Raw genomic sequence first — 70,671 nt, 5'->3', positions numbered from 1 at the left:
CGTGATCTGGGCCAGTACAAATGATGTTAATTATGCACAGCTATGCTTTAAATAATTTTTTATAGTGCCATTGTCTTCATGAATGTACTGAAACTTGTTTACCTTTTGTAGAAATGCATGCAAGAGGGTGAGAAACCATGAAGCGCCTGGCTGGTCAATTGGGCATTTTGTATGTATAATATAAAGCAAACTATGAATTGTCAGATACATCTTTTAGCTACCATTTTGTAAACCTGTACATTATCTTGGGTACTGAACCATTATTTTCCTTTGTTGTATTGGTTACTATTAATTTATGAGAGATTTCGATGGTAATTATGTGATATGAGATGAACTATCTATTTGTAAATATCATTATTGTGTCTGATTTTGGTTTAATACTTTTGGAGGATATTGTGTGAAATAACATTAGATGGTAACGTGTTGGATGTTACTAATAGCTCGAGGGTATTCCCCTCGAACTGAGCTAACTTGCCTGCTTCTTTCAGAAAAAAAATCCTTTGTTGTGAAATTTGTAACTTGATTGTTATTGCATTTACAAAGCAGAAACATATGATTGTAACTATGTTGGTCGGTATAAATGAAACCCACAGGTTGCTGGTAGACAAACCCGAATGGTAGGGCCAACTGAATGTTGGTTGGAAAAACACACACCGACCGACTGTTGGTTGGAAAACAAATGTTGGTCGGGAAAGAATTGTCGGTTGGGAAAGATATGTTGGTCGGGAAAGTAATAAAAGAGCCGACTAGGCTGTCGGTCGGCAAAGAGATGTTGGTCGGGAAAGCCCTTCGCCGACTGGACTTTCAGTGACCAACAAGATTGGTCGGCAAAACTCTTTCCCGACCAACTTTCTGTTGGTGTAAGCTGTTTTCCCAACCAACTTGTGTGTTGCGAATTTAGTGCTGTGGTGTAGTGCATGTGGATACTGCTAATAGATCTTGGGTGGTTGGGAACACAATCCATAATACATCGGTGCGATGTTTGTGTGACAATGACAGGTGTGAAGAGTGAACTATTATATTCTTACCACTGTGTGTGGGTCGAATATCGTTCCTTTGTTAGCGAATTTGTGGGGTCCTTTGTGCTCACATGAGAATCTTTCGTCGGGCAATTAAGGTGAGGCTGCAGTTGCGGGATCACGATGCGAGGGGCGATGAGACATCGTGGCCAACCTTAATGCTTGTTGTGGTGCGCTTTATGTGTGTGCCAGCATGGCCCATGTCGTTTGTGGTGTATAGGCACTGCCTGATCTAGGATCTTTGATTTTTCTTAAGTGGGGGCATATGCCCCCCCCCCTCCCCCCCCCCAAACCAACACACATCATAAAATCACACATAGCAAATCAACTTCTGATGAGGAGGACTTTTGCTATACCCTTACATATTATGATCGTATATATTTCATATAATCTAAAAAAAAGGTGCGAGTTCCTTGTACTCTAATACATTGTTACAGAGTACAACTACCAAATTCTAAGGAGTACAAATATTTAAGGGGTATAAAACCATAATCATGGCCTGAAAGGGAGAAAACCACCGTCTTGAATTCCTCCACGAAAAAATATCTTCATCGAAGGGGGGGGGGGAGGGAGGTTGTAATAAACTTGGCAACACTTTTCTAAGTTATACTAAAAAAAAAAGGTAAAGCTTGTGCACAGTTTAAAATATCACTCTCTCTCCTTCATTGACAATCACTATATAGGGTTAGGTACGTTTGCCATGCATCGCGGTTTATTCAAATGTAGGATCAAACGAAATAGACTATTATCTAGCTAGTTTGGTCGGTCGTTTTTTAGGTTAGAGATCTGCATTGCAACTGCAGAGCTTAGCTAGCTAGATCTGATGGCTGATGGACCATGGATGCATTATCGTGTGTGACCGAGTCCGGCCAGCTGCGAGCACGCCGCCGGTGGGCCAGCCAGCAGCCTTGTGTTGGATCAATCATGGATGCAGCTGACGGATCGACCTAGCTATGAGTTGCTCGTCGATTGGAGTGCAGTTCCCGTCGATCGATCGGTTTGAATCATCAATCAGCTATCAATCAACCGGTCGTTAGCATCATGCAGCAGCAGGGGCCAACGCGACATGTTTTGGTCTCTACCAGCAGCGAGCACCTCACTAGTGGAAAACAGGGCTTCCGTGGGAGCCTTTTGTCGCGGGCGCGCCTGCACCCGCGACAAATGGCCTGGCCACGTCGCCCCGAAACCATGTGGAGCCGTCAGGGCCTTTTGTCGCGGCCTTTTGTCGCGGGCCGTATTACGACCCGCGACAAAAGGGGTCCGAGCGTCGGTGCCTCTGTCGGCACCCCTTTTGTCGCGAGTCGTAATACGGCCCGCGACAAAAGCGCCATGCCTATATATATAGAAGCAGCCAGCCCACCCCACCTCATATTTTCCTTGGTGGTGAAGGTGGAGGTGTATGCTAGCTCATTTTTCTACATGTGCACAAGAGGTGTTTGATGGAATGCTTGTGAGAGGGATGCCACTTGGTTTTATTTGATAAGATTTCTCCTCTTTTTGATCCTAAAAGGTTAGCAACTATTTTCTCGACTATATATATATGCATAGTCCGTACAATACTAATTTTAGCAAGGTGATTGCATCCGATACATATATATATAATTGTATTTATGATGCGGATGAGTCATCCATGGATGTACGGTAACCGATGTGCTCCCGCTTTCGAGAGGGCGTGAATTCTTTCTGCTTGTGGCCGAGGCCAACAAGTCGAAGCAAGGTTTTATGTGCTGTCCATGTCTAAAATGTAAGAACGAGAAGGATTACTCTTGCTCAAGAGACATTAAGAGCCACCGCCGGTTTGGATTCATGTCCAGCTATAATGTTTGGACCAAGCACGGAGAAGAAGGGGTTATGATGGAAGACGGCGATGAGGAAGAAGATAATGATGACCAGTACCGATCTATGTTCTCCGAATGCGATGATACCGCAATGGACGACAATGAAGAAGAAGGAGGTGAAGAACGGGCATCGGATGATCCACGTTGATGATGATCTTCGTCGGGCCATTTACGATGCAAGAAGAGACTGTGACACGGATAAGGAGAGGTTGCGGTTCGACAAGATGTTAGAGGACCACCACAAATTGTTGTACCCGAGGTTGTGAAGATGGGCATAGAAAGCTGGGTAGCATATTGGAATTGCTTGAAATGGAAGGCGAGAGGTCGGTGTGGTGACTCGGGATTTGAGAAATTGATGATAATATTAAAGAAAGTTTGTTTCCAAGAAATAATGAATTGCCCGTCGGTACATATGAAGCAAAGAAGCTTGTCCGCCCTCTAGGATTAGATGTGCGGAAGATACATGCATGCATTAATGATTGTATCCTCTACCGCGGTGAGAAGTACGAGAATTTGAATAAATGTCCGATATGTGGTGCATTGCGGTATAAGATCGGAAAAGATGACCCTGGTGATGTTGAGGGCGAGCGACGCGGGAAGAGGGTTCTGCGAAGGTGATGTGGTATGCTCCAATAATACCACGGTTGAAACGTTTGTTCGAGAAACAAAGAGCATGCCCGGTTGTTGCGATGGCACATGGAAGAACGTAAGAAAGACGCGATGTTGAGGCACCCCGCTGATGGTCGGCGGTGGAGAAACATCGGGAGAGAGTTCCCGGATTTTGCGGGTGAGGCAAGGAACTTATACTTTGGTCTAAGTACGGATGGCATGAATCCTTTTGGGGAGCGAGCTGCGAGTCACGGCACACTGGCCCGTGACTCTATGTATCTACAACCTTCCTCCTTGGTTGTGCATGAAGCGGAAGTTCATTATGATGCCAGTGCTTATCCAAGGCCCAAAGCAACCGGGCAACGACATTGACGTGTACCTAAGGCCATTAGTCGATGAACTTTTGGAGTTGTGGGCCAAACCGGGTGTACGTGTGTGGGATGAGCACACCGAGCAAGAATTTGACCTACGAGCGTTGCTATTCGTAACCATCAATGATTGGCCTGCTCTCGGTAACATTTCGGGACGGACGAACAAAGGATACAATGCATGCACACACCTTGTTTAGATGAGGCCGAAAGTAAATATTTGGAAAAAAGCGAGAAAAGTTGTGTACCCGTTCAATCGTCGTTTCCTTCCGCGCAAGCATCCCTTAGAAAAAAAAGGCAAGCATTTCGATGGCGAGGCGGACCGCCGTCCGAAGCCTCGTCCCCGTAGTGGTGCTTGATATATTTGACATGGTCAAGGATTTAAATGTTATCTTTGGAAAGGGTCCGAGCAGATCAACTTTGTTCCGAAAGACTCCGACGGACACGCGCCCATGTGGAAGAAGAAATCTATATTTTGGGAGCTAGAATATTGGAAAGCCACCGGAAGTCCGCTCTGCAATCGACGTGATGCACCTGACCAAGAATCTTTGTGTGAATATTCTAGGTTTTACGGGCGTGTATGGGAAGTCAAAAGATACAACAGAAGCACGTGAGGACCGGAAACATCATAAAGGACGAGACGGCAAGCATCCGAGGAAGTTTGAAGGGCACTGCCGGCTACGCTCTTACCAAACAAGAGAAGGAGATCTTTTTTGAAGCCCTATTCGGTATCAAGGTTCCGTACGGTTTCTCGTCGAATATAAAGGGGATAGTAAATATGAAGGAGAAAAAATTCCGAACACGAAGTCCCATGATTGTCACGTGCTTATGACACAATTGCTTCCGGTTGCATTGAGGGGACTTCTATCGGAAAATGTTCGACTAGCCATTGTGAAGATATGTGCATTCCTCAACGCAATTTCTCGGAAGGTAATGGATCCGAAACTTTGTCGGGATTACGGGAAGATGTGGTCGAATGTCTTGTCGGCTTCGAGTTGTTGTTCCCACCATCCTTCTTCAATATTATGACGCACCTCCTCGTTCGCCTAGTTGAAGAGATTAGAATTCTCGGTCCTGTATTTCTACACAATATGTTCCCATTCGAGAGGTTCATGGGAGTCTTAAAGAAATATGTTCATAACCGAGCTAGGCCGGAAGGAAGTATCTCAAAGGGCTATGGAACTGAGGAGGTCATTGAGTTTTGTGTTGACTTTCTTCACGACCTTAAGCCGATTGGTGTTCTCGAATCTCGGTATGAGGGGAGGCTGATCGGAAAAGGCACACTAGGAAGGAAATCAAGGGTGTGCGGGGACAAGATTTCTTTCAATCAAGCACACTACACGGTTCTATACAATTCCATCTTGGTGGCTCCGTACATCGAGAAACATAAGAATGCTTTACGAGAAATAAACCGGGCCAGCCCGAGTCCTTGATTACACGTGAACACATGAATACCTTTGGCGAGTTGGTTGCAAAGACATCTCATTAATGACCCATCTCGCTGTGGAGCAGCTGTACTTGTTGTCTAGGTTACCATCTTCAAACATATGTACATTCCAAGGGTACGAGATAAATGGGAATACATTTTACACGATGGACCAAGATAAAAAGAGCACCAACCAAAACGGCGGTGTCCGCTTCGATGCAAAAGACGAGAATGGGCGAGACCACCACATATTATGGATACATAGAGGAGATATGGGAACTTGACTATGGTCCCACTTTTAAGGTCCCTTTGTTTCGGTGCAAATGGGTGAGGCTCGGCGGTATACATATTGACGATAAGTACGGTATGATAACGGTGGATCCCAACAATCTTGCGTACCGGACGAGCCATTTGTCCTAGCCAGCGAGGTGGCTCAAGTTTTCTACGTGAAGGACATGTCTAGCAAATCAAGAAAAAGAAATCAACAAAAGAATACATCAACCGAGGAGCCAAAGCGCCACATAGTTTAGTCCCGGTTGCAGCCACCAACCGTGACAAAAGGTTACCGACACATCCTTATCCTGCCGACAGCTTTAGTCCCGGTTGCAGCCACCAACCGTGACAAAAGGTTACCCGCACATCATCCCCCCAGATAAGGCCCTCCTAGATAAGCCTCCCCAGTCTTTTGTCCCGGTTTGAGCCTCCACCCGGGATGAAAGTTTCGCGCGCCTCTTCGTTCCCGCCTATTTTCTTCCCGCATTCCCGCCATTTTTTCACTATATATATGTAGGCCTTGGACTCATATCTGCAAACCTCATCACTCTCTCCCATATATGGCTTCCATCATATGTCTAACACCCCGGGAGGCGGAGGCGCTTTGCGCCTCGAACTACCCCTGCCCGCCCGGCTACCGCGTCCCGACCGGCTGGTTGCTGAGCGTCGGAGGCGTACCGGTCCCTCCTATCCCTGTAGGTGTGCCACGCGAGATGGCCATCACAAACCACTACTATTTCGAGCTCACGCCCGAGCGGCGGAGGAATCCCCGGTGGCATCCCGACTACGGCCCGACTTGGGACAGCTTCTTCATCAATCGGCGTGAGAGGGCGGTTGCCGGGTACGAGGAGGACGGCCCGCCTCCTTCGAACTTGAACGAGGCCGGCCGTCGGATGTGGTGGCGCGGCCGGACTCTCCAGAGCGTCATGGCCTATCGTGGCCCCCGCCTGCGCTACCCTCAATCCCAGCCCACGCGTGGTCATCCGCCGAGGTTCGACAACCGCGACCCCGATGCTAGCGACGATGACGTCGGCGACTTTGATGACTACGAGTGGCGAATATTATAGGACTAGGCACGACTATGATTGAATGGCTCCAACATTCGAATCGGCCATGTATCTTATTTTTCGGTTGAGGTACGTACTTTAATTTCGAGTTGAGGTCTGTACTTTAATTTCAGTTCAACCACTTTATTGAACAAAAACAACCGACAACGACTTTATAAACTAAATTTAAACTAATAGAACCGACAACGACTTTATTGAAATTACAATAAAATAGATAAATTACTAGTCTAGTCTCTACTCGTCGTCGGAGGTTGTCTCCGTCCAAATGTCATCCCACCGAGGGTCGTTTTCGGTCCAAGTTGTATTCGGGTTCTCGAGCTCGAAGGCGGCGACGGCCCGACGGTGGCGCCTGTTGGACCTGCGTTGTGCCCTAAGGTTAGCAAAGAACGCGTCGGGGGACCGCGCCCTCCACTGGCGCATCAACTGCTCGTCGCGCTCGGCGATGGCGATCCCGCGCTGCACCTGGCGATGCCGGCGACGGTCCTCGTCGTCGACGAGGCACGGCGGTGGCGCGAGGAACTCCGCCTCCTCTAGCGATTCAACATCCGGGAAGTTCATGTCGTGCCCTGGCCGCCGAAAGCGCCACGCCGCCGCGTCGTAGCGCGCGCCGCCTCCTCCGGCGTGTTGTACGTGCCGAGGGTGAGGCGGAAGCCACCGGCGCGTATCTCGGCGGTGAACCTACCGCTCGGACGCACTCGAACGCCACGGAAACCGGACGCCCCTCGACGACGTGGAGGCATCCCGGAGATGAATGAGCGGAGGCGGTGGTGACGTGTGGTTGCGCCCGCACTCGTCGCTCTATATAGCGCACGCGGGGCATGGCACGTGTAAGCGGTGGCTACACGTCGCACGCCGGCGTCGGCTGGGCGAGGCACGTGGTAGCGGTGGCTAAACGTCGCACGCCGGCGTCGGCGGGGCGAGGCACGTGGAAGCGGTGAAACGTTTGATATGATGCGAGATGCAAATAGTTATATGCATGTCATATTCATGTTCATTGGATTTTTCTGATCAATTTTCATATATAAAACTTTTGTATTTGAGGTACCATTCAAAAGTTATTGAAATAATAGTTTTATTAAGTTAAAATAGAAAAAAAAGGGGTGATCCGTGGCACAACCCATCCAACGGCTCTAGGCCGTTGGATTCAAACGGCCAGAGCCGTTGGATGGTCTGTGCCACGGATCAGCCAACTCCCCCTCCTACCCCCTTTTGTCGCGGGTCGTGCCATGGCCCGCGATAAAAGGCCCCCCCTTTTATCGCGGGTGGTGGCACGGCCCGCGATAAAAGCGGGGCCTTTTATCGCGGGTCGTGCCACCACCCGCGATAAAGGGGGTAGGTATATAAGGTGGGCGCCGCGGGCGGTGCCTCCACCCGCGATACCGGAGGCCAGCACTTAGCGAATCACGCCGCCAGGCTGCCCGATTCGCCGCCGCCGCCGGCCATCTTCCTCGCCTCCGGCCGCCGCCCCCGCCACTTCTTCGCCGCCTCTTCGCCGCCCCCGCCCTGCGCCGCCTGCGCGCGCGCGGCCGCGCCGTCCGCGCGCCATCTCCTCTCGCGCGCGCGGCCTCGCGCGCGGCAACTCCGGCGCCCGCCGCCTCCTCTCAGGGCACCCGGCCGCCGTCCCTCGCGGCCGCCACCCTCCGCCGTCCCGCGCCACCCTCCGCCGTCCCGCGCAGGTAGCCGCCACCTCCGCCGTCCCGCGCGGCCGCCGGTGCCGGCCGGCCATGCCGGCATTTTTTTTGTTAAGTTTTTTCATTAAGTTTTTTATTAAGTTAGTTAGTTAGTTAGTTTAGTTTAGTTAGTATTAGTATTTAGTTTTAATTAGTATTAGTTAGTTAGTATTAGTATTAGTATTTAGATTAAATTTAGTATTAGTTAGTTAGTTTAAATTTTGTAGTTAGTTAGTTTAAATTTTGTATTAATTCAAATCTTGTAGTTAGTTAGATTAAATTTTGTATTAATTTAAATTTTATATTAGTTTAAATTTTGTATTAGTTAGCTTGTAAACAACCGACGAAACACTCTCGCGAATAACACTCGCCGACACCGCTCGATCTCCCTCTCGCGAACACCTCTCTCTCCCCTCTCGCGAAAATCACCGACGCCGCAACTCCCCTCTTCTCTCCCTCTCGCGAAAACCATCGACGCCGCAACTCCCCTCTTCTCTCCCTCGCGCGAACAACCGACACCGACACCAGCCCTCTCCCTCTCGCAAACACCTCTCTCTCCCTCTCGCGAAACCACCGACGCCGCAACTCCCCTCTTCTCTCCCTCTCGTGAACAACCGACGCCGACACCGGCCCTCTCCCTCTCACGAACAACCGACGCCGATTAGGGTTAGGGTTAGGTTAGTTTTTGGGTAGCTAGGGTTAGGGTTTGGTTTGGGTTAGAACATGTACTTATCGATTTAATTTTTTGCGTAAACAATGGATCCATTCGAACGGGACTTGGAACAGGAAGACATTTTCGCGAACATAATCCGCGATGGTCATGGAGAAGCCGGCGGCTCCGGTGATCATGGAGATGCCGGCGACTCCGGTGATCATGGAGAAGCCGACGGCTCCGGTGATCATGGAGAAGCCGGCGGCTCCGGTGATCATGGAGAAGCCGGCGGCTCCGGTGATGGAGAAAACGACGGCACCGGTCATGACGAGGTATACGATCAGTTGAGGCATTAATGGAATTCTATATGTACATATGTATATAAATTAACTGATTTTTATTCTCTTAGGCCTCCGAAGATAAGTTGGAGAAACGAGGCCCGGCAAAGAGACTGGGCAAAAGAGACCACTTCAACATTGAAGCTATATCACCGGAAGGCCAACCTGTGGCACCCGCGAGTGTCAGAGTGACATTTAAGAATCAGTGCGGAGTTGTGGTTAGAGATCATATCCCGATCACTGTTAGAGAATGGAACAAGACCAAGAATGTGTCCGAAGATCAGGTTGCCGATAGGTACAAGAACACACTTTTGACGACCTCATGTCACATTTCACTTTGCCAAATTTGGGATCGGAGTCCGAGAATGCCAAGCCAGAGGGCGCTAGTGAAGAAGTGGGCTCTTAAGAAGATGGGGGAACTTTTCCGGGCGTATAAGAACCGGTTATGGCAAAATTATAAGAAAGACAAGAAGCCTCCAGTATTCGAAAACTATCTAGCGAAGCAGGAGCATAACTGGGAAGAATTTGTGAAGTACAAAGAATCAGAGGAGGCTCGTGAACCTTGTCAAAGAAAAACAAGAAGAATGCAAGCGAAAAGAAATATCACCATCATACGGGGCGAGGGGCTACGAAGTAGCCATGCCTAACTGGGATGCACAAGAGGCTGAGATGAAGCTGAATGGGATCACTCCGGAACCGGAGCGAGAAGGATGGGACATTAGGGCTCGGAATTGGTTCCTCGCGCATGGCCGTGAGTATGATATGAAGACAGGGAACATTGTTGAAGCCGACGGCAGGGTTAGGGTACCCGGGGAAGAATGGATTAAAGTGACGACAGAAATAAAGGCGGGAAACCTAAAGTTTGCTCCCGATAGAGAGAAAGACTCGGCGACGCTTGTCCTCGGTAATCCTGAGAAGGGAGGACGAACAAGAGGCTTTGGCCCTAGTGTTCCGTGGTCGCTTGGGTTTCCGGCCGACGCGGAGACTTATAGAAGCCGAGCGAGAGCTAAAAAACGCGAGCCGGAGGTGCGGAATGACAGGATGGCCGAGTTCCAACGCCGACTTGACCAGCAGCGGCGGGAGCTTCAGCAGCGAGCAGCGGGAGATAAATGAACTAAAAGGACAGCGCCTGCCGGATAATACCGCCGACATATCTCGGCGACGAGACAGACGAGTGTGGCCGACTCGGAGGCCCCTTCTACACGGATGATGATAGATGCCGGTCCTGGCGACCCCTTGGATGGAATCAAGGAGCAAACACCTTGTGATCTCCATGAGGTGTTCGGGAAGGTTTCGTTAAGGTGGCGGTCGGCTATTTCTTACCGGCATTTGGACCTGAAGGTGAGCCGGCAACATGGCATGGCAATCCGATTCCAGCTGGCTATGCTCGTGTCGGGGTGGATTCAGTTGTCCCGTCGTGGGAGACATTGGAGCTTGATATCCCTGGAGGTGATGGGGGGCTTACACTCAGAGAGGTGCTGGGAGAAATCATTCTCTGGGAAAAGAAGAACATCAAGCTGCCAGGCTGGGTAGCCCCTACCAGTCGTCCGAGCAGGTCACCATCACCTCCTCCAGATGATCGCAGGCCACCATCTCCTCCTACTGCGATCACATGTCGCCACCATCACCCCATGGGTACGACGTCGACCACGACATCCGTAGTCCATCTCCATCTCCAGCCGCCGCCGCCTCCGCCCACTAAGACTCGGAATGCACCCTACCGGAAGCATTTCAAGAGTCCGGTCCGCAAGTTGTCGCCCCTCCCAAAAGTACCAAAGGTTCCTCCCCCCGTCCTTGGGATCTTACTGTCGAGGAAAATGCGGCCGCTGTTGCGAAACACAACTATGATCATTTCCATAAGCCAAAACCTCCGAGCGCCGAGCCATACACCGAGAAGCAAATAGCATATGCTACTTCTTTTCGAACACACCATCGCAATATGACTTGCACGAGAAAAAGGATGACTATACACGCCACCTTGCGAAGGTAATTGATGACAAGGCTAAAAAGAAGAAGGAGGATGACGAGGCTAAGAAGAAGAAGGAGGATGACGAGGCTAAGAAGGAGGATGGCAAGGCTAAGGAGAAGGATAGTGCTAGCACGAGCAAATCATCAGCCGGGAAGAAGACAAGTGCACCCCTCAAGGCGCCCAAGCAAACGACAAAAGGCAAAAAAAGAAAGGAAGTTTCCCAGCTCGGAGAACAGGCCAAACAATCGATCCCAGCACTCAAAGTGTTTGATGTTCCCAAGTTGTACCGAGCAACATGGTGAAGGTTTCAATCTGGATGAAGCCGAGGCGCTAGCGGCTTCGATGTCCTGTACCGTGGAGGAATTGCTGAGTGCCGCAGATGTTGCACTACCCTTTGCTGACATAGCTCCTACATTTGTCTACGGGGCCGACTTGGTCAGTAGAGAGCGGCTGGATAAAATGCCAACGCATATGCGGAATTTGCATCGGTGGTACCTTGATGCGTGCAAGGAGAACCAAAAGTACATCGTGGCGAAGATCCCACGTGAATATTACTACCGAAAGGAGGAGATCCATATTGAGATGAATGAACTCGGCAGTTATTCAATTTAGAAGCCCTCGACAAATCTCTCATGAGCTGCTATTGCTTGTAAGTTGTTAACTACATCTAAATTCATTTTCATTCGAGTTCATGTTCGTTTTCATTGCATATACTCATTATATCTTATGTGTTCTCTTATGCGGACTGAAGATCGGTGAATGCAAAAGTAATAATATTATCAATATTGGGTTTGTTGACCCCGATAAAGTACATGTTCAAACGGTAAAGCATAGCGCGTCGGATACGGGGGAAACCTACTAAGGTTTTTGGGGGAGCAAAATTTCTGTGATTCAATACTGTTTCCTTACAACTACGAGTGAGAGTCTTAATGATCTTTTATGCACATTCAGTTTTGCTTACTCGATGTTAAGTGTAATTCCTGACGTATATACATAAACATGTGCAGCTTCCACTTGGATTCTACTAGACATTCAACTTGATAAGGGAATAGTTGAAGTAAGGGACCCAATGAGTAGAGGCCTGGACGGGTTCCGCGACCTGCGAAGTTGCTCCAAGTGTAATTTCCTTCATCGCCGCGCTATATCTTTCGTGAGATATCAATTAATTATCCACTCATTCAATCATTCTTTTGCACAGCAGGACTTGGAAAGCTTTCAAGAAAAACATTAAGGGTACCAGGCGGAGAAGTTAACATTTACTATCTGTACCGTGCGCCCAGCAGCCACAAGGGACGAATCTATGTGGATACTACGTTTGCGAGTTCATTCGCATGTTAACCAGCGAGAAGCGTAACAATAATAAATTCAGCGTAAGCAATAACATTCACAACTTTATTTATTTTCGTCAATATTTCGTTATCACATTGATATAGTCATACTCATCATCTCATTTTCCTATATAGGTCGACTACATGCGGGACACACTCGAACCAAAGGAACACCTACTAGGAATTGCGGAGGAAGTAGCGGGAGTTTTGCTTAGAGAAGTAATAGACAACAACGGCTTGTTTAGTCCTAATAGGCGCTCTCCCTCTCCCCAAGTTTAATTAGTCCCGGTAGTCGTGAGCTCATGTATATATATATGTAAGGGGAATCGACTTTTGTTTCCAATATTTGGTTGATCAATCTATATATAAATGAACGTGTGTACAACTTCTAGTAGCGTATAAATATATGCAACTTTTATTTCGAATAAAAGGGGGCGGTGGCGGCGGGGGCGGGGTGGGGGGGCTGCATCCCTCAAACCCTAAAGCAGCAGGTTTACGGGAGCGCCACGTCGAGGACCTTTTGCCGCGGGTGGTAATACCGCCCGCGACAAAGGGTCTGTCCACTGCGCGCCCCGCGTCCGCCACGTGGTCGACCATATGTCGCGGGTGGTAAGTGACCCGCGACAAAAGGTGGACCTTTTATCGCGCCTCCGTTGTCGCGGCTGGCGGCCCGCGACAAAAGGGGCTCACCACCCGCGGCAAAAGGCCTGTTCTCCACTAGTGCCTGCACCCCGCCCAGTGTATTATTGTGATAGCCTGCAAGTACGCAAGCCCATGTAGCCTAGCTGTCGCTGTAAGAAATACAGTACTTGCTTGTGAGTTGTGATCGTGTGTACGTTTACAAATGCACCATCACTCTCCTCTGATCCGATTAATCAACTTAGTTGTGGAGGTAAAACTGAAAGTTCAGGCTGAAGGGTGGCTAAAGTACTGGATAAGATGATTCTCCTCCGTGGTCATCATGTCGTTTTAACGATGCAGCGTCTTTCTTTCCCTCGATCTACTCTTTCAACTGGAAAGTTTCATGGTAATGTTGGATCTCATGCTTTAATTGTTGGCCCATGCATGGGTTATATTCTAACCCTTTCATCATCAAATTAAGCTATTACACTTTTCTTCTGTGGATGTGGCTGGATCTTACCAACAAAAACCTTATCCGAATATGTAACCTTGCAGCTTTACAGGGATTATTATCGTGATGTGTTTGCTGGCTTTGCTGCCTATCCGAATGATATCGGCGGCGCCAAATATCACTTTGCCGACTTCTTCAATATTTATTTTAAGCGTTTAGGATGAATGTTGTTGTAGTACTAGCAACTTTCTAAAAATTAACAAAATACCTTCAAACTGACCAGCAGGGGTAGCCAATAGTCCCTTTTAGGAGTACTGCACATTTACGCGACGACGTGCAAATGGTATTACTATGGTAGCAATAGCAAACTGTGCAACAATACGCTTTAGAAGGTTCGAAAGAGAAGCTCATTCTTGGCCACGAGATCCAGAACCAAAGGCACTGCGTTCTGTAAAGGTGTAGAGAATATCAAGTGATGGTCCAAGGAGTTGGATCTGTTTTTGGTGCAGCAGGATGGCCATTTCAAAAGTAGATTCCTACTTAGCGGGACGTGAGAAAAAAGAAGAAGCGAAAGAGAGTGAAAAGAGGCACTTCTTTGAGATTGGATAGGTTGGCAATGTCGATCATCTTCTACACGTTATCTTATCATAAAACCAACTGGAATAACTATGATAGCATATTTCTTCAAAATCTAAATCCCATTCCGACTATATAAGGGCTCTAGAAAATGATTAAACATGCAACTTATCCTATCAATTAGGTCTTTTAATTCTTTTTAGATGGTTGATCCACATGTCGACCTTAAGTGATCCTTGATATGTAATAGGTTGTACTTTCGTGACTTGGAGACTATCTTCTAAATTAATTAATAAATGTTGTATGCGTCTTTTCAATGTAGAGGCTCGGGGCTCTATACCATTTCTAAAAAAAACCTATCGGTTAGTTTTGCTAACTTGCCATCGCACCAGGTTTCTATCACGAAACGCGGCCCATATTCTTAGTTTTGCCGCTAATGTTATTGTTGAAATGCTTAAGTTCAACCGGCTGAACCACAGTTCTCTCTCCATCGCACGCTTGCTTTACACTATCGTGTACGTCGAGTCCTTCGTCAAACCATGCACACCACATGGACCTTGCCCCTCTCTCGTTGTTGTTGCTCACTGGGCCAGCTGCTCCCCTACCGGAGCTCCTCCGCTCACCGACTCGTGCTCCATCGCGTGCAGCCCGCTGGATCTTCACTTCCCCCGCTCACGGTTCCGGATCCCCCCAAGAGATCCTCTACTCACTTGCCACTAGTGATCTCCACGTTGGCCACCGCAACTATAGCTCCTTCGCGCTAGAACCGATGTTGGACAGATCAGCCCAGCCTCCTAGGTCCGCAACTCACGACGGTCGACGCGCACACCATAGCATAGCCCTCCATGGAGGCCATCAGGGGCGATGTGTCCACACGTCATTGGACTTGTAAAAGATTGTCACCCCAAAAGTAGATTAGTCAATGGTTCACTCGATCTAACTTCGGCGTAGTGGATTTTTGGTCGGTGACCTCAAATCGACGCCATCAGTAAGTCCATGGTCGACAGCGAAGGTCAGTTTTGGGGGATTTGTCGATGTTGCGTACGATGGTGTGATTTGCAACAAATTCTTTTTTCGTGTATTCAAGGGTAAAATGTACAATGATTCTGGACGTGTGCTACAAAGAGTTTTTTCGATGTGGCAAACATGTTTCAATAATGTTGGATTCGCTAGGCATATATGTTGGATGTGTTGATTTATTTTATAGCATAGGTGACACACTTCACTGATGTTTTTTTGTCACACACAAGGGATTTGTTGTGTACAATGTTGTTTTCGCTACATATATTGGTGTGCTCAAAATGTTGCAACATTTTTTACTACACTTGCAAGATTCTCCAGATTCACGAAAATAAATATAGCAAAATGATGCTTGTATTTCTGAAAAATGTTATATACACATAAAAATGTTACGTCTTGAGCCGCAAAAAAAAATGTTACGTCTTGACTTTCTTTTTTTATTGTAAGGCATGTGAGAGGGACAGTCAGACCGGCAGATCTTTTTTCTTCGGAATTTCTGGTTTTCAGGTTTTGCCGGCAATGTTTTACAAGACTCTGAGGCCTTAGTTCTGTCTTTGAGGGCCTTGCAGGCCAAATCACGAGGGACTACAACTAGAAGTTCGAAGGGCCAGCCTTGGCTACCACTACCTAGAGACCAACCTTCGTAAAGGGAAACACCACCCTCACAACGCACCAGCGTCTGACACGTGTCAGGCCCAGGCGACGTGAGCTATACCTTTCCGCGAGCGAGCGAGCGACCCGCGACGGCACGAGTACGCGCGAGTACGAGCGAGTACGAGCGCGTACTTCTCCCGCGAGCGGCCACGAGCGCGTATTTTTCCCGCGAGTGCGTAGCATGTACTTCTCCCGCGAGCTACCAAGCGCGTACTCCTCCCCGCATACGATCTGTGCCCGATGCATGCACCCATGTTTTGGCTAGCTCAGCAGCGATGCATGCACGGCAGTGAAGTAGACTAGCTTTCCTCCTACTCTTGTCGTATTCAACTCAATTACACAAAAGTACGAGTACAGCTCACTAAACACACGAGTACAATTGCATACAAACACGGGTACAACTACACACACGAGCGACTACAGTGGCGCACAACACACGAGTACAGTTGAACACACAGGCGAGTACAAGTATAGTCACGCACACGAGCAGGTACAGTCGTGCACACGATCAGGTACAGTCACGCACAACACACGAGTAAAGTTGAACACACAGGCGAGTACAACTACAGTCACGCACACGAGCAGGTACAAACGCGCATACGAGCAGGTACAGTCGTGAACACGAGCAAGTACATGTACAGAAGTACAGTCGCGCACACGAGCAGGTACAGTCGCGCATAAGTACAGGTACAGTCCCGCACACGTGCGAGTACAGTTAGCGAGTAAATAGAAAAATGGAAGGAACTTAACATCGAGTCCCAACTGTTCGCTCGCTCGCCCCCCCGACGGGCGACGGGCGAACCCTAGCCGCCGCCAACTCCCAGTCCTTCTCCCCTTCCTCTCCCCGGCCGTCGCCGCCGGCGTGGGCCGCCGGGCGTTGCCCGCGCGGTGCCGGCGGCGGCGGGGCCGACTCTACCCGCGGCGCGGCGGGGCGCGGGGGCTCCTTAGCGGCGCGGTCTTGCTCGGCGGCGGCGGTCCGGCCGCGGCGGCGTGAGACCCGCGCGCGGGTGGGAGGAGGGACGGTGGCGCGCTGCGCTGGCGGCGGAGATGCGCGAGCGGGCGGCGCGGGCGGTTCTGCTCGGCCCGGATCTAGCCCGGGCGGGGCCCGGATGGGCTTGGCGGGCTGCCTGCGTCGCGCGGCGCGGCGGCGATGCTCCCGGCGGCGGAGATGGTGTGGCGGCGGTGGAGGGTGGTGGCGGCGGCTGCGGCCGGCTCTGTCGTAGCTTGGCGGCGAGGGCTTTACGGGCCGGTTGGGCCCGGCCGGGCCGGTCCGGGCTCGGTGTGCCCTTGTTGCCATGTCCGGCCGGCGACCGCGAAAGCGGTGGAGGTAGTTCCCTCCCGCCCGGTGTGGTGCCGTTACCCCCGTCCCTGTCGCTTGGCGTCTCTTCCTCTAGGCCCCGTCCCGGTGACCACGGTGCGACGGGCGAGGGTGACTACAAGACCGTGGTGGCGTGTGCTGGTTGGTGGCTTCTTTGGTGGAGCACGTCGAGGCGTTCAGGGTGGTGGGTTTGGTGGTCAGGAGAAATCCGTGTCGGCATGCCCGACTCTGACGCGGCGACGCCTGCGGGTGCCGCCTTCCTTCCTGAAGGGCGTCGGATGTATCCCTACCCAATCCCTTCCGCGTACCGGGGAAAACCCTAGGCCTAGTCCGGGCGGCCGGCCGGCGTCGTCGTCGTTCCCTTGTTGAAGGTGCCGCTTGGTATGCGGCGTCTCGGCGTGCTAGGAGCGTGGTGGTACTTCTCCGGATGGCGCGGCGGTTGCGGAGTCATCCCGTTTTCGTCAATCCGCCGGTGTCGGCATTAGTTTCTTTTTCTTTTCTTTTTCTTTTTCGTTTGGGTTCGGTTGTGCTGCGGCCCCAGCTGTCTCGTTGTATCGGTCGGTTGCTATATTAATATAGCGGGGCGAAAGCCTATTTCGAGGAGTAAAGGGAAAAATGCACCAAATACAGTAAAAACAGAAGTACTTATCAGTTGAAACACGAGTACAGTTAGGTACACACCACAGGTACAATCATAATATTATTGGAAGTACGAAAAAATAATATCTCCAAACCTATCAACAAGGGATCTAGTTTTGAAGATCTCGACGCGAGAACCTCAAAAGTAAAAACGGTTCGCAATTTGGACTTACGGTTCTCAAGATATTTCATTTTGAAAAAACGAAGGGAAAAACTGACACAACCCAGTCTTCTCTCTCCTCCCCATCCCCACCTTGCTTCCCCTTGCGACACGTGGCGACCAGGGAGACCACTTCCCAGGGATTTTCTGGCACCACAGCGCGCCACTTGTCGCGTGCGGAGCGAGTTGCCTTCCCTTCGCGAAGATCGGCCTTTTTTTAATGATTTCGGCCAACCTTGGGGGAGTGCTGTACACCGACCTGGTCGCCACCCCACCGACCAGGTCGGTAGGTTGGGCCGCGGCCCATTAATAGTACTCCGGTAGGTACGTTTTTTTTTGCTGTTTTTTCTGTTAATATTTTTTCCCAATATCTAACTTTAAAAAATATATTTCGGAGAACAAATTTCAAAATCTGTTCAGATTCGAAATTTTCGAAATTTTAAAAAGTTCAGATTTTGATTTTTTTTCGAAATATGAACATTTTCGGATATGGACATAAATTTAAATTTGAACATTTTTTAAAATTTGTAAAATTTATTTTTTCCAAAAATTAACATTCTTAGTTATAAACATTTTCCGAATTTGAACATTTTTCGAATTTGAACGCTTTATATATTTGAACGGAATTCAAATTTGAACGCTTTTATAATTTGAACATTTTTTTGAACATTTTTCAAATTTGAACGGATTTCAAATTTGAACATTTTTTTGTATTTGAACAATTTTCATATTTGAATGTTTTTAAAATTTAAACATTTTTAAATTTTGAAATTTTTCTAAATTTGAACTATTATCAAATTTGAACAAAAATAGAAATAAACAAAACAAAAAAAGAAAAAGACACAAAAAAGAAACAGAAAAGAAAAAAGGAAAGAAAAAAGAAAAAAGAAAAAAGAAAAAATAAAATAAGAAAAGAAAGAAAGAGAAACAGAAAACAGAAAAAATAAGCGAACTGGGCCGACCAGGCCGGCCCATACCGCGCGCGGGGATGTGCGGCGCGCGGTAGCGGCCGACCTGGTCGGTGTATAGGATTTGCCCCAGCCTTGGACACATGTTATTTTGGGGCTCATTGTCCTATCGGGCTGGGCTTACCCAAACTTGCAGCTTCTTTCAGTTACTGGCTCAGCTATAGCACGGCCAACATGATTGATTTTTTTCATGATTATTTGAAAGTTCGAAATGCCTACGGGTTGATACTAGATACTGCGTGCAATTTTCCAAGAGATAATGAGTTAATTTCTGACTGAAAAATATTTGAAACCAAACAACATCCGAAGCCAAACTGCCGAAGCCATTACAAATGTATGTTTCTAGCCTATGCTGATAGTCTCAAGCTGAGAGAACCAAGAGTCCAACTGCAAATTTCAACCCTGAATCTACCGCTCCATAACATAGGCAACAAACTAAACCACAGATCAAGGCCAGCTTCTTCCATTCCCCTGACCGCTTCGGCTACTCCGATGATCCCACATGCCACAACCTGCATGATGATCAGATAAAGAATGCAGAGTTCAGAAACGTAGTTGGAGTTTCAAAAGGAAGCTTGCAGTGTCATATGAACTTGTGAAGAATGCTGCTTACCTCGTCGCATTGGCTCGATCAGCTGGACGCGCAGGCCGGCTTGCGAGGGGGAAGCTGGTGATGGGGCGTCCTCTGCACGCAAAGAACAGAGAAGATGGAATTCTTGCTTACACCACAGTCCAGCTCCGAATGATAGATAACTTGTAGTGCAGTGTATTGCAGTGCAGTTGAGCTGAACAGAATCTATCACTGTCCTTTTTGTGACTTACCTTTAGCTTTGGCTTCAAGGACTCGATTGCTGTGGCCTGTGCACTGTTGCTTGCAGCATGCTGAAGCGAAAGAAAACACAGGATTCAGATATGGAATTCTGTTGGTAGAATGTCTAACTTGTCAAAGCAGTAGGTGATATTCAGTTTTTGCATTGCATGTACCTTGCCAAGGACCCAGTCTGCGGAGTCGAAATAGGCGCGCTCATGGTCCTGAAGTAGTAGAATGCAAGCAAAATAGTTTAGATCCTAATTCAGAATATATTTCTTCAGCGCTTCAGACTCTATTTTAGTTTCAGAAAATAGTTGCATACTAGCATCAGCTGCTGACGCTACCGTGATATAGGAGGAACTAGACACTTTTTGGATGGAAATTGTGTCTAGGAGGAACTAGACACTTTTTGATATAGTAGAAGCGGGACTTGGCGTGACAATTCCGAAATTCGTCCCTGACAGAAATCGAACTCCGGTCATTAGGGTGCACCACTGCGACCCCAACCACTAGGCTAATCCCACGTCGTCGTGATACAATATTTTTATTCTCTATGGAGTGAATGCCATGAATAAATCCATGATGATAGAGTGTGTTACAAGTCAAGCTAATTCATGACTGTCTGTGGAGTCGGTACCTTTGAAATCAGAGGCTTCTTAGGTGCAATTCCTCCGAACTTGTTCTCGGTGACCGTCTGCAATTCAACAAAAACAGAGATTTCAGTGAACTGAAAAACGGCACGTCATATGTGCAGTATACTGGCTCAAACATCAGAATACAACCAAAGTTTGGTGTGTACTCTTTCTCTCCAGAACGCTGAATAAGCATGAGAGAAAGATAACGTGTGAGAACAATCAAGGAATCAGCACCCAGAACCAAGCATTTTCACTTAAAGAAAAAGCTCTGCATACATCATTAGTAATTGCAGGGTGCCAACAATGCACGATTTCATATTTGGAGAGCACTAGAAGTATCTGAGCCACGCCAGGTTGATAGATAGTGACCCCACAACAAAGCCGCCCTGACATGGACATAATTCCAGAAACTATTCCGCTAAATCTACTCGAAAGGTTGGAGCTTGGACTGCAATGTTCACCTTTTTCTTCAGTGCAAGAGATTCTTCAGAACAAAACAAAACAAAACAAAAAAACGTGTAAAGTTGACGCAGTGATTATATGGTTGATATGTACTACTGTTTTGCCCATTGACACGCATGAATTGACTGGTTTTGTTGTCTACCTGTTGGGGATAAGCAGAAGAATAACTTTACATTGACTGGCTGGGGTGCGATTCGAATAAGGTGGCTCCGATTTCCCATCTAAATAAAAGTGTTCTCTGTCGAACTACTAACAAAATTGAACAGAACTATACGGGTGTACTTGGATGTCCCAGCAGAGTTCAGGCATGAATCGAGAAACATCACCTACCGTCCCTACAATCTTCAGATAACCGATCCTCTACAATCGACATTACAGCGACAAACAAAGCTGAAGAGAACATCAATCAACAATAATTACAGAAGGATACTTGCGAGAAGTTCAAGGAAAATTTACCCTAGAAATTGGTGGGTTTCCCAGATGAGATTGGCGTCTCATCGGAAGTCGTTTCAGAAACAGGGGATGGATTCTATTCAAAGAGATGGCGTGAAAGTACCTGTTGTTCCACGGGCGAGGCGGATGAGTTGCCGTTGCAGCCTGCCATCTGATCGATCGATCCTCTCCCTGACGAACACAAAACAAAGAAGAGGAAGAAGAAGAAGAAGCAAGTTTCAGACCCTGGAACAGACGAAAACTTGAGGCTATTTAAACATGTGGGTGCAGAGATTTGGAGTTAGGTGAGGGACAACCTCGGCACTGTGTGGAGACGAGGCACGGCCGGGAGGGAAGAGACGATCGAGCAGCAGATGTGGGATGAGGAGAAACGTGTGAATCGACGTGATTCTATATATAGAGAGAGGGGAGCAGGGAAATATGTCATGGTCGTGGATGCGGGGAAAGAAGGAAAAAGGCAAGAGAAAGGTGGCATGCAATAAATTCAGTCAAGCGTTTCAGATTTGGGAAATTTCAGGCCATGAAAAGATGGTACTCATTTATGAATTTCCTTTGGCGATACTATGTAGAGTTAAGAGTTATAATTAGTAAGTATGGAAAATGATTATTCGCTTTCCAATTGCGATGGCAAGATGCACGTGACGAGCACGCGTACGTTCCAACCATGCAATGCGTGAAGCAAGAACCTGATGTTGCGAGATATGCACGGAAGGTACGTGCAAGAAGAGCAGGTGCGAGCGAAACTAGCGGTTCAGGTTGGGAACCCATGACAAGAACGAGTTCAGAAATATTCAAAACACTTATGTCAATAATAGTTCTTGAATTCGACGGTTTCTCTTCGTCTATTTTATTTTCAGTCGAATTTCTAATTGTTTGAATTGTGTAATCTTTCATTATGGAGATGGGTAACCGGTTTAAATCAATTTGATTATAATTCAATTCATGACGATCATAAGGAGAAAGTTCATATTCTTCGGTCATTGATAAACATTTTGTCGAGAATGCACATACAAACAACAACGACTATTCCTGCAAAATGAGCAAAGACGGATGATTTGTCGGAAAGAAATCAAAGCCGAGCGAAGCTTGGCCCCACATGTCATTCACGCAATCGGCCATATTCCTTAGGTTAGAGATCTCTTTAGGGTTACTTCTATTTTCACGTGGTCTCGTTTATTCTTTTCCTCGTCTCTCCCTCCATCGAAATTCTCCTCCACGTGGATGACTTATCGACCTAGCTTAATTGGAAAATTAAGGTTTTAGAAAGATAGTTAGTATCGGAAGTTCACTTTGATCTCAGGTGAATATGCTCTCTTTACACAAAATGTACATTTCAAAATGGAACAAATATCTTAAAAAATATTCCGCAATTTTTGTACATATCTCAGGTACATATCGATGTTCTATATGCGCACGTAAAGTATCACCAAAAATCGACAACTTTTCTATACTCCATTTGGAAAGACAAATAAAGATCTCTTGCAATCACTTATTTTCATACCAAATTTTGTTTTCTTTACAAAGATCACGCAAAAAGTCGTTTTTTCGTGAAATGACTTGGTGCACTCAAAGGTTGTGAAGATGTCCACGTGACATTTTTTAATTTTTCTTTTGACATTTCAAAATCCATTCAAAATAAATGCAGGGTGCACCTCAGAGCCAAAACGCTGCTCCCGGTTAGTATAGTTAAGAGATGATTAACATATTTCCAATTGTGAGGCCAGGCCATGGCGATTGAGTGGTTTGCTTGCAAGGTGAGATCATCGGTACCCACACAAGACTCCTAATTTGGAGCACTACCTGTTATTTATACATGCAGGCTAGCTGCATTTTTATTTGTACTAACCTGCAGGCGCACATGAATACGCACCTACAGTACGTTGCAACCATGCATTCGTCAAGCAAAAGAGCATGATGTTGCACGTGAGTACGACTGTACGAGTATATATACTTGTAAGAACCTGCCGGTAGCTATCTGAACACCACAAAATACACATATAAAACGACGAATCTATGAATTCGTAAAGTTTTGAAACATTGTATGACAAACACTCAGACAGTAGACAGACACAAGGCCGAGCGCTGGCAAATTGCCAACATGCCGTGACAAAGGCGAGTGGAGCCTGGTCCCGCCTGTCATTGTCCCAGTCGGCCATATTCCTTTCTTGAGGATCCCAACAGGAGTCTGCTGTTTGTTTCCTTGTGGTCTCTTATTCTTTGCCTGACATAGCCATCGATTCTCCTAGGTGCCTTGCCTGCCTCTCTCTATAAGATTCTCCTCCCTAGGTCATTGTGGCCGACTTGTCGACCTAGCACAATTGGCATCTCTACGTCAATTCTTTCCTTTGTGTTCTCTCTTTGCATTTCAAATGTTCTTCCCTATCTTCGGATTATGTGATCTCGTTTGTGTTGAGTTGGCTTCAAATTTAATCTATCCGAGTACCCATTGGCCTGATTGCAAAAGTGAAGTGGCACAATGTTTTTGACGGTGATCTATGTGAGTTTCGGTCTCCCCGCCGGCATCTAATGTTTTGACTTCTTAGCAGGCTAACGACAACCATGTTCTTTCACAAAATCATTTTCTTTCATTCCCCACCACCCCCACATGCATTGCGGCAGTCATTACTGTCGACATAGGATCGAGGGGAGAGCATCTAGGACGGTCACTGGCCCCGAGCGTGGCCGAGGCCAAGGCCACCGAGGAAGGTGTGGGGGAGAGGCCAGAGTCAGCCACCACCATCCCCATTGCCACAACGGCTGGAGGCGGTTCGCCCGCGCGCACGTCATTGAAGTCGGGCACTTCGTCGTCTTCAAATACGATGACCATGGCATCCTCACCGTCAAGGTCTTCAACGAGGCCATGTGACGCCGCTAGTATCACTCCAACGAGGATGACTAGGCAAGGACAAGATGAAGACGCTAGGGTCTTCTACTATGGTTTTATTGATTTCTTAAGCAATTTGTCTCTAAATATCTATGCAATCTATTTTCTTCAAGCAAATTGACTCCCCTATTCAGACAACAATGGACCGAATGGGGCAAGCTAATGGACGCACTGGCCTGATGGGCCAAACCGCAGCCCAAATTCTATTCGCGGTGCGACCCAGGCAGATGGAAACATACCATTTGAGTCGCTGTTTTAGGCCGCCCCGTTGGAGATGCCCTAACGGTACCCGGGCTCATGCTGTACTCCGCAACATGTGTGTGTGTGTGTGTGTGTGCATCGCCCTCGCGCTCCATCGAATGGGCTGGTCCATTACGATGAGTAGGTCCGCTAATTACCTCGCCTGTGTAACTCTAGTCATGTCCGATTATTTTAAAATATTGAAATCTAAAAGGTTCAAATCTTAAGAAAATTAAAATCGAAAAAATCTTATTTTGAAAATTTTGGGAAAAACCCATCCACACCCAAAAAAAAAACTGGTGAAAAAACCGAAACCCCGAAAAAACCCACAAAGAAACATGAAAAAAAAACCGCAGGAAAACCGGCATAAGTAAGCGGCCGCTAACGGGCCAGCGCATGACGAACTCCCGCGTGGGCACGCAGTAGACGCGCACGCCCAAATCGGGCTAGCCCGCCTTCGTGATGGGCCGCCAGGCCTCTCCCTCACCAAATCGGCCTAGCCCATCTACTACTTCTCAAGTTCTCATCAAGGCAACGTCGGCGGCCCAAGGACTGAAGAGAGCCGTTTTGACCTGACCGTGCTGAAAACGAAAAAATTATTCCCAAATTCCCGCAGCGAGCGGGAAAATATTTAAGCCCCCAGTCCCCAGAGCCGGTGCCTGCTCCTCGCGAAATCCCCATTTCGAAATTCCAAATCCAACTCCGGAGAGAGCGAGCGCACGGGAACTCCAGCCGCAGCCTACACAGATCAGGCGAGCTGCTCGGGCCGCCGCCGCCGATCCGCCCCCAAGCCGCGCGCGGATCGACTCGCCCCTCTCCCACCTCGCCTCGGCCGGATTCGGCTGGCGGTGGCCGCCCCGATTCGTGCCGCTCCAATCCGTCCCCAGTCCACGGTGAGTTCGATTCCGCTGCTCCCTTGCCGCGTGCCGCGCGAATTCGGTGTGTTTCGGGCGGCGTATCTGACCCTGGTGTTGATTCGGGCTAGGGTTTTGCGAGGGTAGCGGCAGATGGGGGTGGAGGACTACCATGTCGTCGAGCTCGTCGGGGAGGGGTCCTTCGGGAAGGTCTACAAGGGGAGGCGCAAGTACTCTAGACAGGTTCCCCTCCTCTCCACTGGTTTCCGGAAGGAGCGAACCATTTGTGAGATTTTTTTTTTCTGCATATGAAGTTGGTTTAATCCGTTGTGCTGCCTGAATTTGGTTCAGACGGTTGCCATGAAGTTTATTCTTAAGCATGGGAAGAGCGATAAGGACATCCACAACCTAAGGCAGGAGATCGAGGTAACTGCTGCTATAACCATCTCTATTTCAGTCACTGGGACAGCCATGAGACGTGCCATGTGTGCAACAAGCGATTAACATATAGCCAGAAATGTACAACAGTTCCCATGTAGGAGTAGCTGCATTTGTTATCCCATAATATGGTGTTTATTATCTCAATTCACCATCTCAATTTGTGCTCTCATCAAAATTTCTGTAGATTCTGAGGAAACTCAAACATGAGAATATAATTGAAATGATCGATGCCTTTGAAACCCCTCAGGAGTTTTGCGTCGTCACAGAGTTCGCACAGGTACTCAGCTAGATCTATCTTACCACAGTGTGTTTTCTCACCAATGATTGGTTTGGTTTCATTGTACTTGGGTTGGCCAAACTTCAGTATTAATGGTGGGTAATGGCTGTTTCAGGGAGAGCTCTTTGAGGTGCTCGAGGATGATAAATGCCTTCCAGAAGAACAAGTTCAAGCAATTGCTAAGCAGCTGGTATGGAGTTGGCCTTGTTTTTCTCCTTACGAACCATGCCAGTCTACAACTTATTGCCTTCATGGTTTGAGCGTGTGGCCTCATTTCAGGTAAAAGCGTTGTATTACTTGCACTCCAATCGTATTATCCATCGGGATATGAAGCCTCAGAACATCCTTATTGGAAAAGGATCTATTGTCAAGGTATATTCTATGCTGTGTATGGTACTAGTTTTAGATCATCACAAGAAGTCTTTGGAATTTTCTTGTATTCACATGCTTCAGATAAAATGGTTGTTATTGTAGTCACCACCTAAATATTTACTTGATCGGTACAAAGCTATAACTTATACAGTGCAATAGTCTAATATCCCATGGTCTGATGGAGTATAAATTGCTTGGCTAGCCATGTCTTTTCATAAATTGCTTGTGTGAAAGATCTAACTGATGATATGGTATAAATTTAATTACTGTTATTTTATGGCATTTTCTATTTTGTTTACTGTTCTGGTTCCAGAATTGTTGATCGATTACAGTATTATGATTGGAGTTCCGATTGAGTTTTTTTTCCTGCTGTATCCACAGCTTTGTGATTTTGGGTTTGCTCGTGCCATGTCGGCCAATACTGTTGTGCTACGTTCTATAAAAGGTACCTTCCATCTTTGCTTGCTAGCTTATTTTCTTACAAAATCATTTCCTCCCTGTATGCATCTGTTGGTATGTTTCCTCCACTACTGAACAGAAACTATCACTGATCTTGTAAATTCATTAGTGTGGACTTGTACTGGCCATTGGGCATGATCATTAAGATGTTGGTTTTTTAACATAAAATGTCTGCTTGTGTTAGTTATCGAGAATAATTTATATGGAGCTATCATTAGATTTCGGAGTTGACTTAATACTTCCTACTTTCGAGAACTGCCACCGTTATTTAAGAAAGCATGACTGCATCTAGTTGATCATCCCATTGGTTCTTGTTCAGCTTATTGTGGCATTTGGTACCCATGGTAATACTAACATGGACGTTTTCCTAGTATTTCGTGACAATTATGAGACCCGTTTGCCAGTCTTCCATTTCACTAAGCATGCTTCTCTCACCCAGGAACACCATTATATATGGCTCCAGAACTTGTGAGGGAACAACCGTATAACCACACAGCAGATTTATGGTCCCTTGGGGTCATCTTGTACGTAAACTCTTCTTCTTTGCTTCCTGTTATATGATTTTACTTTACAAATAGTCTATTGTGTACTCTATTCTGCAGTCATGTTTCTTTTCGTGTGTCCTGTACACCATAATATCATTCCACCAATGCCTGAGCTAGAGAATCTTTGGAATGAAAGTTATATTGCCAACATGGTTAGAGTCTTAGAGATAAGTGAAAAAAATGTTAATCCAAACATGCTCTAATGCAAGCATTGTATGAAGTAAGAGTGAGAGCAACAATTGATTTGTTTTATTTCACCTTAATATCTGATCCCATGCCAGTTTGATGCATACACATTTTTCCAGATGATATAACCTTTTGTTTCTAAATTCCGAACAACGTTGGCTATGTAACTCCATCCTCATTTTTATTTACCTTACTTTGTCCAGTTGAGCACACAATTTAATCATGAAGAGCTCATCTTTTTTATGTTTAATTATGGATTTCTGTAGCAATTACATGGTTGTACTCTTTCTATAAAGCATATTTTGGTTATAACCTAACTTGCTCGCTTTGAGGTACTTTGTACTGTAGTTCACAGTTATACTTGGTTTCTACTTTGTGTTTGATAATTCTATCAGTTTACCTACTTTCAACAAGCTAGCCTTTGTTTCGATGGCCAGGTATGAACTATTTGTTGGTCAGCCCCCCTTTTATACAAATTCAGTCTATGCACTTATACGACACATTGTCAAGGTTGGTCTGTTTACTGCTTGTGTCCAAATATTTGCTCTTTGAATTTTGCTGTTAATTTTTTTTATCATATGCTCTCTCTGTGCCATGGCAGGATCCTGTGAAATATCCAGATAATATGAGTGCAAACTTTAAGAGCTTCTTGAAGGGTTTACTTAACAAGGTCCTAACTGATTTTTTCCCCACTATGCACAGTTATTGAATTTATTGATTCCTCCTTTTCTTCGCTAATGCTTTATATGGTGTTGAACTGTTAACAGTTGCCTCAAAGTAGACTAACCTGGCCAGCTTTGTTGGAGCACCCGTTTGTCAAAGATGAATCAGTTGAATTAGTAGGTGCAAGCGCCTTGAATTATTTCTTCCAAAAAAAAAATGGATTCATGAAATAAGAAACCATATGTTTGTATACCACATATATCATGAAACTAATGGATTTCTCGTCAATTTTCTAGGATACCCAATCCACACCTTTTGAAGTGAAAAGATCTGAGGCTACACGGAAGGAAGATGAAATTCAAACATCAAAGAACCAACCATCTGCTGCTGAACCACCAAGTAATGATTTGAATTCTAAATATGTTCTCAGTCTTAGAGAGTTCCGCATGTTAACTAAACTTATATGAATGTTTGGCAGGTAGAAATACTGTTACCAATAGAGAAACTGACCACGATAATAAAATAAGCAATAAAAAAGATGGCCCTACGTCAGCTACCGACAATTATCACGGTTCATCTGCTGGTGCTATTTCTGGTGCTCCATCAGGTATCTTCTCTTCCAAGCACAAGTTCGACTTGCTTGTAATAATTATCATGGCACTAATTTTGACCAGAACAGTCATGGTTTTGTCTATGGACTGCAATTAGATGACCTATGTGAAATGAATATGCCATATGCCACTAATCGCCATCTTTTGGGAGTTGTTCTTCCCAGTTCGTGAGGTATTAATGGTAGAATATATCTATGCTGAATGTAGGTGACCTTTCAGCCAATGATGATTTGTGGTTGAAAACTAATATTGTATTGCTAATTGCCTGGGTAATGTACCAGCCATAGCGTATGAGGGACATATATGACTTCAAGGAAAGGACAATGCTGGACTGATTGTAGTCACTTCACTGTTGTCATAATAAATAGTATTTCTTTAGGAAGAGAGATTGTGTTACTTAACCTGGACCTATTCGTTCATGGAGAGTGGTAATATACTGGATGGTACATCCGCATCCCACAAACGAAGCAAACCATCCTTTCTAGCTAATTGGACAACCTTGAGCAACTTTTAACAATCTATAGCTTGCGTACCTGCACATCTTGTAGAAGCTGCATTTATCAATGCCTTGCTATCTCGAATAATCAGACCCCACCTGGAACAACCATCAGTAGTTGCTGTAGCTTCTTAAGGCTTAATAACTTGTAATTATTTCACTGTAAGGTTTAATTAATAATTTACAGACATACTAAACAGCACCAACTTTTTTACTGCATTGCAGTGTGTACGGCTTTAGATAAGCTGGAAAAGGCTTCACAAACAGTAAACGGTGCTAGCAGCATTATTGAAGATAGTGAAGCATTGTTGACTATCCTCGGTCCCATAAAAAAATGGTTGAGCAATCCTCCTAGTTCCCTGAGGTAGATTTATAGCTTATGCTTTTACATTCAACATGAGCTATTCAGATTATTGTTTCTATTGTAGAACTTACATTATGGTCGCTATGCACAAATATCCATGCAATTTTTGAAGAACAGTGCTCATATGTTTTTCTGTTAGTTTGTATGCATCCTATCTCCTCGTGTATTTGCTACACAATTTTGGCATCATTTGTGGTATATCTTCTAATCTATAAAAATTTATCCATGGAGTTTGTCCATAGTTTTTTTTATCACACAGATTATTTGGATGAGAAGCTTGAATTGTAGAACTGGTTCACTAGTTCACTCAACGTTGAAGTTACCAGCTGTACTTTGTTCCGGTTTATCGTCATTTCTAACTGCAATTTATGCTTGGTCAACTTTCACAGGGAATTGGATTTTGATGGTGCAAATCAGTCACTCAGAATTATTAAAAATCTAATTGAAGCTGGGTCTTATCACTCCTGTGCAGCAATTGATGACATCATCTCTATGCTTCTTGAGTTCACAACTCTCATTATCAGAATGAAGCTTTCAGCTGCTTACAGTCTTACAGTGAAGGTATTTACATCAGACATCCAGAATTTCATATTCACTTGAAATATTTGAATTGGGAAGTGCAACCGAAAGCAAACTCTTAATTCTTTTGACCTAGTATATGAAGTACTCCCTCCGTCCAAAAATAAGTTTCTTAGTTTTGATGTATTGTTGTAGATACATCCGTATCTAGAAAAAGTTGACACTTATTTTTGGACGGAGGTAGTACATGCTATGCAAATAATAGTTTTGAACAGATACAAGTAATTGTGATGATATATTCATGTTATAATCTGTACTGTCTAACAATGTGTTTGTTGGCAGTGCCTAGCTATAGCACGTAAGCTGCTCGATACAAGTGAAGGTGCTGTGCTAAGTTCTTATGGCAGACACTGGTCCGCCATGTATGATCTTTATTCACAGGTGACACTTTGCTACTCACCACAGGCTCCATTGTCTGATTTTTTTTTCCTTTGTGCTGACTAGCCAAGGGTTTTGATATGCAGATTCTAGCTTCCACAGTTGATCCATCTGGAAGAATATCCCGTGAGTCGACTGCATGTCTTGCGCTGATGTTATCTCGGGTTATTTCTGTGTTGAAAATGAGTATCTCCTCTGAGGGTCCGAATCAAGTTGAAGAAAGCCTCATCAACATTATTGATCATGCAAGGAAGTCACAATTACTAGAACTCTTGTGCGAGTGTCTAATAGCTTCAGGTTCAGACATAATATCAGGTTCTACTAACATGGTACCAGCAGCATGTGAGGCATGCAAGGCTATTTGGTATCTAGCTCATGCTGTTGACATTGTATCCCTTGGCGCACACAATTTTTCATTTCCATTAGCTAGTTCATGGCGACAAGGTCACTCAAAGTTGGATGGTAAAATGCAAGAGCAAGATTTGTTGCCAGATTCAAACTCTACTAGTCTAATAGCCATATTTGTCAAATCATTTCTCGCCTCGCGACCAATGCAGATTGCTGTTTACCACTGCTTGCATAATGGTCTAGAGTCAGCTATCCATGCTTCTCTTCAGGTAGTTCTCTAATGCTTGTTAATCTATGTGCAAATAAGTCTCTCCATAGGATTTTTTTGAGTTCTAACTAACATAATAGGTTCTGCACTTGTTTCCACTATTTCCAACCAACTACTACTTTGTACTCCATTGCTATATTTGATCTTGTCAGCTTGTGGGCGAACTCACAAGCAGCCTCACCTGATGTTCTCATCTTATATGGTCCAACTAAGCTAAAGTGTGAGAATGTTCGGTTTCCCTAGTTCTTGTTTTCTTCTCGAACATGATTAAGAATGAAATTGATGTGAGCTTAGTTTTCTATGAAAGAAAGAACATAAAGTATATTTCCATAATGGAGGTTATAGGCCGATGTGATACTTTTAGAGCTTGCAGTATCTCTAAATTATACTCCCCCTGTCCCAATATAAAATGTTATTACAACCAGTATACTCCTACATTGGTTCTAATAACATCCTATATTATGGAACGGAGGGAGTAGAAAAGAGAAGCTTCGCAGTTGTTGGTTGATTATGTCTTTACAGCAAGAACTATCGATAAGTGAGCTTATTACATTTTCTACATTGAAAGTGCAATTTAGCGCATTTCCAGTTGTTACTGAATCTTCATATATTTGTTATGATTCCTAATGCACTTAAAATTTGCTTTTCAGCTCATCGCAAGGGCCTGCCTGCTGAATCCAACTTTCTGTGCTATTATGTGTGGTCCATTGAATTCATCATCGGATGCCAATGAAGTAGATTATGGTGGAGATGGCACTATTGTATCTGATATGTTTTCGTTGCTGTCACTGTGTGGCTCATATTTGAACGAGTCAAAGCAGAACAGTAACCAGAAATGCAAACTGTCCAATCCTCATGCTCTAGTAGTGCACTGTTGTCTGGCATTGGCAACAATAGCAGCATGTCTAAAGTTGGATGGGAAATCTTCAACATCAATTATTTTAACAAGTTCAAACAAGAAACAGAGGTCCAGGCTTTCTGTTCTCGCGCACCTCTCTTCAGCCGATGATACAGTGAAGAGTTGCCTGCAGCCACACTGTGCATCTGCAACACTTGCACTATCAACAATTATTGCACTTGAAAATGGAGGGCAAGCCAGATCTTCTCTATGTGAAACTGCCCTTGCTTTGTTTCCTCGTATGGCAACACTGCACACGTTGCTGAAGCTTTGGCTATCTGATGGAAGTGAGGAACTTTGTCGATATAATGCTGGTTTACTGAATCTGTTTGGCCTTCGTGATGGGAGTATTGGGCTGTTAGATTTTAGATTGAAATGGGGCGCACCATTGGCCGTCGAACAAGCCTGCTCCGTTGGTATCCCTCAGCTCCTCATTCGCTTGCTTACTGACGGATTCTCAAGGGAGCCCTCTGATGGGAAAGAAGGTTCAACACACCGCAGTGGATTATCACCATTGGGAGTTGCCTGGACTCTGTCAACTTTATCTCAATGCCTTCCTGGTGGTGTTTTCCGTGAAATTTTGTATAAAAAGGAACATGTAAAGCTTTTGACCGACATGCTCTCTGATATGCACCTGAAGGCGTTGTCAGCTTGGACTGGCCTTGGTGGTGGGAAAAGAGGAGTACGGGAACTGATAAATGCAGTTGTTGATGTTTTGGCATTTCCATTTGTCGCAGTGCAGAGCTCTCCAAACATGCCATCAACAGCGGCATCCATCAATAGTGGCTTTCTCCTCAACATTGCATCACCTGGGGGAAGAATTGGTACTGAGAACAAGGAAATGCTTAAAACAATAGAGCATAACATGCCTCAGTACATTCAAGTCCTCCTGGAGGTATGACCAACTGGCTCTAATCTTGCTCTTATTCATTAGTATACATTTCCATAACCCCTCTCTTCCTTACTTTTCCAGGTTGGTGTTCCTGGATGTATACTTCGCTGTCTTGATTATCTCAATATGGAAGACATAGCAAGGCCCTTGGCCATTGTGGCCAAAATGGTGGGCTATCGTCCACTTGCGTTGAAGCTTCTAAGAGAAGGTCTTCTAAATCCATGTAGAGTAGCAAAGCTACTCAAAGGTCCTCTTGCTAAGGAGAGTTTGCTCGACTTCCTCATGATAGTTTCTGATCTTGCTCGCATGTCGAAGGTTTGTCTTTTGTTGGCTTGTTTGCACATGTCTTGGTTTGCTTAATGATGTCACATTGAGATACCAAAGCTGTGTTGGATATACATATATTGACACAAGTTACGCTATTGTCTCAGGACTTCTATGAGCCCATTGACAAGGCAGGCATGGTTGAATTTTTAAAGAACTTTTTATCGAACGAGGATCCTGATATAAGAGCAAAAGCTTGCAGTGCCATTGGCAACATGTGCCGTCACAGTCCCTACTTCTATGTTCCATTTGTAAGATAAAGTTCATTTATCTATTTTCAGATTGAAATATCATGGCAGAGATATTTAACCTTGTTATCTGGGAACAGGCCTCAAATAAGGTGATTGAACTTGTAGTTGAGCGTTGTTCAGACCCTGACAAACGAACGAGGAAGTTTGCATGTTTTGCTGTAAGTCCGTAAACATGTTTCTGATTGTATCTCAATCCTCTAATGCTTTGGAGATTGATTTTGGAGCCTGATTAGCTATTTGCTATTTCAGGTAGGCAATGCTGCTTATCACAATGACAAGCTATACGAAGAACTTAGGCCATCAATATCTCAACTCACTAAGCTACTTCTTGCTCCGGAGGAAGATAAAACCAAAGGCAATGCTGCAGGGGCACTAAGTAATCTCGTGAGGAACTCTGACATACTCTGCGAAGACATTGTCTCCCAAGGCGCTATTCAGGTTTGGCACAGCTTGCTCATGGCTCATGTTCGGTCATTTCTCCCATTCCAGAGAATTTCACTTTTGGCATTGAGGGAGGAAAACGACCATGATATTTAATAGATTCTTAGTCCCAATTTAGTGAAGCTACTAACTGGCTATGACAGGATAAGTGATTATTGTCATCTCAATGTTAACAGAAGTGGCAAATATCCTGTTTTTGCTTCTGTTGAGTTCTTCTGTTTCTGACATCATTTTTAAGAAGTTGAATGGGCCAGATAACATGTTCAAAAACTGAATTGCATGTAGTTGTACCATGTATCAACAAAAAAAAATTCTAATGCTTTGGTCTTGTTTTCATTGTTAATCTGCTTATTCTTAATTTCTTGAACTTTAGCTGTCGCGAACACTAATATCTGGACTTATTCATGTGCAGGCTCTGCTGAAGATGGTCAGCAGCTACTCCACGGTGGCCCTAAGCCCCAGCAGAAAAGATGCTCTAACTGAATCGCCACTGAGAATCGTGCTCTTCGCTCTGCGCAAGATGTGCGACCACACCGTCTGCAGGCTCTTCCTGCGGTCATCAGACCTGCTCCCGATCATCGTGCACCTCAGGCAGTCACCTGATCAGACGATCTCCGAGTACGCTTCTGCCATCGCCAGTAAAGCCTACCAGGCCTGACGTTTGCAGCGAGAGGTTCCTAGTAGTATGTTAAATTGTAATGCAGTACCCGTTCAGCTTGTGCTGAACGATCCTGCAATCCATTCTGTTCTGTTCTGGAACTGTGTAATTTAGAGCAGCATCACGTGTCAGCGTACCGAATTGTGTATGTATGTAAGATCTATTTTGCCATGTATATATACAGATATATGTAGCCCCAAACCGATACAGAGAAAGTCGCGAAATCACATGCGATTTATGTACTGTCTTGCTAACCAAGAGATTCACACATAATGCAGGAGTCCGATTGGCTTCAGAAGAGCCAATGAGGAATCTTCCTGGGCTGCCACAGTTCTTCGATCGTCTTCAGGCTGGGTTTCCATGCCCCCCTGGACGTCATCTCCCGGCTCAGGAACTCCGGCTGGTGGTATCCAAGCCCTTCGATCCTCGTCGGTGCTTCGTCCCGCTGCTCCTGTCCACCAGCCTTCTGGCACAGCGGCTGAGGTGCTGTCGCGAGCACACGACGGACATCGTCGGCGGAGACCCTGCCCCTGATGGCTGGGAGCACGACGTACACCCCAGCACCCTGCAGCACGTCGTCAGCTGGCAGCGCGGCGACCTTGGCACCACCGACGGAGGAGACGAGGCGTGCGTCGACGACGAAGTGGCACGGATGTTCCACCATGAGCTCGGCTACGGATATGGGCTCTCCCAACGCCCGGACGGTCCCGTCTGGCAGCACGATCTTGCCGCCGTGGCCGCGGCCGCCGCCTGCCGAAACGAAATTACCCATGGCAACGGCAGCTTTGCAGAGTGTGGATTGCTCTTGGCCGAGGAAGATTGGGACTTAGACGATGGGGGTATAAAAATGCTGGCGGTTGCGAGGTTTAGTTGGTGTGGACTCGGTAATTTTCAAAGTTATGGTGGGTTCGTTGTGAACGTTATCTGACCCAGCTGCTTCGCTAGATCCAAGGTCACTGGCTCGCTGCCTGGCCGGTCACGGCGCGGGGGCAACGCCGTCGCCGGCGGACCGGTGACCAGGACAACTGGCACTCTACGAGTAAATATGTGTCTGTATTCCTTCATTGTAAATGTTGATGGGAACGCGTGGTGTAAGCGGGATGGAGCGGCGCGATCTGGGCTGAATTTTGTTTTGTTTTGCCACACACGAGCTTTTGCCGCTCTAAACTTTAGCATTTTGCTTGTTGTTTCGCTTTTATTTTTGCCCTTCCGTCCGCGAAAGCAAAATGTCAATTTTTAGAGTGGCGAAAGTAATATGGACAAAGGAAAAATGCCTATTAACTATAGAGTTTATTAACACTAAATAATAGTCCATCGTGTTCTCCCTTCTCTCATATATGCAGATGATGACACTGACATAGATTATCTTAATTCTCACAATTGAATTGTGCTGTTGTTTGAAACCGTATACCAGATCAATGATTTGTTTTCGCCGTTTGATTCCTCGTGAGTAGATGTTTCAACAATGTTTTTCATCGGTAATTGCCATATTATTAACACTTACATTCTAGATTACTAGTACTTAGCTACTAGATTAAAGTAACTTGGTTGCCAGATTTCTAAACAGTCGTTTTACACAGATACAAGACTTGTATGATAGTAATTTAATGGCATGATATCGTCTCTTAGTTGTTGGAAACACTTGAATACTACATGTTTTTTCAAATAATCTACTTATTTGGATAATATACAGGATTGAACTGACCTTCAATTTGTTCCAAGGTGAAGGTGCTATTACTAGTCAGATCAAGTTTGTCATTTACATGGAGAAACCCAAGAAATCTCAATCCCTGCTGCCAATCAGGGAAGCGCTGAAGAAGAGTCCATGTCTAGCTGGCCAACATAGTATTGTTTCTTCGTGCGAAAGCACAGATCGGTGCTGTCACAAATCCTGATGCATCCAAGTCCCAGGATCATGTATGTGAGTTTCAACGCTATTGCAAAAGCAGTACCAACTAAGTGCAAAAAATCGTGTATACTAGATCAAAATGTGGTGTGTGCTAATATGAACCTAGCAACGATTGAGGATCTACTCTTTTCTCGGGCTCACATATGCATCGTGCTTCTTTGTGAATCGTGATCATATCCCATTTCTCTTATCATGTTTAAATAGGGGAACACCATTAATTACAGTTCGATATCATATGGTGCAACAACCATACGATGGATGCTTTTATGCAGTTCAGTACTCCATAAAGAGCACATGGGCAATCATGCACTCGTGTGAGCATCGCGCCCTCAGCGAAGTAGCTTCTTTTGAAACCACATTTTGTGAAAAACCTTGGCGTTCTATGCCTCACAATATGACATTGTCATCGCCGGAGAAGAGCTGGACTAAGAAACCACAGTAAAAGTCCTCATATGTATAGACCAAAAATCATCAAAACATCATTTTGTAAAAGCCGTAACCAATTCTCCTCGTCTAAAGACGAACTGACTAGTAACTGCAACTGGCTAGGGATCTGCGGCTCTATCATCCGTCTTACATGGATCGGTACAATGTGTGGAAGTTTTTACTCGCCCGTGATCGCTACGTCCTTGCTCACCACTCCATGGATTGTGTCAAGAAGAGGTTTGCAAAAGGTAGATTTTTTTTTTCTGCAGAAAGATAGAGGATGTCCGGACTATAGTGGAGCTCTATCTACCACACGAGATCTGCCTGTGCGCTCAACCCATTTATTCAGACTTGCATCAAAGTGATTACGAATGGTAGTCGATGTTGTCAATTTAATAAGTATTGAAATGAATGTCGTTGCGCCATGTTTCAACAAAAAACCAGTCGCCATCACCTCTTAAACTGAGATACCATCACCTCTTGCTGACAAACGGAGCGTAACTTAGATGGTTAGGTTCATTTTGGTGAAATCAACTCATCCAGATTCAAGTCCTAAACTTGGCATAAGTCTGTTTACATTTGTTGGATGTAATCCCGGAATCGGCGATATTTTTTAGTGGTAGGTGATGTCTCTGTCGATAGTGAGACGTATATGATGATTTCGTTAACCTCAAAATTTACCGGCCGAGCCTCTTCAAGGTACTCATAGAGTAGCCATGTAGGGTGTGTGTGTGTGTGTTTTTTTTCATAGGTGAGAGTACATGCATGTTTACCGCCTTTGTACGGTGTTTGTAAAAATAAAAACCCTCATATCTCGACTTACTCATCTGCAGGCTCTAGGTTGTGTGTACGTTCATAGAAGAGTTCGTGTGTGTTTACCAGCATCGGCCTTTGTACTATGTTTCTAACAATAAAAACCCTCATATTTCAACTTATGTTTCTAAAACTAAAAACCCTCATATCTCAACTTATTCATCTGCAGGCAGTTTTCTTTGCGCAAACCAACATCTATTTGGATTCGCTTGAGAAGAGCGCATTCTTGAGATGCTAAGGGCTGGCCAAAGGGTTAACTAAACTAATAAGATCTCTTCTTCCTTCTCTTTTATGCTTCAGCGAATCAACTTCTTCTCTCGATGATGGACATTCCACATGCATTTCTAGAGTAAGACTCATGTGCAGACTTTTCTCTTTCGCTTATTATTCTCGAATAGAAGATGATAAGATGCATACCCTCTCCTCATTAACTATGTTACTCCTTTTTCAAACGGAGGGAGTATTATACGAGTATCTACTAACAATAAGGACACCACACATAGCAAAGATGTCGCAGGTTGTAGACCCAATTAAGTAACAATAAAACTTAGGTAGGAGGTTTTGTCTGGTGTTAAATGACGTTGACGTTGAGAGGGGATTGAAGGTCTATGCTTACTCTGTCTCTGCATCATGGCAGTGGCGTCCCATCCGTGCATGAAGCCACAATGCTTAATCTGCAGGTCTAAAGAAGAAACTAGTTCACAGGCACTAGAATTTATTACAATTTTGAATTTTCTGCTGTTAATCAAACCTGGTGATGTCAGTACAAAAGGCGCTAGTCAAGACCCCTAGAATGCCGACAACAAAAATTTGCGAATGGACATAAGGCACAATGCTTAATCTGGAGGTCTAAAGAAAACTGGTTCACAGGCACTAGAATTTATTACAATTTTCTGTTGTTAATCAAACCTGGTGATGTCTGTACAAAAGGTGCTAGTCAAGACCCCTAGAATGTCGACAACAAAAATTTGCGAATGGACATATCACCAGGTCTCTACCTACTGAAATCTCTGAACATCAAATAATCAGACTAAAATTTATATCCCATCTTTTAAGAAACTAACAATTCATAAGAAGACACGGAAAATTGTAAAAGCCGCAAAACTTGTGCATTCTGTTTTTGTTCTCCCCAAAAGAGAATTTCTTCTTATTCGAGATACCTCCTCAGCTACCTAGCTACAAACATTTTTACCAAAATTTCCTCAAGTCTTGCCACATTGAGCACTAGAAAAAAAGTGGTCACAACAATAAGTTACTCTTGATGTTGCTATGAATGGTCTAAGCTGCAAACTTCTTGAGTTTTCAGTCCTTGTGCAATCTGAACATTTTGTTCTGAAGTGCTTGCTAGCTTGTCTCTGACTCGCCCTTGAAAGCTAACTCGTATATTTCACTGTATGTGTCAACAAAATGAACCTCCAGACCCTCCTTCACGTTAGGAGCAAGCTCGTCGAAATCCCTTTTATTTGCTGATGGAAATATGATTGTCTTTATCGAGCTTCGCCGTGCAGCAATGGCCTTCTCTTTTACCTATTTCAGGAGTAATTATAATCAATCAATTAGAGTCTTAGTGAATAAGTGAAGTTCACAAGTTTTACATATAAAGGGATTCACCAAACCAAGTTTGGGTTAGCAGTAGAGGAAACATACCCCGCCAATTGGGAGGATTCTGCCAGTCAGTGTTACTTCACCAGTCATTGCTAGGTCCTTCCTGGCAGGTTTTCCCATAGCTAAGGACAACATTGATGTAATCATGGTACATCCAGCACTAGGGCCATCCTTAGGGGTGGCCCCGGCAGGAACATGCAAGTGCAACTTTGAGTTTGCAAAGAACTGATTCTCCGGCTCCCTGTCGCGTAGTATAGCTCTACTAACTGTGTGAGCAATCTGAGCACTCTCTTTCATGACATCTCCAAGCTGCCCCGTCATCACAAGTGCACCTTTCCCTTCTCCTTCCTCCACTTTCGTTGTTTCAATGTATAAAGTAGAGCCACCCATAGAAGTCCAAGCTAAACCCATGACCACTCCAACAGGAGTTTGCTCATATATACGCTCAGCTTGGAATACAGGTTTCCCAACAAAATCATCAAGGTTTGATGAGTCAATTAGTACCTTCTCAACTACCTTGCCTGCTGCCTCTTCTTGTGCTTCCTCTGCGTCTTTGTTGCCCTGCAAAATACAGAACTCGGGTAAATAGGTGACCCACATAAACTTGTAATATATTATCATTATCAATTCTCAAAACAGTTCTTAAGTCAGCTAGAAAAATAAACTTTTGTTAAGTTAGCAACAGTGGCATCCATGGTTTTGGGAAAACCAACAATTGTATCCAGTATTTACGTAATAAATTTTGATGAAACATCAATAGATTCATTCAAGAGTCAAGACAATTCCTTGAATACACCAGTTTATTGGATCTGCTACCTCTAGGTCATCAGATGTGTCAATTAGCACCACATAAATACCATGGAAATCATTGGGTTTGCACGTTACAGTAGAGCACCATATTCAGGATCAAGCTATCAATGTTTTATCTATACGAAACACAACCAGAATGAAAGATGATTATATACTACCTCTGATGTGTTGGGTTTGCACGTTACAGTAGAGCGCCTATTCAGGATCAAGCTATCAATGTTTTATCTATATGAAACACAACCAGAATGAAAGATGATTATATACTACCTCTGATGTGTTGGGTTTGCACGTTACAGTAGAGCACCATATTCAGGATCAAGCTATCAGTGTTTTATCTATATGAAACACAACCAGAATGAAAGATGATTATATACTACCTCTGATGTGTTCAATTTGTCCACTGGTAGAGTTTGCTCAGTTACAAGAGTTTCTTCTGTCAATGGTACCTCCTTAACTTCCTCAGGGGCAGGATCAATTATACTGTTGACCAAGGCGGCATCTTCGATAGCAGGATCCTTCAAATTCTCATCTTTCACCATTGTTTCGCTACCACCAACAGTAAGTTCATCGCTTGCTGTGGCAATCACAGCCACTTGGGCTGGCTCATTTGATACCCCTTGGCGGACAAGCTGCAGAGCTATCTGGAAGAAGGGTAACAGGGTGTATAAATTATGTAGAAGGATAAGTTATGTTCATTAATGAAGAGCTACGGAATAAGGGTATGAATGGGAGCATTAACTCTCAACTAGCAGCCTTTCATGAAATGACTTGAACACTGATTAAACACTGTTGCAATCAGTTTAAACTGTAAATAGCTTCTTTTAGCAGAACTAATAAAAAAAAGGTGCCAATACATACTTTTCTCAAGACTAAGCAGACACAAAAAAATAATGACGATGTCATGATGTTTGAATTTAGTATTGGACAAACACTAATCTTAAGTTGTATGACCCTCCTTTAAAACTGTATTGAGCATAGTAGACAACTTCTCCTTGCTCCAAAACTAATAGATCAAAGATCATTAGGCTAACACTATGTTGAATACCTTCCGGTAAATTTTCTCAATCTGCTTTTGAAGGTTCCGAACCCCTGCTTCTCGGCAGTAATTTTCAATTAAGGCAAGGAGGGCAGCATCTGTAACTTCAACCTGTACATGTTTGTAGATGGGCCGTTAAAGCTGCTGAAATTAACAATGTACTTGCAAAGAACATGCAAGGCTTATAGTTCTATTTCACATATCACTAGAAGTCCGGTACTCTAATTGTCAACTAGTGCAGTTACATCTAAATTTCATAATTAAATGTGATCATTATTTCCTTTTTGTTCTTATTAATGACAAGAAGCCGTATAACAGGAGTGTTAACCTTAATAAGGAAATCAGAGATGGATATGTTGAACTATTACCTATGCAATGATCACGGAGTAAGTGCACAAGGCTTTAAAAAAAATCAGAAACAGGTCTAGTAAGTTGCAAACAGAGACAAAAAAAATATCTGCCAAAAATAAACTGGATACTGTTGAGAAGCATTCAAATTACAAGACCACATGCATATACAGTTTTCCAAATACAGCCCTGGAATCTGCCCCCCCCCCAAGTCGATGTAACCCTGACCGCAGAGCACAATGCACTATCTAAGTCCGTAATCCCAGCCATGATCTAAAGAAAAGTCCACTGGGAGCCCTTATAGTGAACTAGATTTGGTAAGTTATTACGATGACCACAGTTTCACAACATTATTAGAAGAAAACTTATGCGGAGCAATAATGCACAAAAAGCTATAAGAATTTAGAGGCCATACCTAACAAGCATAACTTGGTAAGATTTCAACTGTGTTCAACATACCATAAAGTTAAACAATGATCAGTTGATCACTAGTTTTTCTTGGTCATGTTGTGAACTTCCATTTCGTAGAAAATTAAACTATAAAGTGATAGCCAATACTAGAAAATAAAGTAAATTGAATAGCTAGTCTGCAGATACCTGTTCAGGTTTAATGCCACAGGCCTCTCTGGTATTCTTCTCCAGATAATCTCGAGCAATATGCATCTTCTCATCAGTTATATAACCAGCTATTGAAATGATCTCCATTCTATCCAGCAATGGATTAGGTATTGTATCAATAACATTTGCTGTGCAAACAAACAGAACCTGGTTTTCATAAAACAACGTATTAGATGATGTTTGCAATAATTAAGTTCAAAAACTTACTTGATAAAATAAGTACATCATAAACAGAAAATAGTATGACAGTGGAGTCATGAAGCACAAGCAAAACAGCACCAATAGTAAGAGAAGAAAAGGGAGTCAGGCAAAAAGCAATATTGCATTATGTTACCTACGGAAGTGCATGGCCCCACCATGGCAGCTCCCATTTATAGGATTAAATCTATAATCTTCCAAATAGTTAGTTTATCTTAGATAGATCTACGACTTGGCACCTAGATTTAATTGTTAGGCATCTATATAAAAAGGACCCTCTGAGGAACAATGAAGGCAAGAATTAGAAGAATGCTTCTTCCATCTTGCCTCCAGGGGCAAGAGCCTCTGTCTACAGAGCTACCACACATTAACTGAACCAGAACTCTCAAGGCGTCAAGTGTATTGTTCTACTGCGCCACATCAATTAATAGCACAAACACTGCATGTGATAGCACAGTAACAAGCATGCAGCACGCCCAAGCGTAACAGCCAGATGTATGAATATGCCAAGAGATGCAAACTGAAATAAGGTCTGTTACAACTGGTGAGGGGACTTTAAAAAAGTTGCTTTGAACTGTAAACTGAAGTTACCCAAGTGTATATATAGGTAAAATGAAAAAAATGACCTTGAGAAAGAAACAGCCTAACCTTGGATAAGTCAATAGGAACATCAAGGTAGTGGTCCAGAAAATTAATATTCTGCTCAGGGTCCAGAAGTTCCAGCAATGCACTCGCTGGATCACCAGAATGCCCTCTCCCAAGCTGCCAGCAAACAAAGATATCCAGTTGAATAATCGAATTAATGCACATGAACCAAAATTTTCCTAGTGGCTAACAAGATAAATTGTTGTTGAATATGCAGTTGATGTCTAAACGAATCACAAAATATTATGCGAAGTAATTGGCATCTCAAACGAATAGAACATAACCAATTTGTTACAGTACCTTATCGATCTCATCTATCAATACTAGAGGGTTTGCTGTCCCGACTGATTTGAGACATTGCACCATCTTCCCTGGCATTGCACCAACATAGGTACGCCGGTGCCCCTAAAATTGTTAAAATGTTATTCGAGCGTCTGCTCAACTAGTTTTAAACAATACTGGCACTTGATACGAGACATGACATGGATATTTGTTGTGTACCTTGATTTCGGCCACATCAGCCAAACCTCCAACAGAAAATCTGTAAAACTGCCTGTTCAATGCACGTGCAATAGAGCGGCCAATACTAGTTTTACCGACTCCTGGTGGCCCAGAAAGACATATGATCTTTCCTGTTATAAATGGTAAATGAACAAAGTCATTGGTTGAATAGCTACAGGCGAGACATGAAGCAAGGTGCTCCTTCCAGTCACATAGAAGTGTTGTTTATAGTCAAACTTTAAACTGCTACTAGTATATCTCTGAAATATTGATGGCATGCAAAAACAATGTGTAGATTATATAAACAAGTATGTTCACGATATTATCGTTTCACTGGTATTGTGAATATATTACAATGAAGCCTAGAGACTAACATTACGTTCTGAAGATCATGTATGTCCGAAATGACAGTCTTCATGATCGTAGGGAGTACCAAATTTTAGCAAGAACGAAGTGAGCAATCTAGTTACAGTATGTCTATCAGAAGTGTCTGCAGCAACTTTCAAAATCTAGCTTTACCAAATGGTGAGCTAAGATGAAGTAGAGAAATCAGATCATTTATTTGTCATTGTTCATGAATTTGGTATATATGAGAATGCCAATATAACATTTGAAGCATCTACACCTTGCATATAAATGGCATACTTCAAAACACAAAATAGAAAGAATATGATAGGGAGAAATAAAACCTTGGGAAGTCCCTCTTAGCTTCCCAACTGCTATGAATTCCAATATTCTCTCTTTAACATCACTGAGACCATAATGATCTTCATCAAGGATTTCTTGGGCATGATGAACATCAAAATTCTCGTTGCTGCAACAAAAGGACAAACAAGTACATAAAGGCCCTGAGCCCCCTGACCTATGTTTCGCAAAGAAAGGCGGATAAAGGCAAACCTATAATTTCCCCATGGCAATACCGTCAGCCAGTCCAAATAGTTACGAGTTACGTTGAACTCACTAGAACTGGCTTCTAACAGTTGTAGCTTGGTGAGCTCTTCTTCAATGACTTGCAAAACATGAGGAGGACACTTGTCTTTCTTTGCCTCAATCCTTTCCCTAAATTTTGCTGCAACCCATAGATAGTTGGTTAATTATGAAGTGGCAATGAAAAAATTAATAAACAACACATTAACTGGCAATAAGTGTGACAGTTCAAGAACAAACCAGACAATGCTGTCTTGTCGTCAGTCTCCAAACCTAGCTCCTGCAAACGTGAGACAAGGTGAGTAATAGTGAAGAACCAACAAAATATCAACCTGAAAGATTTTAACTCTTATATTCACATTTGGGATGCACATATGGTTCAAGAAGCATAGACCAGATGTTTGCATTGGTCAATTTATAGTTCTACCATGGGCATGAAATGATTGGTCATTCTACCACTTTATGAAAACCAATAGCATCATGGATCACTAAAAGTGCTAGATTACACATCAGTAATAATTTAAAAATAAGACTGTAAGGAGAATAATCAACGTAGTAGAAGAAATAGCGAGTAATGAAGTACCTTCTTGATTGCTTTAAGTTGTTCATTCAATAAATAACGTCGCTGATCCCCACTAATTTTTTCTTCAATTGCTTTTGCAATTGCTTGCTGGACAAAGTATAAGTACATTAGAATCAAGAAAGCTCTAACTAAGAGTTGAAACTAAGAACATGAGCTAAGACAATGAATTACCTGCAACTTACTGATCTCCATGTCTTTCTTTACTAACTCAAGAGTTAACTTCAAACGCTTATCTACCTGTTCCAGAAATACAAGTACAACATTTGAATAAAAAGGAAGACAAGAAAGATAGCATGCACTCTGAACAACATATTGTTCTTTCAAGAGCACATAACTCAGTGCTGCATTGCTGGTGCAAAGTATCTTATAGTTATTTTTCGCAATTGATTGTGTTTGTGAATTTGGGAGCATAGTTTGCTAGTCCAGGGACCAGTATTATCGTTTCACCAAGTATTCTTGTGCTTTCGAATTGGTTTGAAGAAGGCCAATAAGTATGATCAGTGGAGAAGAAGCAAAAGAACGTAATCTCCTGCTGAGCCATATGACCATGAGAATACTGCTCAACTGGTAGATGAAGTGATCATATTTCACAATTTAATATTTAGATTGTAAAGTCCAACTGAAGAACAAATAAGACCAGTGCACATGGCAATTTACAGTTTCCATGTCCTCTAAACATCGATGAATGCAGAAGTATACCATTTTGAGTGGATAAGAACTTTGTAGGTTTGAAGAAACATCCAGATTGCTTAGGGAATTAATTTAGAGTAGAAAATAAATGTAGAATGAAAGGAGTTAAACAAAAGCTTCTTACATCTAATTCCTCGAGCACTTCCTGGCAAAGCAACTTGTTGGCACCAGAAATAGCAGCACCAAAGTCTGCTAACCGTGGGTAGTTAAAATCACCCACATGCTGAATCAAGTGAAAGGAGCAAAATAATCAGAAAGTCAATGTGTAAGCGAACAGCGTCCAAGAAATAAGAAACACGTAGGTATACAATGAAAATACATGTTAGATTTATGATCAGGGATTTCTATGTCAACTCTGACATGGCCACTGCTTACAGTTCTATTATATATTGTCATTACAGCCTGACACTAACTGACTACCAGCAGGGACTGGTAACTGGGAGAGAAAAATACACCTCTCCTAGTCATCATACTACCTGTTATTCACTTTCAGCAACTAAAAAGGATGGAAGGACTTAATAGGATTCCTTATCATGCTTAGCCTGCCTATGTTGGATATTTCACACATCATTCCAACAATCAAAACACCAGCTGTGTTTTACAGGTTTGAAAAGTTCTATGATTTCGATACAATAATCAAAAATAAATGATAGAAGATACATTCATCCACAGATGAAGAAGTTAAGGACCTAATTCACACCTGTATGTAGGTTTGGACATGATCCTTCCAAAGGGAACTTGTCTTGAGGACCTCCCTTAAAGTTGATATAACTTCAAATGAGGTTGCTTTTATGACATCATCATCCTTATTGTAGGTATTTTCCTGTGAATGACAAGTTAAATTATTTAAAATGCAAGGTATCTTCTGACAACACATAGCAATGAAATAATCTTGCATTTAGTTCATGGTGAAATCAGGGTTAACTAAGCATACAGATTGAATTAATCATGTGCCATCAAAAATTATACAATGCGAAACAAGCTATAGAAGTTCTAAATCATCAAAAATCCCACAACGGTGGAAGAGCAAATGCAAAATAAGAAAAAGGAGGGTGGTCTAAATTCTGGTATGTAATAAAGTAGTACTACATGGATGCAGCTAAAATTCGCAGCTATAGCAGAACTTAGGATCATACACAGACTTCCCTTTCGATTCACCAAACAAAACTATAGTGCACTTGTTCATTTCTGTGTGAGGGATTTGAGCAGCAATTTCCAATTTGGTGGAGGAGGGAGGAATTAGATATATCCATAATGGCAGATACAATAATAAAAGAAAACATGGGAATCAGTGGTATCATTGTAGAGTTACCTTCAGATGGTCAACTTTAACTGTAAGTGGGTCCTCCTCGACCTGCAATTTTTTTGCATTTTGATGTAAACAAAGTTACCAACTCTAACTAGTAGAAACTGAATGGTAGTGGATTTTAACGTATCTCACCATCTCAGTTATCCGCAAACGTCGGTGGCCAAGCAGCACCACCTGATCCCCTTGGATGCTGGTTATCTACAGAAACAACAAAGACTAGTTACAGAAAACATATTAACATAAGACCGTGTTAGGACAATACAATCCCAGTCTTTCCAATCATCAATTACCTGAGCAAGTGTGCCAATTTCATGAAGACGCTTCAACAACTCCTTCCCTTTGAGATTATCAATGCTTTTATTGTCTGAATCTGGACTGGCCACGATACTAGGGTCAGTACCTTCTTCATCCTTTACAAGAAAGGCCCCAGCATACGGGATTGATCTTTTGCGATTTTCTATTAAGGCTTGCAACAGCTTTGGGTCCTAAAGGATTATTAAAGTAGAGGAAAATTTACCAGGTCAATAGGAGGCAAACGAAGGAAATTACAGAGTGGGGAGATGTTACCAAATAGCTCAGCAACATACCTTTACATAGATCGGCATATAAAATCCTGGAAAGAGTGGTCGATGTGGAAGAGGCAGTGCTATGACCTATGGTAAAGTAAGAGAAGGGCACGCCTATTAGAACACATCATGAAAATATAATCACACAGCAACTGTTCACTCTACAAGTTTTTCTCGTAGCAATTAAGTTCAATAGAAATGTAACATGAAGTTTCAAATTCATTTTGAAACCTTCACTATACAACTCAGATGGATCAATCACATCGGCCCCAGAATAAATACTCCCTCCGTCCTAAAAGATATATCTCAACTTTGTCTAAATTTGCATGTATCTAGACGCATTTTAGAGCCTAGATACATACAAATCTAGACAAAGTTGAGACATCCTTTTCAGGACGGAGGGAGTCCATTACTTCCTTTAGCACTATATATAAGCCAGTTTATATATCTATTCCTATTTCCCACCCTATGTAGGTCGTTCCACAATTTGGAGGCGTTTTTTCTGTCAAAGTTCCTAGCACTATCCTCTTCATCTCATGAATATTACTCCCGTTACTAATTGGCTCTGCTTCCCAATCCTTTCCCTCTTGGCGTAAGTCGCCTTCCACAGAAAATCAAGGGTTCATTTACCAAACATTCCGAGCTCAAACCAAATTACAGATTCTACTACTACAGCACAAAATTCCACCAAATGGTTGATCCAGGGAACTAAACATGGCGGTTCTTATCGAAAATGAGAGAGAGAGCGCACCGAAAGGAAGTCCTCGGGGCGGGGGTTGGTGGACACGATGGCGGAGGATGCCTTGCCTTCCGCCTCACCCTCCGCGGGAACCGCATCCTCGGCCTTGGCCTCCGCCGCCGCCGCCGCCGCCGCGGCCTCGGAATCGCTCCCGGAGGAACTGGAGCAGAAGCGCGCCCTCGTCCTCAGCGCCGAGCTCCGGCCGCTTCTCAGTGTCCCGAAGACCCTGAGCAGCGGCGACCTCATCTCCTCCGCCGCCGCCACGGCCGGCGCGGCGGCGAACCGCGCCGGGAAGGCAGCGGCGGCAGCCGCCACCGCGCGCAGCATGGAGGATTCGGGAGGTTGGGCGATGGGACACTAGGGTTTCGGCGAGCAGCCGCAGATGTGCGTGCGTGCGGCGTGCTCTGCACTTGTGGTTTGGGGAGGAAGAAAGAAATGAGCCAAGCGGCGAAACCCTTCCAAAACCCTTTTTATGATTTGTTTTTTTTTTGTTTAAAACACTATTAAGTTGGGGATTTATTAGGTTTTGCTCCCTCAAATAGATGAATAGTGATAACCACATTCACCTTAGACTTAAATATTGCTGAACCTGTATCTGCAGCTTTAGAAAATTGGGATACTAGCAAAATAGTATTAAAGTAGAGATAAAGATGTTAATAGTGCTTCCATGATTTTAGTAAAAAAATAATTGCACGGATATTAAGTGATTGCCTACATAATTGTTCACAAAATTTAAAATTGAACGCGGCCAAAATTAATTGAATTTGACTATCCTTCATTGTCTTGAATGAATACCACACAGAAGAGTCAAGACCGGGCTCCCTAATAGAATGTTTAACCGATCCATTCCGGATCGATCGAATTGGTACGGAAGTTGTAACATGGGAAAAGCACAGAAAACACGACTTATTTGAATAACCCGGTGACCTACCAATTGTAGAAGTAGGATTTTTGGCAAGCAATAAGCACTTAAATAATACAATTCGAGTGTACCAGATTCTTTATCATTTCGAGGAAAAGGTTCGGGAGGAAAGGGAAACAACAGAGGGATCCGAATCGAACCTAAATGGGAATGACATGAAAAATCTTTTTCAAAACCTATCATTAAGGGCGTGACGACGATATACGAGAGGAATAAAAAACAAATGTTGTCATGTTAACAGTTGTGTGACATTTGGACGCGTCATCCCCTTCTATGTGTCGTTGCCATCTTCCTTCGGGTGTAGCCTCCTAGGATAAACTCTATTTGTTTAGATCATTTATCAACAATCTATAATAATATCTAAACAGATCATCCAACTAATATTTCTGGACATGTCAACAATTTTGTACCATGCATTCGAAATAATCCACGTCAACATTAACAACAATTATCACTAATGGTGTAGATTAAGTGTCACCCTTTCCAGCTAGAAGCATTTTCATTGAATAAGAAAAAAATCCACATAGCTATAGCCCATATCAGCCCATCGTTGTTCATCTTCTTCCAAGCAGCAACGAAGGGACTGTACGCACTTTTCCGAGCAACAACTAGGGTTTCCTCTAAGTGCATTCGATTAGATCTCGAAGCCTTCGGCTCCTTTCTTTGGGTGCTACAACTTTCATCCCTAGGTGTCGGGGAGGGTACCTAGAGCATCTTAGTCTCCTTTGTTCCCGGCCGGAGCTTGGGCTACAGGGTGCACTCGGTTATGTCCTGGAGCCTTCAGGTCGGAAGCTGAGACCCTGAAGGAAATATGCCCTAGAGAAAATAATAAAGTTGTATTATTATATATTTCTCGTTTCATAATTAAAAGTTTATATTCTATGTTATAATTATATTAGCTCCGGCTATTGTGATACTGGAGGAAAACCTAATTACTTGTGTGGAATCATAAACACCAAAAAGATATCCTTAGTCACACTTCTATGACTGGCTCATGTGATATTGCTAGTCTCGTTTTCCCGACTATAGGGCAATAATTAAAATTTGTTACGAGGTTGTCAACAACATATGAGACCAATATTGTTTGTAAAACGATGATGGATACTTGATATGTCGTGAAACACATCGTCAATATAGTTATTGATGGTTTTCCAAAGACTAAGCATCACCGCTACTAAGATCGCTAGACCATGATATTATTATGAAATAGGATATCATATGGATGCCACAAGATCTTCAAACGTCACCTCGTAATGAAGTGACAATAAAGATAGTATTCGTGCATTTTAGATAATATGTTGTACTGTCATTTTATATGACTATGGGAATTCTTACTCCGACAATGGAAACATACTCTAGCCTCCTATTCATGCATCATGATGTTTGTCATCCTCTGGACGGACACGAGACCAAGCTTTTATGTCACAAGAACATCAGTGGTACAAGATGAGTGAAGGAGTACATGCCAGGTAACAAGGAACCTAGAGTTTCACCTCGGGCTATGTAAAGTATCGATAATCAATGCGACATGTGTATCGAATAGTAATACCGAAGGTTCACACGACAAACATCTTCGTGTTATATGCGGGGATCGTTGCGGTTATCAAGCGCACTACATCGATCATTGTTGCGGAAGGTTGTTCCGGACAAGTCCACGTATATCAAACTTAAGGCTTAACAACATTTAGAATATGAGTACGAATGAAGATAAAGAAGGAACTGGTTCGAAAATTCTTGGAATGTTCGGGAGGTGTCTGAAATAGTGATGAGAGTATCCGAAACAGTTTTCGGATATTTCTAGAAGGTTCCAGAAGGTAATACAACACCGTGAAAGGTCTAGAATAATTCACGAAAGGGTTCAAAAGCTTCGTGTGAAAGGCCCAGAGGGCCCCCGTGGGCTATGGGCCGCCTTGTCCCCCTCCCTACCCGCGACAAATGGCAAGGGAGAAACCTAGTGGCTTTGGAAGGGGCTCCTTCTCTCAAGTCGGTTTGGGGAGGGGGGAGGGGGGGGGGATAACTTGACGGCAACTCCCCACGCCCCAACCCTATACGGCCGACGCCTCCACCCTAGTAGCTACCCTACTGCTGTTGCCTCCTCATGCTGCCCTAACCAAAATCGGGAGGCAATCACCGTCGCCACCACTTCTTCCTCGACGCGGAAGCGCTGCTAGGATCTGAAATGTCAACGATACAAATAGATACTTCCTCCGTCCACAAATAAATATACATTTAAATTGTCTTACGTTAAATTTTATTAACTTTAACAAAATACCTAATATTAAATTAATACTGGTAGATTCAATGCAGTTCAATAATATAGTAATTTCATGACACATATTGCTATTTTTTTGTAAAAATTTGTCAAATTTTAGAACTTATTCGCTGACAGAGGAAGGACCGAAGGAGCAAGGGGAAAAAAAAGGCGTTTGGATTTACTTCCATCCACACAAAGCGCAGCACAGCACGAGCACCTGATCACCTTGTTCGGACCTTCGCCAATGCTGCCTCAGAGGTTAGACAAGCGCCTATGCTTCGCCTATTTCAGTTCCATAGCCGCATCATCTTCCTCCGCTCTGTCCCATCGGCGCCTGCACCTCCTGCCCTACCGGAGCCATGCCACGCCCACCAGCTTCTCGGCGAAATGCGCCGCCGGTTGTCGGCCCGGCCCTGCTGCGCAGCAAGACGACGCAGGTGAGCGTGAGATCCGAGCTTTACTTTATTATCGGGCGCGGCGAAAATATAAGTTCTGGCTAGGGTCATCTGGTTGTCTTGTAGAAGGTTGGGGATTCCGTTGTCTCGTATGCTGAACTTTGGTCGGGACCTGTTTGTTTTGGGAGTATTCAGTTCACTAAGTGATTCGGATCTCCTTGATTAATCAGTGAATATTCAGTTCACTAGTTGTAACTTCATATGCTTCGTGATGTTAGAGGAACAAAATCGGTTGAAATCTTTATAGTTTAGCCAATGAAAATATTGTTTTTGCCCTTTTCATTTCCCCCAAAAATGCAAGTTCAGAGTTAAATATGCTTCACCTATCAAAATGAAGCTGCTCACATTGTCCACTGCACAATATCACTTCTTAAGAAATTGGGAAATTCAGAAGGCCGGAGATTCCGTTGTCTCGTATGCATCATGCTGAACTTTGGTCGGGACCTGTTTGTTTGGAGAATATTCAGTTCACTAAGTGCTTCGAATCTCCTTGATTAATCAGGGAAGCGCTGTAACTTCAGATGCTTCGTGATGTTAGAGGAACAAAATTGGTTGAAATCTTTATAGTTTAGCCAAGGAAAATATTGTTTTTGCCCTTTTTATTTTCCCCTGAAAGTGCAAGTTCAGAATTAAATATGCTTCACCTGTCAAAATGAAGCTGCTCACATTGTCCACTGCACAATCTCACTTCTTAAGAAATTGGGAAATTTAGACAAGGGCGTGTTAAGTTCCACATAATTAGCAGAACCATTTTTCCGTTGTACATGATGCATCTATCTGCAGGGCCGGGATATCGCCTCCCTCCAAAGGAAATCCAGGAAATCATGGACGTGCCGCCGAATCCAAGTTACTATGTCTCCCCTCGCCGAGATAGGATCATGTTCCTGAAACGTAGAGCTATGCCTCCATTGTCCGAGCTTGCAAAGCCTGATAAAGTACTCGCTGGTATACGGATCGATCCCAGTTCTAACGCGAGGAGTCGAATGTAAGTAACATGCCTTTTTCTCATTTTGAGAGAACATGTGATTGTAACCTTCTTTTTCAGCAAAAGGTTGGCTGATTTCCAGGTCCTTTTATACTGGGATTAGTGTCCATTTGCTGATGGATGATGGAAGTTTGGGTCCAGAGAAAGTGGTCCATGGGTACCCAGATGGTGCAAAGATTAATTTCATAACATGGTATTTTTTTTTCAAACATTCTTCAATGTAGTATACATGTGTTGGTCCTTTTCGCTCAACCATGTTTCTTCTTGTATCTGTGGATTTCATTTTCAGGTCACCAGATGGTCAGCACATGGCCTTCACTGTGCACTATGGAGATGAGGTGATTAGCTGATGCTCTAGATTATGAAATGGGAGCACCGTTTCCCAGGTTAATGGGTTGCTGATTCTGTCATCTACTTGATGCATTTCATGACTCGAGTAGGTGAGCAATGGTAGCAATTTAGCATTGTGGGTCGCTGATGCTGAATCTGGACAAGCTCGTCCACTTTTCAAATCAACAGACATAAGACTGAATGCTATTTTTGAGCTGTGAGTGCCATTGTTTTTTTAGGTGAACTGTCTTTCTGTTATTTGATTCTCTCATAAATCAACGCTCATCTTGTGATCTTTTACAGATTTGTCTGGGTGGATAATTCCACTCTGTTGGTTTGCACTGTTCCTTCATCACGTGTCGATTCACCAAAGAAGCCATTGATTCCTTTTGGTCCAAGGATTCGTTCCAATGAGCAGAAAAATGTCATCCGGATGAGAGCCACGAAAGAAATGATGAAAGATTTGCATGAGGAAGAATTGTTCAATTACTATGCAACCTCTCAGTTAGTACTGGTCTCGTTGGATGGGATAGTGATGCCGGTAGCCTCCCCTGCTATATATGTTTCTCTTAATCCTTCACCAGATGAGAAGTACTTGATGCTCACCTCTGTTCACCAGCCATATTCTTCTATAGTCTCGTATAAAAGGTTCCCTATGAAGGTTGAGTTGTGGACAGTTGATGGTAGATTTGTCCGTGAAGTTTGTGATCTACCCCTTGCTGAGAATATTCCAATTGTACCTAACAGCGTCCGTAAGGGAAAACGTTTAATCAGGTGGAGGCCTGACATGCCTTCAACATTTTATTGGTGAGTCACAAAAGGCTTAAGTCTTTTAATTTATGACGCACATATACCACTTCATCAACTAAAAAATGTTAATATGGTCAATTCTCATGAGAAAATACTAGGTAAACTCAATCCTGCTGTATTCATAGTTCCAATAAATTTATGCCTCTTTATGCACTTGGTGGCTATGTCTCCACTCTTGATAGATAATCCACATGTATTGCTTATAAATTTTTTTGAAATATTCTTTTGAGCTCAGGCTTGGCATTTCTTAGTTCTGGATTTGGTGTACTAGTCTGAAACTAGATGTGATAGTCTATCTCAAATTAGTTTCTTTTTGCAGAAAGGCAATCACTACATTATTTACTATCCTTAATACATTAGTTGTCAATATCACATGTGCTTAACTACGACGGATTGCCAGTCTTATTATGTTCTTAATTCACATCTGGTATCTTCGAAGGGTGGAGGCACAAGATGGAGGAGATGCAAACGTTGAAGTCTCACCACGTGATATAGTTTACATGGAACCTGCTGAGCCTTTAAATGACGAGAAACCTCAAGTTCTACTTAAACTTGACCTTCGGTACAGGTATTGAACTACTGCGGGAAATACTTTCTTCTCATGATGATGTTACAATGGGGCATTAGATAAGCTTCGCCTATCTGTTCTTGGAGATAAATTTGAATTTCGGTTTTTAAAATGTACCTTGTGAAGTTTCTCATAGCTTAGTTTTTTTTAACCACGGAATCAAAATACGAAACGTACGATCTTCAGCTGCCCATGTCTATGATACTACAATTCATGTTTTTGTCAATTCTGCAGAAAGATCTCTTGGTGCTATGGATTGCACGCACTGGTCTATGAATATTGGCACAAGACACGCAGAACAAGAACATGGGTTATCTCTCCTGACTGCAAAGAGTTTAGCCCACGATTATTATTCGATAGATCTTCCGAAGATGCCTACTCAAGTCCAGGTTCTCCAATGATGTGCAGAACTCGTGCAGGCACCCTCGTCATTGCAAAAATTAAGACAAGTGAAGAGACCTACATCTTAATGAAGGGACTGGGTGCCACGCCAAAAGGAAGCGTCCCTTTCCTTGATCTCTTGAATATGTATGCTGCTGATCTCTTTCAATAATTCTATTGTACCTCTCATTTCCACTTCGTTGCAATTGTCTGAATCTATTATATGGGGCACAACTTGCTTCTTTACAGAACTACGGGAACGAAAGAGCGGATATGGGAAAGTGGCAAAGAGAAGTACTATGAATCTGTTCTTGCACTGATGTCATATTGTCCTGAATGTGAAATCCAGCTAAATCAACTAAAATTACTTATATCAAAAGAGTCAAGAAGTGAAGCTACCCAATATTATCTTAGTATTTGGCCAGATAAGACAGAAGTCCAGTTAACAAGTTACCCCCATCCATATCCTCAGCTGGCATCGTTGCAGAAAGAAATAATCAGATACAAGCGGGAAGATGGCGTTAAACTTACTGCTACATTATATATGCCTCCAGGCTATAATCCATCAAAAGATGGGCCTCTTCCATGCTTGATTTGGTCTTATCCTGGAGAGTTTAAAAGCAGAGAGGCTGCTGGGCAAGTCCGCCGTTCAGCCAATAAATTTGCACGCATTAACAACAAGTTTCCTCTTCTTTGGTTAGCTAGAGGGTACTATCTTACTTAATTTTCAAGCATATCTTTTTTGCTATTTAATTTCCCATTATTTAAAAAATGTATTTGATTTACCTTTAAACCGCATCTTATCTTACAGGTTTGTTATTTTGGCTGACCCGACAATCCCCATAATTGGTGAAGGAGACCAAGAGGCGAATGATAGGTAGTGACTAGTATTCGACCTATTCAGCTAAACATTTTCTACACTTTTCTGCCCTTGTAAGTTCTGGGGCTGCTACGCTGTAGAAACATTGCACTAGCATAGCCCTGCATTAAACACATATTTATATAGGTGAAATGCGCCTTATTGCTTTTCTTCAGCCAGAGAAACATGCCTAACTGCTGTGATGAGATACCTAGATATGATGCTTACTTGGAATGCAATCTATTTCTTTCCTAGGTACATCGAGCAGCTAATTGCTAGTGCGGAAGCAGCAGTAAATGAAGTTGTAAGAAGAGGGGTAAGATTTCTCTTACTTCTTTTCAACACAAATGGTTTCAGATTTGCAAGGCCATCTTTAGGTCTTCATGTTTCCCCATACTTGGTTCATTACCCTCCTTTTGGATTATTATTTGTATCTGAGCACTGTAAAAAGAGAAAAACATTTAATAAAAATGCGATTAATCAAAAAAATGGAAATGCATTCAATAAAACCCCAAATCTGTGGATGCACAAAAATAGATATGTTGTCTATTAAGATATGTAATTCAACCCTGTATTACTCTTGAGACCTGTAATTACATAAATTTATCCTGTTCTTCAGGTTGCTCACCGTGACAAAATTGCTGTGGGTGGTCATTCATACGGTGCATTTATGACTGCTAACCTCTTGGCACATGCACCTCACCTTTTCTGCTGTGGAATCGCACGTTCAGGAGCCTACAACAGGACACTGACTCCATTTGGCTTTCAGGTTCGATCTAATGTACAATATATAAATTTGAAGAAGATGACAGGAGCTGTGCTGATTTATTCAAGCAAGGAACCGAACTCAAAAGTTGCATACTTGTCCCAGATGGATTCGCCTAGACATCACAGCACAACACACTTTCAGGTGGACTTGTCTTTGTTGATGTTTCCATGTGTTCCGCTTGCAGAAAGAGGTGAGGACACTCTGGGAGGCTACCGATACCTATATTAAGATGAGCCCCTTCATTTTAGCTAACACAATCAAGAAACCAATTCTACTGATTCACGGAGAAGAAGACAGCAAAGTAACAACAGCAATGCAGGTAAGTAGTAACAGTAGCTTCTGGGGTATTTCAGTTCTGAATGCTTCGTTTGTCCTACAGTTTTAATTGTTATCTGGAACTAAGATATTCCTGTACTTTTGTAGTCAAGTCAATTTTACGATGCTTTGAAACGGCATGGAGCGCCATGCCGTCTGGTGATTCTCCCATTCGAGGGTCACCGATACACTGCAAGGGAGAGCATTATGCATGTAATTTGGGAGACTGATAGGTGGCTGCAGAAATATTGTGCAAGTAACTAAAGGAGCACCCAGGTTGAGGAGTCCAGTGTTGAGAAGACAACACAATCAGCCTTTGAAGCCTTAACGTTGAACTTCGCCAAGATATCTAGTTTGGTAAGCCTTTTCAATGTGCACAACATTCACTGGTTCCTGCCTAGTGCAACTAGCATGTATCTGAACTATTAGATCTCTTAATTTTGGTGTTTGATGTACTTGCTTCTATTATACACAAAGTACTATATCATCAGGATCTGCCAATGCACAAACCTTAGGCCTGAAGACATCAACTCTGTAAAATTCAAGTATGATAAAGCATAGCGAGGGTAATATCCAATCCCTTTCTTTTAATAGATTTTGTTTTAGTTAAGATCATTATGATGTATGCTCCCAAACTTCTGCACATGTTCTCTGCATTTTATACATGAATTTCTGTGATTCTAAGTCTCTAACTCAGTTTTGCTGGTATAACTGCATAACAATAGACAATCATATGGTTCTGTGGTATCACAAATTGACCATAACCATATCAGAAATCGCAAAACGAAATCAGAGGAGAGTTTCTTCAGTAAGATGCCGTGTGTAGAATAGTGTCCTCACCTTACTACCCTCAGTGCATCTTGTTTGCTTTGGATAGATGCCTGGAGCCTGGTGTTTCTGTTGCAGATACCATTCAGATTAAATTGCTCCTATTGGTCCTTCACAAGTTATCTCTTTGCACCATCTCAAAAAACTAGCAAAGAAATCTTATAAAAACACCAAGGAAAAACAATTCTGGCAAAATGTGGTTTTAATATTTGAAGTTATTTTCTTGTTTTGACTTCCTTCAACAGTAAAAGCTTAGTGAATGTGAATGTGTCACCTCTAATCGATTGCAGTCGATAGTATTTTATTGGTAGGGCTCAAATAAACTTGGAAGCACTGGTGACACTGGGTGTGTGATACTATTGAGCGTGGAGAAGGTCAATTATAGTCTCCATCATCTGTGAATAGTTACAGACAGATAAGGCAACTGTTGTACCATGTGAGCTTGTTTCGATGATGCTTGTCAAATAAAACCTGCTTTTTCTGCTGAGTTTGTTAACGTGATACACTTACGGTTGAACTAACAATTAAAGATCATCTTAGATAACATGAGACTAACTCAAGCCTAGCTTCATCATCATCCTGTTGCACAAGCACATGATTTGGACAGCAACAGTAAGTACAACAGGACATCATGCTTTGATCCAACCGCACCTAGTATCATTAATCAGGCCAGCATTTCCTTGTGGTAAATGACAAAAAACTGCAGTATGCTTTCATTTTTTGATGGAATCCTATCAATCACACTTCTATCTTGCCATGAAATATGATATGGTTTTTGTAGTAAATAAAACTATAGGCCCAGAGCTCTGTTAATTCATTAACAAAATTAAAGTAACGCAAAATTGTAATTTGACACATTAAATGATTAAATCTTAAAATATAATTTTAGTAAACTCTATTCACTTTGATAATTCTATGATGCTGATTCAGAAGGCTAGCCAGGAGCTTAGAAAGGATAATTGCTTCATCCATGCTAAGATCGAAGGAGGGACATGGATTCTGGCCAAAAAACAATTGTCAGCACTAAATGATTCAGTGTTAGCTTGCTGGCGATTCAAATATTCTTCCCTGAACTTGAACTCTTCTTTAACCTGCAGTTTGAATGTTATTTACCACCCGTTGTGCCACCTGATGAGGAAAAGCCATCAATGTACTTGCATAGCTGTTGTTCCGTGGGTCATTGCATTTAAGAGGTCGCGTGGAGGAGACACACCCCAAGCACATCGCAGTCATGATATACATGTACATACACGCGTGCGCGTGCACTACACGCGCTATATTCCCCAGTGCAAGATTTTTTTTGATAGCATTTTAATGTAGGTCGCTGTCAAGGAATCAAATCCAAGCACACATTTTTAGACTGTGTACTACCACACCATTTATTTTGCAGGACAAAGCCAAATGGTGGTTTGAATTCTCCACAACGACAGAAGCATCTCTGTGTCATAGTCTTGCAAGACTTGTGCAGGCCACACGCCTCTCCATCTGTTCTGTCCATACAAGCAACACCCATGCCATTCTGGTACGTTTCCTTCCCAATCCTCCTTGCAAGTTGGCGAGTGGAGATTTCTATCAGATCGCAGCTGAACCTGAATGGTAGCTGCCATAGCCTCATCCAGGGCTTCTCCATGTTGCGCTTATCTTGTTCTCCGGAAGACATTGCCTTCATCTGAGCAATATCTGTTGATGCGCCTGGGCCATTCATCGCCGAAAGTCTCACCAACCGGTTCAGATCAATCCAGAATATTTGCCCCTGTTTCGATCCTCTCGTCGAAAAGCTCCATTCAGGGTGTTTTCTGTCAGGCGTGCGAGTGAACGGCTGGGACGATGTCTTCCAAAAAAAAAATCAGAATGATTGGCCTCATCTTTTGCAGTTTCTTTGTGTGCAAAGTCAACAAGTAGAAATGGTTCTCATGGGCACCTTTAGTACCTATCTTTTTTTGGTGCCTTCCAATGATTCCCAAAGGCCAAGAAGCCAAGCTAGGCCTAGGAGTACCACTTGCATATCTGATGGCTGTTACTGTCTTACAGTGGCAAGCAAAAGGAGAGGTGATGAGAAGATAGCAGACGCGGCAGCAAGCAAGATCGATAGAGAAAGCAACCGGTAGGCGCTGGAATTTAGAAAGCTCCAGGGGCACACTAATTTCACCCGAGTCGTCGCGTTTTCGCCTCGATTTGTAGCCTCCTGTTTGGTTCAGACCAATCACTGCCACAATAAAAGGTAGATCATTTGGTACATTGCTTGGCTACTGTAATATGAGATTGTTTCTAAATAGTGACTCACAGCCAGGGTAGTTGTCAGTTGCCTTCACTGGCACTGTATTATTATTAGCCTGGAACTGAGACGTTTCGACTTGTTGCTATCACTCAATCTATTTCGTACTATTAATTCATTGATCGGTGTCCGTAGTATTTTGGCATTTCCTGAAATCTGGATACCCAGACCAGGTTGATGTGGTAGGGTTCTGAACCCAGACAGTTGAGAACAAAGGGCATAATTCCTTGTGGGTTTGGCCTTTGCAGTTACAGCAGGGTTATTTTCTCATAACTGAGCGAAAGGGAAGCTCATCTTTTTGTAAACAATAAGAGGTGGCTGAGTGGTTTAGAACTGCAGATTTGTGGGGAAGTGGACAAGGCATTTTTGCACCCGGGAGCATATGCTTCCAGTTTTTGAAATGAGTTTTAAACGCATTTTAAAATGTTAAAAAATTCTGACGAAAAATGTCTCACATCCATCTTGACGTTATGTTCTATGTGCTCTTAGAGTCGTTTGATGAAAAACCGATATATTTTGTGTCGTGTGTAAAAACAACAAAAATCGGTGCTACAGAAACTCTTCATGAGACATTTCTGTATCCTTTTTATACAGCACACATATAAGTCGGTTTTCTACGAAATTTGGCGTGCACACATAGAATGTTAAGATGTACCACAAAAATTTTGTTCGGAATTTTTTTAATCTTTTTTTAGCACGTGCACCCACAGATCAAAAGTGCGCCTTGTCCAGATTTATTAGCATACATACACACTGAAAGCAAAATTAACGGACACGTACTCAACAACCACCTCGATCTAGCCTTTAGTAGAAAAATCATTTCCACCTACGATTAACCATGGACATAATTTACAATGTGCTACAGAAAATCTTACATTTAGTAGGGATACTGTACACAACAGAGATTTGGTGCACATGGGCACCAGTGATCCCTTTTAAAAAAATAATTAAAAATCATATTCTAAGTTTTAGAAAAATCTGAAAATAAAACATGATGTAGCCAATATTATATCCCACAAACGTGTAAACTTTCAACTGGAAATAATGTGTATTAGGCTACACAAAAGTAACAAATATGTGGATCTAAGTACAGTGATTCAAATCTCAAAAAGAAATCAGACTTTGTTATTTTTGTGTAGCTCAGAAAATAAAATATTTGTAATTCAGATTTAATTCAGATTTTGTACGTTAGTGGGATACATCATCAACTCCTTTTAAAATTTTGTTACTCCCTCCGGTCCTTTATAATTAACTCAAATTTAGTATAAAATTATACTAAATCCGAGTCAATTATAAATTAAAGAGACCGGAGGGAGTACACAAATTTTTTTTAAACATATAAATGTAATTTAGAATTTTTTAATACAATGAGAGAGCACCGGTGCCCAGGATCCAAAATGACTTTTCGTACTGAACAATCATTCTTACACATGCTTTTAGGAAAAATAATCCCAGTTAGAGTAACCAAGTTTTTTCTGCATCGAGGTACGGCATATATAATGCCAGTTTGACATTCTCATTTGTGATCGATGTTGATATCAGAACAAAGGGGAAAAAATCATCACACTAACAGTGCTGAATTAGGTCGATCTACTATCGTATGTAGGAGTACCATGCACCGTACCTTTGGTAAAGTCCAAGCTCTCACTATTGATGTAGACCACACTGCACCGCAGTCCTTTCAGGTGGCAAGTGTGTCGCCATACACATATATTCGGCTGTTCATGCAACATGCAATCACACAGCTAATTAATTGTAGCTTTCTGATCTTGATCTGCAAGTACAGTGTTGCATATATTCAACCGATCAGCTTTATAGCAACAGCAAGTGAAAAAGGTGAGTTCTGTATCTGTGCAGTAACCTGAATGCAGTTGATATTGTTGCATATATTGGAGTAGTAGTGTAGGGCGCTATGGTTACGGGTGTTTGGACCACTTTACTACTGGTCATGTCGGCACCAAGAGATTCCCAAATGGCAATCTTATGGCGACATTGTCATCGTGTGTAACCTTTTTAGTAGAGGATCGAGCTCATGGCATGCACTTGGCCGATTTCCTAGCAATGTGCATTACTGTAATCATTTCATACAGTACTTGGAGCGTAGAAACTGTTCCATTGATATACATACGGAGTAGTAAATTGTTACTTGGGGATATGCTTTATTTCATATGAAAATAATAATCAAAAGCATCACCTCATCTTTCTATACAGTTTCCAGCAACCCATATTCAAACCGATGGAATTTCGGTACACTTGTTTTTTCTTCTTCTTAGTTACGTGCTTAGTGTATGCATTCCTGATATATTTATGTGTCCATTCTACTCTGCGTCCCATGCAGAGAAAACTTAATGAAATTCGCCAAGAGTTACTAGATAGCTCCAAGTTAGGGTGCTCCAATCGAATCCGTAGCATTTAGCAACCTACAGTACGGAACAGTATTTTTCGTCGTAAAGAAGTGTCCATATGTATGCAACGGTGCCACCAACCAACCCTAGCTAGCTGGATCTCTTCTCGATGAATGACGACACTGTGAACTCATAAGGTGCAACAAAGGGCACTGGCTGCTGGGGCTCACTGCTGGGCATCGTGCAAGCATACTTGGTTGTACACAACAAAGTTGCCTATGGCATTTCCGTAGCTATATAGTAGTAATAAGGTTCGGCGATGCATTTGCAACAGTCACTAGGACACTGACATTGTGGAACTATTTTTTGTATGGCCCACCTGTTAGTTGCTGTATACTTTCAAGCCGAAAGTAGGGGTGAACTAGCAACCCCATATTACATGTACTTTTAAATAGTTGTGTGAGATCCATGAACTCATATATGGCAGTATTTTTTGTCGCAAGTAAAGATTGAACTGGACGATGCCACTCATATGCCCTTTCATACATAGTTGTCCAACATGTGCATACATTTGTATTATATAGTGAAGCAAACATAGAAGGTGGCATGTAAAGCTAGGTACCGACACAAAAGTTGCGTGAGATGGTCGAATCCGATGTGTTGCATTACCATTTTTTAATCTTCATTATACTATGTATCATCGATTATATGAATTGTAGCAGTCACTGACAACCATGTTGAACTACTCTCATGCGACCCAATTGTCAGTTAGTGTTTACTATAAACTTGTTATGTTGTACTACCAACATTGTAAACGGGTTGCGTGAGATCCACGGATTCATATTGTACTACCAACACTTTAAACAGTTGCGTGAGATCCACGAATTCATATATGACAATATGTTGTTGTCGTAAGTAAAGATTGTATCGGACAATGCTTACGACAACACTTTCATACTCATTTGTCCAACAATTGCATCCATTTGTATTATATAGTCGATAACATAGAGACACATAAAGCTAGGTACCGACGCAAAAGTTGCGTGAGGTAGTCGAATCAGATGATTCGTATTATGCTATTTAATCTGCATTATATTAGGTTTCATCGGTAATTATAATTGTAGAAGTCACTGACAACAATGTTGAACTACTCTCGTGCAAACCAATTGTCAGTTAGTCTTTGCTTTAAACTGGTTCTACCAGCACCTTTAAATGGTTGCATGAGATCCGCAAATTAACATCTGGCAGCATTTTTTTTTGTCGTAAGTAAAGATGCACCTAACGATGCCGTCCATATGCCCTTTGTTCATGTTGTCCAACATATGAATCTATTTGTATTGTATAGTAAATAAACATGACATGCAAGGCTAGGTATCGATGCAAAATTTGCACGAGATACTTAGTTGTATTATCGTTTTTTAGTCTTCATTATGTTATATATCATCTCTTATATCAACTATAGCAGGCGGTTGCAATAGTGTTGAACTCCTCTAGTGCAACCCAAATGCCAGTTAGTGTTTACTTTGAGCATGTTATGTTGCACTGCAGTTACTTTATGATAAAAAAGTGTGTTAGGCACGATGTTATTGATCAACCCTTCCATTGTAGAAGTAATCGATGTAGTCGTTGTGTTTGGTATTCAAATATGAGGTATTTTATTACCAATGTCAATGAATTCTTGTTCTTATATTTGTCATATAATTGATCATTTAAATTTAATTGTAGCCGTGAAGCCTTAAGACTCTAAAGTATGTTCGGAATCTATTCCCGAATAAAGGGAGATGGCTTCACTGAAATAGTGGGCAAACCCGGTTTTCCACCATATTCATATGATGAATCTACCTATATATTTGGTTTTGCTGTGTGCATCCGTTGATGCAGAGGTTGGGGCATTCCTCATTTCGAAAAAACCTATATATTTGGTGTTACGCTAAGACTACCCACCAAAATTGGAAGATTTTCTAAGAGCTTTCAACTAGTACACTCTTTGATAAAAGGTTATGTCATGTGTCACTAGCGAGGGGACCCCGAGTCACCTATAACACCCGAGGGTCCCACTTGCTAGTGACATAAGATGGGATTTTTTTTTACAATCAATACACACCATTATATTAAAAACTTAACAAACAATTGACCAAAATTGGGTGAATCTTTTGCTTGCCCATGATATCAATGTTGTGTTGGTAATAATAAATATGAACTAGAGTATACAAACATGAAAAGTCATAACAAAAACTAGCAACCATCCAAATTTGATCAAATGTTTTGGTGATAACCAATAACCTCTTAGCATATGTGAACTTGAACTAGGGTATGTTGATTAAAAACTTGCATCAAGCATTGTAAACATGAGATATTCTTTGTTCCCGCTATCTCAGGTCAGAAAGAAGAGCTTTACACTTTGCAGTGTGAACATGAGATATTCTCTCTTTCCAATCTCTAATTTATACTTTGAAAGTAGCACGCATAGCATAGATTCCGTACGCAGACAAAATAATAATTTACATATTGTGGTTGTGTGGACATGCATACAGTATATACTCATACAGTTCTTGACACAAAAAGGAAAATAAGACTAAAATTCTTGCTGTCTCGGATAAAGATTATGGAAGAATATATCGTCCGGTCGAACAATATGATCAAAGCTTTTGGCACATATCGAATTGGACAAGCAGATCAAGAGTATATAGTGTTTACTTTTCACCCACACAAATATCATTAAATTGTTAGAAAGGATCCAGTAGATGCCTCTTTTCCATATTTTGCTATTCTGGCGACTTTTCATAGGTTCGTTACAAACAAAGACAAGCTTGTTCTAAAATTATGTACAGTATTATATGTATTATATTCAAAGAAGTTTTCTTGTTGCCCCAAATGCTATGAGTATGGATCTTCTTTGGTGTGTCGGTTAGCCACACGCATCGGCCTCTCACATACACCCGTGGTCGCTGTCGCACTGGAGGTGGGCGTTGCGTGTAGTGCGCGTGCCCGCGGGGCGGCGGCGCGTGCCCACCACGCACAGATGCGCCACGTCGGCCGTCCGTGCGCCACATATATACGAAGTCAGCTAGAATCTTATTTTACGATGGAGAGTAGTCACAGAGTCGTATGGATCCCCGTAGGCGCCAAATTCGATCGACCAGGCATTGCCTTGCACGCCAAAGCTACTACCTCGCCGATCAAAGTTTCAGTCGATATTTTCTTCGGTCTAATTGTGTTTGTGCGTGCGCGGTGCGCCTGCTTAATATCTCTAGCTAGCTAGCTAGACTGCTAGAGCTATAAAGTCTTAATACGGTTGTCAGCGCCACCGGGATTCCATGTACGTCGGTCATAGATACCATATATACATGCATGCACACGGCAGCTAAAATGGATTTAATTATTCATCCTTCATATTTCCTCTGTTTTTAATTTACCTCCCGTTCTAAGTTTAGTCAATATCAAATTTTGTGAAGTTTGAAAAATATATCAACATTCATTATACAAAACACATATTATATGATTTTTTTATTTAATGACAATTCTAATATAATTGATTTTATATTATAAATGTTGATGCTATTTTTTTCTATATGTTCGGTTAAATGTTACAAAGTTTAAATTTGACTAACCCATATAACCCTAGGTAATTGTAAATCGAGGAAATATACAGAAACCTTTGTGTTGCGGAGTACCGAACACGTTAGCTGTATAGAACAAAGCTCGATAGCGACGGGTCCATCAACTGTTCTTGAGTTGTACTGCCTAGCTTGGACATCTTGGGTAGTACAAGTCCACTTGGCAGTTGGCACTTTTGAAGTTGATCTCTGGCCACATGCAGATGTGGTAAAAACGACGCCAAGCAAATAATAAGAAATGAACACGAACGCACACAGGGGTCATAATATTTTAACATGGAAAACCTTCTCCAACAAAAGAGATAAAAACCACGGACGTTAGCTATCAAAAACTTCACTATATCGGGAAATGTTTAGAAATACAGTGAGTTATCTTATGAAGAGATTAATCCTAACTGATGGCTTACAAGAGGTATAAATAGACGGTAATGACAATCCGTACAAGGGGCCATGCTCCCCTCATCAGAAGTTAGCTCCCTTTTATATAAATTTGGATCACAATATAATAAGATGCAGCTTGAGCATCTTGCACCATCAAAGCAAATTGCATGCGCATGGTAAGAATATCCAGTGATAACATGTAGTAGCAGTAGCATATTATATGTGAATAATAACTAATAATTTAAGTTGAATAATTTCTTTCGGTTCCTAAGCTCTGGTAGCCCTCATGTTTAGAAAACAGATCCAAAGTATAATCACAAGTTTCAACAATTTCAACAAAACCTTGTGTATATGTGAGCACATAGGTTTTTGCCATCTATCACTCATAGATATATGATCCATATCATCTACTAGCAAGAAAATCGAATACATTCACTCCAACCATTTTTGCATTTTCAAGGAAGCATGAACCCCCACCTCTTGTTATCGGTTGAACAATGCTCAATTATTTTGTCAACTACTATTATGTTTGCTCCACTATCGAGAGGTGTGGTGGAACCTAACTGCGGCGGACATATGATTTTTTTTCTGTGACGCCAACCCTTTGCACCTTGAGATTAACTACATAAGATCCTCATGTATCTTGCTTCCCAAATTCCCCAAGCCATCATACATAACCCCGCTTCTTTTTCTTGATCTCCCCTCGTTCCCTAATGTACCTTTCAAACATATGTCATGTGATTACGATTAATTATTGCGTATATCAATTTTGCTAAATCTAATACGTCGCCTGAGATATTCTTATGTCTAAGTTGAAATCGTGGGCCTATAGATGCCTTTTTAAACCATATTCATGCCAGAGTGAGGGGTATGTCAAGGGGCGGAACCAACCCCTAATTGGAGCATGGCTGCATGGGCAAACTATGAATTATACCCACATAAATTTGCACGTGCAAACATGTGAGATGTGACTAAATCTTCATACTACACACCGCACACTGCACTTTAGCATCAATGGAATTTTTATCAGCTAACCCCGAACGGCCACCCCACCGGGGGTCACCGAGAGGTGGCTCCGTCACTGGTTATGGTCCAGTTCTTTTGGTAGCTTAAAAAAATTAAGCCGTTCAACCTATTACTTAGGCTTCTAAGTCAATTATGATACAACTAGTTTAGAAGCCCCAACATCAACATATGGAAAAACCTGGAGAGGAGACAGTTTATTTTTTAAGCCGTCATATATAATTAAGAACTAGGCCTATATGAGACATCTAGCACCGTTGAAGAAACCTCAGCGGACTTTAGGTCTAGATAGACAGATTGCACTTGCACGAATATGCATTCTGTCGTATCGCACTCATATGTTTGTCCAAAGATGCATAAACTACGGCTCAGGACTTCACATTCGTTCTTACCACAAGGTGAAGCTGATGCGGTAGTATCTGGATGCTCTCCCGTTCCTACGTTTGATACTCGTACCGATTAAGCTAGCTACATATGGTCGATCGTATCATTGACACTTGTGTGGTCGGTCAGACCAGATAGAAAACGACGGCCATCTATATCTAACAAAATAACCGCCCGGGTTAGTTCATAAATACACAGCCGTTTACCGGTAAAACCAACGGTTCAGGGGGAACCAGGCGTGGGCTCCACATCGCTCATCAGTCGAGCAGCACGCGCCCCTAGCCACTGCCATGTGGGCCCTGGCACACTCCCAAACTTCGTCGTCTCCTACCCGCCTATATAAACATGGAAACACCCATCGCTTACTTCCACAGCAGCTCGTGCGCCTCACCTCAATCACTAACTCTCAGCAGGCCTCCTCTCAGCTAGCTAGTAGCCAGTGCATCTCGACCTCGGAGAAGCAAGCTAGCAAGCTTAGCAGAGCAAGGATCGACCTGCTGATCGATTTAACATGGGCATGGAAGGCTGCAACAAAGTGATGGAGGAGGAGGTCCTCGTGAAGAAGATCACCGAGCTGGCCGCGGCCATCGGCGAGCTTCCGTCGCTGGTTCCCTCGCCGGAGGTGAACGCTCTCTTCTCGGAGCTGGTGGTGGCGTGCATCCCGCCCAGCACCGTCGACGTGGACCTGCTGGGCCCGGAGGTGCAGGACATGCGCGCACGGCTGATCCGCCTCTGCTCCGCTGCCGAGGGCCACCTGGAGGCGCACTACTCCGACCTCCTCGCCACCCACGACAACCCGCTCGACCACCTCTCCTCCTTCCCCTACTTCAACAACTACATCAAGCTCAGCCAGCTCGAGCACAGCCTCCTCGCCCGCCACATCCCGGGCCCGCCCCCGTCCCGCGTCGCCTTCCTCGGCTCCGGCCCGCTCCCGCTCAGCTCCCTCGTTCTGGCCGCGCGACACCTCCCCGCCGCGTCCTTCGACAACTACGACATCTCCTTCGACGCCAACGAGCGTGCCAGGCGGCTGGTGCGCGCCGACGCCGACGCCGGCGCGCGCATGGCGTTCGTCACCGCGGACGTGGCCGACGTGACGGAGGAGCTGGCTGGGTACGACGTGGTGTTCCTGGCGGCGCTGGTGGGCATGGCGGTGGAGGAGAAGGCCGCGCTGGTGGCGCACCTCGGGAGGCACATGGCCCCCGGCGCGGCGCTCGTGGTGCGGAGCGCGCACGGCGCGCGCGGGTTCCTGTACCCGGTGGTGGACCCCGAGGAGATCCGGCGAGGCGGGTTCGAGGTCCTAACCGTGCACCACCCGCAGGACGAGGTGATCAACTCCGTCATCATCGCGCGCAAGGAGGCGGCGCCACCTGCCCTCGTCGCCGACGCCGACGCGCCGGTGAACAACGGCAACTTGAAGGCCCAGTGCGCGGTGGCGGTGAGCCGGCCGTGCCTTGGCTGCACCTGCGAGATGGAGGCGAGGGCGCACCAGAAGATGAAGGAGATGGCCATGGAAGAGATGGAGGCCTAGGCATCGATCGATCGGCCACCACAAGCATTGCACGGTGATTAATTTATCGACCGATTAATATTGCCGATCGATTGGTCCACGGTTAAAAACATGCATGGTAATAATTCGTTTGTCCTCATGCATGCACTACCCGTGGCTAATTATTTACCATTATTTATCCTTGTCTACTCCTATTTGTACCGTGTTTTAATTATCTGACAGCTGCTGCCTCCGGGTTTAACATAGTTGAGGAGGATATGTGTTGTGCTGAGATCGAGTCGAGTTGCGTACTGTAATAAGTGATTTTGACACTCTACATCACTGAAGTGTGATCACTCAAAACTGTAATTCTGTGCTTGCTTAATTGATTCTCTTATCTTCACGAGTCTGCTTCTCTTTTGTTTTGATTTACTCGATGCTCAGAAAATATATTTGGGTAGCACTGTAGCAGCAAAGTGCATGCCATACGGTCAACTTCATTTACAAGAACCGACGCAAAAAAAAAACTTCATTTTTGGGGAAGCTCATACAGCTAGCAGCTTCTTTTGGTGGTAGCAGGTTGCCTAATGATTAGAGTGCAGGATTTTTTTTTTCTGTTGTGCCAACACGACAGGGCTGCTCGAGATGTGTGCCGGCCATTTCAAAGGATGTTTCCTTTTTGAGACGTGCATTGCAAATCTTAGGTGATAAATATCATCATGCGTTAATGTCTTATTGGAAGGAAATCCATCAAAGTACCAGATGCAGCCCATTTTTACAACTACCAGATAACAAAATTCAGTCTTATACATGCAAACCTGAAAGCAAGATTAGCCTGTGCTATGTGAAGTTATGAACATGAAGCAGGCGTAAGTAAGTTTCAACAAACTGAGTACATGTGTCCATAGATGCAATATTTCAGAAATTTTGGTACAATAGGCAACTGAGTAGGTTGTATGATAAATATAAGAAAAATTTAGTACAACCACCTCGTACGTGTAATATATGAGATATATCAACAATTCAGGGAAGTATAATAGCATTAAAAAATTGCAACTTCAAAGTAACAAAATCATCAGACCACGAAAAATAAACATTGTTTCAGGCACACATGATACTTGAAGCCTGTATTAAACAGGTCATCCCTAAACGAAGAGAGAGCATTGTACTTTTCATTTATTATTATTTTGAACTCTCGAGCTAATCT

General features: G+C 43.4%; 6 protein-coding genes across 6 annotated transcripts; 3 read left to right on the top strand and 3 right to left on the bottom strand.

Annotated features, from left to right (window-relative positions):
- Positions 1-19,186: 19,186 nt before the first annotated feature.
- LOC124676224 lies at positions 19,187-21,739 on the bottom strand. The gene is made up of 7 exons (XM_047212297.1): positions 21,622-21,739; positions 21,429-21,496; positions 20,413-20,469; positions 19,949-19,996; positions 19,787-19,846; positions 19,578-19,649; positions 19,187-19,476 (listed from the first exon to the last, which is right to left on the bottom strand). Exons 2-6 carry the CDS (start codon positions 21,474-21,476, stop codon positions 19,596-19,598), a joined length of 267 nt encoding a protein of 88 aa, XP_047068253.1. The 5' UTR covers positions 21,477-21,496; positions 21,622-21,739; the 3' UTR covers positions 19,187-19,476; positions 19,578-19,595.
- A 3,717-nt stretch (positions 21,740-25,456) lies between these two features.
- On the top strand, positions 25,457-34,800 carry LOC124673185 (serine/threonine-protein kinase TIO-like). The gene is made up of 22 exons (XM_047209310.1): positions 25,457-25,546; positions 25,655-25,729; positions 25,929-26,021; positions 26,137-26,211; positions 26,301-26,393; positions 26,775-26,838; positions 27,292-27,376; positions 28,021-28,093; positions 28,185-28,253; positions 28,351-28,422; positions 28,543-28,645; positions 28,725-28,853; positions 29,579-29,717; positions 30,107-30,278; positions 30,579-30,677; positions 30,761-31,291; positions 31,941-33,083; positions 33,162-33,395; positions 33,512-33,655; positions 33,733-33,813; positions 33,905-34,093; positions 34,509-34,800. Exons 1-22 carry the CDS (start codon positions 25,457-25,459, stop codon positions 34,752-34,754), a joined length of 3,999 nt encoding a protein of 1,332 aa, XP_047065266.1. The 3' UTR covers positions 34,755-34,800.
- Positions 34,801-35,046: 246 nt separating this feature from the next.
- Positions 35,047-35,526, bottom strand: LOC124671128. The gene has a single exon (XM_047207552.1). The coding sequence runs from the start codon at positions 35,524-35,526 to the stop codon at positions 35,047-35,049; it is 480 nt and encodes a 159-aa protein (XP_047063508.1).
- A 3,393-nt stretch (positions 35,527-38,919) lies between these two features.
- LOC124675487 (lon protease homolog, mitochondrial) lies at positions 38,920-48,804 on the bottom strand. The gene is made up of 20 exons (XM_047211563.1): positions 48,490-48,804; positions 47,760-47,825; positions 47,463-47,657; positions 47,305-47,370; positions 47,176-47,217; positions 46,564-46,686; positions 45,988-46,086; positions 45,345-45,410; positions 45,174-45,260; positions 44,831-44,870; positions 44,561-44,732; positions 44,353-44,477; positions 43,664-43,794; positions 43,463-43,567; positions 43,166-43,279; positions 42,299-42,466; positions 41,363-41,464; positions 40,695-40,958; positions 39,550-40,068; positions 38,920-39,429 (listed from the first exon to the last, which is right to left on the bottom strand). The coding sequence occupies exons 1-20, from the start codon at positions 48,802-48,804 to the stop codon at positions 39,247-39,249; spliced, it is 2,982 nt and encodes a 993-aa protein (XP_047067519.1). The 3' UTR covers positions 38,920-39,246.
- Positions 48,805-51,855: 3,051 nt separating this feature from the next.
- LOC124676606 (probable glutamyl endopeptidase, chloroplastic) lies at positions 51,856-57,484 on the top strand. Its single transcript, XM_047212642.1, has 14 exons — positions 51,856-52,090; positions 52,892-53,093; positions 53,176-53,286; positions 53,383-53,431; positions 53,534-53,640; positions 53,727-54,230; positions 54,673-54,801; positions 55,036-55,329; positions 55,432-55,890; positions 55,994-56,059; positions 56,297-56,357; positions 56,661-56,810; positions 56,995-57,129; positions 57,234-57,484. Exons 1-14 carry the CDS (start codon positions 51,898-51,900, stop codon positions 57,387-57,389), a joined length of 2,616 nt encoding a protein of 871 aa, XP_047068598.1. The 5' UTR covers positions 51,856-51,897; the 3' UTR covers positions 57,390-57,484.
- A 10,879-nt stretch (positions 57,485-68,363) lies between these two features.
- LOC124675918 (nicotianamine synthase 9-like) lies at positions 68,364-69,867 on the top strand. Its single transcript, XM_047211996.1, has one exon. The coding sequence runs from the start codon at positions 68,490-68,492 to the stop codon at positions 69,504-69,506; it is 1,017 nt and encodes a 338-aa protein (XP_047067952.1). The 5' UTR covers positions 68,364-68,489; the 3' UTR covers positions 69,507-69,867.
- Positions 69,868-70,671: the final 804 nt, after the last annotated feature.

Source organism: Lolium rigidum, chromosome 7, assembly GCF_022539505.1.
Source record: "Lolium rigidum isolate FL_2022 chromosome 7, APGP_CSIRO_Lrig_0.1, whole genome shotgun sequence".
Classification (NCBI taxonomy): domain Eukaryota; kingdom Viridiplantae; phylum Streptophyta; class Magnoliopsida; order Poales; family Poaceae; genus Lolium; species Lolium rigidum.
This window is presented reverse-complemented; position numbering and strand designations above follow the sequence as displayed.

Excerpts from the sequence above, each read along its gene's own strand:
- LOC124676224 (XM_047212297.1), bottom strand. The coding sequence starts at position 21,476 with ATGGCAGGCTGCAACGGCAACTCATCCGCCTCGCCCGTGGAACAACAG. Across the intron at positions 19,847-19,948 it reads CAGACTGGGTCCTTGGCAAG|CATGCTGCAAGCAACAGTGC; the intron begins GTACATGCAATG and ends CTTTCGCTTCAG. Across the intron at positions 19,650-19,786 it reads CCTTGAAGCCAAAGCTAAAG|AGGACGCCCCATCACCAGCT; the intron begins GTAAGTCACAAA and ends CTTTGCGTGCAG.
- LOC124673185 (XM_047209310.1), top strand. The coding sequence starts at position 25,457 with ATGGGGGTGGAGGACTACCATGTCGTCGAGCTCGTCGGGGAGGGGTCC. Across the intron at positions 28,094-28,184 it reads TTATACGACACATTGTCAAG|GATCCTGTGAAATATCCAGA; the intron begins GTTGGTCTGTTT and ends GTGCCATGGCAG. Across the intron at positions 29,718-30,106 it reads AATCCTCCTAGTTCCCTGAG|GGAATTGGATTTTGATGGTG; the intron begins GTAGATTTATAG and ends CAACTTTCACAG.
- LOC124671128 (XM_047207552.1), bottom strand. The coding sequence starts at position 35,526 with ATGGGTAATTTCGTTTCGGCAGGCGGCGGCCGCGGCCACGGCGGCAAG.
- LOC124675487 (XM_047211563.1), bottom strand. The coding sequence starts at position 48,804 with ATGCTGCGCGCGGTGGCGGCTGCCGCCGCTGCCTTCCCGGCGCGGTTC. Across the intron at positions 45,411-45,987 it reads AAGTGCTCGAGGAATTAGAT|GTAGATAAGCGTTTGAAGTT; the intron begins GTAAGAAGCTTT and ends TTTCTGGAACAG. Across the intron at positions 39,430-39,549 it reads GAATCCTCCCAATTGGCGGG|GTAAAAGAGAAGGCCATTGC; the intron begins GTATGTTTCCTC and ends CTCCTGAAATAG.
- LOC124676606 (XM_047212642.1), top strand. The coding sequence starts at position 51,898 with ATGCTGCCTCAGAGGTTAGACAAGCGCCTATGCTTCGCCTATTTCAGT. Across the intron at positions 54,802-55,035 it reads AAACTTGACCTTCGGTACAG|AAAGATCTCTTGGTGCTATG; the intron begins GTATTGAACTAC and ends TCAATTCTGCAG. Across the intron at positions 56,060-56,296 it reads GACCAAGAGGCGAATGATAG|GTACATCGAGCAGCTAATTG; the intron begins GTAGTGACTAGT and ends TTTCTTTCCTAG.
- LOC124675918 (XM_047211996.1), top strand. The coding sequence starts at position 68,490 with ATGGGCATGGAAGGCTGCAACAAAGTGATGGAGGAGGAGGTCCTCGTG.